The sequence below is a fragment of the Melanostigma gelatinosum genome (genome assembly GCF_949748355.1).
Source record: "Melanostigma gelatinosum genome assembly, chromosome: 11".
Lineage (NCBI taxonomy): Eukaryota > Metazoa > Chordata > Actinopteri > Perciformes > Zoarcidae > Melanostigma > Melanostigma gelatinosum.
The window spans coordinates 24,268,134-24,331,956 of NC_136644.1; the positions used below are offsets into that span (position 1 = coordinate 24,268,134).

General features: G+C 42.7%; 7 protein-coding genes across 7 annotated transcripts in view; 6 read left to right on the forward strand and 1 right to left on the reverse strand.

Moving 5' to 3' along the window:
- The first annotated feature begins 1,474 nt into the window (after positions 1-1,474).
- On the forward strand, positions 1,475-18,046 carry spred2a (sprouty related EVH1 domain containing 2a). The gene is made up of 6 exons (XM_079278389.1): positions 1,475-1,653; positions 8,300-8,474; positions 8,719-8,887; positions 10,042-10,106; positions 13,079-13,219; positions 13,613-18,046. The coding sequence occupies exons 1-6, from the start codon at positions 1,628-1,630 to the stop codon at positions 14,303-14,305; spliced, it is 1,269 nt and encodes a 422-aa protein (XP_079134515.1). The 5' UTR covers positions 1,475-1,627; the 3' UTR covers positions 14,306-18,046.
- Positions 18,047-24,481: 6,435 nt separating this feature from the next.
- LOC306784414 (actin-related protein 2) lies at positions 24,482-29,996 on the reverse strand. The gene is made up of 9 exons (XM_079278392.1): positions 29,908-29,996; positions 28,068-28,178; positions 27,322-27,537; positions 27,116-27,188; positions 26,731-26,867; positions 26,222-26,371; positions 25,954-26,099; positions 25,478-25,610; positions 24,482-24,761 (listed from the first exon to the last, which is right to left on the reverse strand). The coding sequence occupies exons 1-9, from the start codon at positions 29,953-29,955 to the stop codon at positions 24,591-24,593; spliced, it is 1,185 nt and encodes a 394-aa protein (XP_079134518.1). The 5' UTR covers positions 29,956-29,996; the 3' UTR covers positions 24,482-24,590.
- Positions 29,997-32,895: 2,899 nt separating this feature from the next.
- On the forward strand, positions 32,896-39,366 carry LOC306784407 (E3 ubiquitin-protein ligase TRIM21-like; the record flags this gene model as incomplete). Its single annotated transcript, XM_079278384.1, has 3 exons — positions 32,896-32,942; positions 33,195-34,708; positions 39,226-39,366. Exons 2-3 carry the CDS (start codon positions 33,209-33,211, stop codon positions 39,364-39,366), a joined length of 1,641 nt encoding a protein of 546 aa, XP_079134510.1. The 5' UTR covers positions 32,896-32,942; positions 33,195-33,208.
- Positions 37,735-38,887, forward strand: LOC306784526 (E3 ubiquitin/ISG15 ligase TRIM25-like; the record flags this gene model as incomplete). Its single annotated transcript, XM_079278561.1, has 2 exons — positions 37,735-38,505; positions 38,846-38,887. 2 exons carry the CDS (start codon positions 37,735-37,737, stop codon positions 38,885-38,887), a joined length of 813 nt encoding a protein of 270 aa, XP_079134687.1.
- Positions 39,367-40,822: 1,456 nt separating the features above from the next.
- On the forward strand, positions 40,823-43,580 carry LOC306785075 (E3 ubiquitin-protein ligase TRIM21-like; the record flags this gene model as incomplete). Its single annotated transcript, XM_079279299.1, has 2 exons — positions 40,823-40,940; positions 41,931-43,580. The coding sequence occupies exon 2, from the start codon at positions 41,940-41,942 to the stop codon at positions 43,578-43,580; it is 1,641 nt and encodes a 546-aa protein (XP_079135425.1). The 5' UTR covers positions 40,823-40,940; positions 41,931-41,939.
- A 1,208-nt stretch (positions 43,581-44,788) lies between these two features.
- Positions 44,789-50,390, forward strand: LOC306784013 (ras-related protein ORAB-1). The gene is made up of 6 exons (XM_079277821.1): positions 44,789-44,953; positions 46,734-46,806; positions 46,890-46,985; positions 47,083-47,178; positions 47,644-47,775; positions 48,978-50,390. Exons 1-6 carry the CDS (start codon positions 44,940-44,942, stop codon positions 49,173-49,175), a joined length of 609 nt encoding a protein of 202 aa, XP_079133947.1. The 5' UTR covers positions 44,789-44,939; the 3' UTR covers positions 49,176-50,390.
- Positions 50,391-58,284: 7,894 nt separating this feature from the next.
- The window catches only part of LOC306784977 (SERTA domain-containing protein 2-like), a 10,189-nt gene continuing 4,650 nt past the window's right edge, over positions 58,285-63,823 (forward strand). Inside the window, exon 1 of the mRNA XM_079279188.1 lies at positions 58,285-58,442. The gene's annotated coding sequence lies outside the window, so the exon portion shown is untranslated. The remainder of the gene's footprint in view (positions 58,443-63,823) is intronic.

Genomic DNA, 63,823 nt, shown 5'->3' on the forward strand with positions numbered 1-63,823 from the left:
TTGAAAATGCCAAACTTGTCAACATTGAAATGTATCTAAAAAATAAACATGAATCGCCGTGATTTCTGAAATGCTGCAGATCTCGACCCGGACCCTGTTCCTAACTCTTCAGACAGCTTTGACTGAATATCACCCGAAGATAGAATATTGTAGAGACAGCAGCTGTGGAGCAGATGTGAAGTGTAGCTGCAGTAGCATGACTCTGCCACAAGGTGTCACTGAAACACAGTAGTTTTTAAATGTGACAGAAGAAGAGCACGTTTCTACTGATGGTCAGCTGATAACAAACTGGAGGGAATATAAACTCGGGCTCTTATTTTGAAGAATTGTTTGCACAGGTGCTTTCAAATAAATATGACATTACCTGAAAAACACATTGTGGACATTTATGGTAATAACAAAACGTTTACATGTATTTACATGTTTAAAATGAAAACACATAAAACCTGTCGGAGACATACGAACCCTCTCTCCTAAGAAGGATGTTATCATGTGCACATGTGGCCCTCTACTGCAGCTGTTATTGCCACTACTATACCATTAAATAGTACTGATACCACCTCCACTACTCCCAGTACTACTACGGCTACTACTCCCTCTATTACTACTCCCTCTACTACTACTCCCTCTATTACTACTCCCTCTATTACTACTCCCTCTACTATACCACCGTACACAATACCACTGGGCAAAAATACTTTTTTCATTTAAACCACTTCCACTACTCTCATCACTGCTATTAGAATACTGTACTAGACCTGCTATTACTATGCTACTACCATAGCCACGAGTATGTTTTGTGGTATCTAAATTGCGCATATTTAATAGTACTATTTGCTGCTGCTAGTGTACATACTATTTATTAAAAGTAGAATTAATACAATAATACAAATATTAAAATTGCAATATTGCAGGTCTATTGGTTCGTGCTATCTATTGCTGCCATATGAGACATACAGTGTAGCATTTGTAAATTATTATTATTATAATTATGATATGGTAAAAGCACGTGACTCTGCAGTCCTTCGGGTCTGACGTCACTGTCTCCCCTCCTCCTCCTCCTCTTCCTCAGTCCGCTCCGCTCTGCCTGCGCTCACTGAATCCAACATGGAGTAAGGAGGAGATGGGGCTCGTCCGGGGCCATCCTCACCGATACCAGCGCACCATTTTCGGTCACCGCATTCCAGCCCGGTCCGGCGGGGGAGGAGGTAGAGGAGGCGGAGGAGGAGGAGGTGGTGGAGGAGGAGGAGGAAGAAGAAGAAAAGGCGTAGGAGCAGGAGGAGGTGGGAGAGGAGATCGGATGCGCCTCTTCGGATGCGCTTCAGTAATTGAGGAGTGAAAGGAGAAGAGCAAGAAGAAGAAGAAGAAGAAGAAGAAGAAGAAGAAGAAGAAGAAGAAGAAGAAGGGGAGGTGGTGTTGGAGGAGGAGGAGGAGGAGGGGGAGTGGGGAGGGATACGGAGATCCGAGAATACATAACGCACATCAAGATCCGAGCGGAGAGGGAGAGAACCGGATCCTCCGCCGCTTCTGCCGCCGCAGCTGCCGCTGAAGGGCGAGGAAACATGAAGACACCGCACTGTGCAGCCGCGGCGGGAGCTGATTATTACCGGAGGTGAAACAGAAGAAGATGAGCGAGGACACGCGACCAGACGAGTGAGTATAATATTAATACAAATAATAACAACACACCACATCATTATTCTTTTCTAATTATTATGATTCGCTGCGTATTGGCGCGCGGCCGCTTGTGCATTGATCACATGGATAGGGATTGGTCCTGATATGTTGTTATGGGCTCAAGTGTTGAGGGGGGGGCTCCTCACCCTCATCCTCCTCATCACCTTCCTCCTCCTCGTGGAGAGGTTGGTTGAGGTCGGAGAGATTTCACAGGAAGAAGAAACGCGTGCAGCCTCCTGCAGATGCGATACAGTCACAACAGAGAGGAGGCGATGCGGTGCAGTTTGCATCATGATGGACTTGACAGAGCAGACAGAGGAGGTTCTGCATGAGGCGTCGCGTGCAACATCCCAACATGGCTTTATTAACCAGCATGTTAGCATGTCCTTCCAACTGCTGCTTCCTGCTTCCTCCGCCGGTACGAAGCGGCCTGTCTGGCTCATGACCCCTTCCCAATGAGGCCACTGTGTGTTGTGACTCATCATGAGGGTGCATATGTCTGCAGGCTGTGACCAGTTCAACTGAAGCGGGATTATTCCTTCTCTGAAGGGGTTTGTTGGTATTTAATTATCCAACAGAAAACATGTTCCAGGTACAGATGAGACGGTAGAATACGGAATCAGGTTTTATTGCCAAGTGGGAGTTTGCCTCGGTGCAGCAATAAAGACATGTAGAGATCCTGTAAAGAGCTGGAGCAACAGATTCATTAGTTTGGCAAACTTAAAGCCATTAAAGCTGTTTCACATTTAAAAGGAGGAAGGACTTTACGACTGTGGAAAGTTATCATGGTAGCCATCATATTATCCTTCTGTGTAATGACTTAAACTGTTTAGTGCTGTGGCAGAACTCTGTGCTTGAACTTTTTACGCGGTGCTGTTTAACCATTACACGAGCCGTTAAAGGGTAATTACGGTATATTCAAACTCTACTTTCTCATGTTTTTATGAGTAAATAAGTGAGTAATCGGGACAACAGCTTTGGAGGCCGGTAGAGAGAAATGAAAAGTTTCTGCTGATGAAGTCTCGTTCTGAAAAGCTAACTATTCATCCCAAAATCACAGTAAACCAGTTGAGCGGCTGCAGCGTTCTCCTTCAGTACTGAACCAATGGTTGCACACATGAACCACTTAGACACCAAATAAAAGGCGAAAGTAGGGCCCAGGTTCAAAAATACCAAAGTTGCTCTTGAAGACGTCAGTAAGTGCTCGTCGGAGCATCAGACGTCCTGAACTCCGACACTGGAATAGACCGAGCTGCGTCCGACCAACAGTTATTTCTGCTGTTTTTCATGGCAACAAATGAGTGCAACACCCCGATCGACTTCCTGGAAAGACTTTCTGAAGGAGCTCATTGCTGGGACGCGTCGCGTCGAGACAACAAACAGTCGAGAGGAACGTGTCATGTGAGTGTACACCAGCAGACTCGAGTGGACACAACAAGCTCGCAGGCTTCGCTTCGTTTTCTTTTCCGGGCCTCTAGATGTTGTTTCCGAATTATAATAAAGTACTAAAAGCTGCAGAGTGAACCGTTTGAACGAACTCCTCAGCAAATCAGACCGTTTGTCCCGGGTGGAGAGGCTGCAGGGGGGCTGACATGGACATGGAGGAACGGTCAGCAGGCAGCAGTGTCCCCGGTGCTCCGGCTCCACCCGCACACCAAAACATCGGTTGTATATTCGCGCTGACCTCCACCTGAGCTGCTGCCCGGTCACTTCAGCTGAGACGCTCCGGTGATCGTAGACGCGCAGACAAATATTAAAAAATAAAATGGATTTTGGTCTATTTTGCTTCCATAACATGTCACCTTTCAGACTAGTGGAAAGAAAACATCCAAGATACGCGTTTAGCTGTTTATTTTACTACTTTGTCTGTTTGCGTCTGTAGATTTATCCTAAATTCACCAAACGTTACCATTGCATAATGCCTCATTTGCATCTTAAAGCATACAATTTCAGAAAACTTGTAATACAAAAAACAATTGTCTTAATGTCAGTAATCAACTGGTGAAGTTTCATAGTTATATCTATGAGTTAATTGTTTGACCCTATTCACCTGTATCAAAATGTCTGTAATTCAACTAAACATCGACGTTTTCTCGAAATGAGTTTTTTCTCCACTTCAGTCGCTCTTATATACACCAAACTTTACACTTTCATTCCTCTCTACACTCAGAAGGTTTCTACAGAGGGGTTTGTTCACATGTCATTCATAACCTCATTTATACAACATTTTATTACTAAAAACACGGTGATTTTTGACTGTCGACAGTGTTTTCTGATTCACAGAGCGACAAGCAAATGTATCCAAAAGTCCCTCTGTGAAAACATTTTACTCTGATATGAAATGTAAGAAAATGAGCACATATTTGATAAGAGAATGCCTCATTTGCATATTTAAACATACATTTTCAGAAAACGTGCGATGCAAAAAACAATTGTTTATATGTAGGAATCAACTGGGGACGTTTCATGGTGACATCTATAATTATGTTTTACCCTATTCACCTGTAGTGCCAGGTTTACCCATGACAGATTTAACACAATATATTAACTGATATCCTACAATCCATTCAAATTAGGGTCATGATTTCGACCTCGTGCCTCTGCCATGATATCTATTTATGTTCATTTCTGGCTGATATTGGATTCACGTTGCTTATTGGTGGTCAACATATCTTCATCTACCAGCACGATCACAGACTTGTTTTCACCTACAATGATGGAATTGTTTGTTGTCGAGTCAACTCTCAAGTAAAAACACTTTATCAAAGTTCCAGAAAGATACAGGGACTGAACATTAAGTATTGATAGCAGCCGCATGCACAGTCATCAACTCATGGAGATAATGGGAAACTGTTGGTGAGTCACATCTGACATCTGACACTCTTTGAATCTCTACACTGGAGCTAACGTTAGCTTCAGAAACCGAGCCACTAAACAGCCGTGGATTCTGAAAGGTGGAAGCAGGTATGAGCTCGATACCCAGCAGCTCATGCATAACATTGAAATTTACCAGAATAAAAGTCACAGACGGTTGGATGTGAGGAACATGATCATTAAATCATAATCATTAAACTGCCCGATTGTTTGAGGGAGTAACTGTCTGCGTGATTTTTAGATATAAACACCATCGCAATGACTGTATTTCAATATGAAGTTGAAATACAGTCATTGAGAGGCTGTGTCTAAAACTATTTATTTTCAAACTAATTCAACCAGATTTGAACCTTTTTGACCTACGGGCCACCAAATCATAACGTCCTGGGATCATCTCAACGTTTTAGGTGCTGAAGTTGGGTTCGGAGCTCGGCGATGAGCGACGTCCGACCGGACAACGTGACGCCACGGATGGAAGATGGATTCCCTTTGTGGCTCGATGCGGATTGACTTCACCGCCGCTCACGTTTCACACATCCGGGGAGAAGAAAAACAAAACAAAAAACTCTGAAACATTAAAAAAAACATCACGCGAGATGATGGGCGAGCAAGGGAGGAGAGTTTGGCAGAGAGCGAGTCAAACACCATCTGCTGCTGATCCAGACCTCTGAGACACAAGGTCTTCCACGCTGATGATGATGAAGTCATGAGCCCGGATGGACCGCGTGTGTGTGTGCGCGTGCGTGTGTGTGTGTGTGTGCGTGTGATTGACAACACGTGTGTTCCTGTGGGAGCATTCTGTGTAGTTATGTACTGTGTTTGTGTTTGTCTTTCATGATGATGGAGCAAACAGACCACCTGAGGCTATTATCTGCATCTCTGGTCAGCTGTGTGTGTGTGTGTGTTATGCTGCTTGTTTAAGTGCATCCACACACTGTTGTTAAAGTGCTCTAAGCAGCCGTTTCATTACCGTGTCCTCTGAGGACAGGGCTGTTTGAGGGCAGGGATGTCCAAATGGCGGTTTGTGAGCCCCACTGGGCCTCCATAAATAACTACGTGTAGCCTGTTTCCACCACAGGGACCGAGGTCATGTTTCTTTTTAGGGACTCGGGAACCGCTTTGACTGGAGGAACCCAAAGCTGTCCCTGCTGTGGGGGTAGAACATCCTGGAGTTCACTGCCGTTCACTGGTCCAAACACAAACTTCCTGCTGCAGCTTCTTTCGCCCATTTAAACAAGCTCTGCGTGGTTTCCACCCCTAGAATCAATATTAAAACATTTCTTATGATGTTGTTGCAAAATGTAGATCTCTTGGAGACGCGGCCCCCCCTGGAGTCTTCTGTTCCCTATCTTCAAGTCGTCTTTGCCTTCAAGTTGTATTCCCTATTTCCCCGTCAGTGAACTAAGCTGCAGTAATAAATATGGAGGATCAAGACGCCAAAGCATCTGAGAAGCAGAGCGTGGAGGCATCCAGCGTTCTACCCAGGCAGGGACTTGCCAGCATGACAGAACGATATCTGCGTCCTCAACCTCGAGTCCTTAGAGGACAAAAATGTCCACTTCAAAAACACAAAAATAATACACATTATCATCTTCTTAGTTAATTTGTTAAATCTTTCAACTTCAGTCCTGATCAGACCCTCGCCAAAATCTACTCCACATGCAAAATGATAAAAACAAATTAAAAACCCCAAATGTCCCAAGTGAGATGCAGACGTAGGACCATTCATTTATATTCCTTCTGTCTCATTGATAAAGGGACATTTGACTTCTCTATTGATCTTCGGCTGCTTTGATTGGCCGACATCCACAGCAAACCGACTTTGAGTCGATTCTCACGAGGAAACGAAACACTGACGGTCGTTGGACTTTGCGTCTGAGTCAGTTGGATGACATCGCCTCACCTGTCCGGGTGGAGGTGGGCGTTGTACATTATAAACTTTTGACCTTCTCTTTATGAGCCTGACAGCGCTGAGACACCTGGCGCGCACACACACACACACACACACACACACACACACACACACACACACACACACACACACACACACACACACACTACTGATAAGAGCAGTCCTCCCACTAAAATACAACCTACATTTTCTAACCTGCAGACCTTCAGAGGGACGTGGTGTGTGTGTGTTGTGATATTATACAACACACACACACACAGAGCTACATCACACTGGAGCCATTCAGACAATGCACGGCTGTTGACTGGAACATTGCATCTTGTATGATGCACATATTACAGGCGGTTGTGTCGCGTGTCGTGCTGACAGTAGGCCGCGGTTACGCCTGTATTTTAATTTCGACTTTTGATCACGACAGGATGCGTTAACTGTCAAGCCTGTGCGCTCCGAGATCGGATCTTGCTCGCATTGGGAGCCGATCATCCAGACCACGTGCCGAGGTGTCCAGGCTCGAGTTTAGATCTCAGTGCGGCGTGGACATCGTGTAGGTCTCCATCATTCTACCCCCACATGGGAGTGTTTTATGAGTCCCCCAACAACGAGGACTCATAAAACTCAAACTATTTTACGTATAGTAGATTTCTGTCTGGTCCGATGTGGTGTAGGGACAAACCCACCGATTGACCAGCGTCCTAAGAAAACCTGACTGACTGCAGCCTGTAAAATACATTTGACATCATCAGTCATTTTGTAAGTGAAGGTGTCACTGTTTGCAAATGGAGGATCTCTCATTTTGGAACCAAACTCAAGTATATAGTCCCTCCTGTGTGTGTGTGTGTGTGTGTGTGTGTGTGTGTGTCACTGCACGCTGCCGGCAAATGCAGTGATGACTCATGCTACACACACACACGAGCACCATCTGTTTGACAGGCAGGCTGAATCACACAGCGGAGGGAAGCAGTGTGTGTGTGTGTGTGTGTGTGTGTGAGGCCTGTTAGGATGTGGCGTCGGCGGCGCGCGGTAGCACGGCTCGACAGCCTGTCGTCAACGGAGACCGGCGTGACACTGTGACCGTGGAAACAGGATGTACGAGAGATGTCTGAGTGTAAAAGGCAAGACGGCGAGAGAGTGTTTTTGTATTTTAGTATTTTACCTCGACGCGCTTCAGTCGGCGTCTCCATTTTAATTTTTTCTTCTGAGTGTGAAGATTCAGTTTGTGCCGACAGCTCAGACGAGGGTTTGTTGGTTTTCTGTGTGTGTGTGTGTGTGTGTGTGTGTGTGTGTGTGTGTGAGCACAGGTGAATGCGATGTTCAGTGAAGAACATAAAGGAAGGTGTGTCGTTCTCAGTGCTGCGTGTTCTGATTGGACAACACTACTGGCATGAACTCGCTCACCATTGGTCGGTCTGATCCAGGGTCGGCAACCTCCAAGTGAAGCCGATGCAGAAGTGTCTTAAAGCTGCATTCTCTCTACTGACCAGCAGGGGGCGACTCCTCTGGTTGTATAGAAGTCTATGAGAAAATGACTCTACTTCTCTCTTGATTCATTCCCTCAGTAAACATTGTAAACATGAGTTTATGTCTCAATCTCCAGTTGCAAGTCTTTTCAATACATCGTAGCATGCTAAACATACGATTATCACCTGTGAAGGACTCAAAGTTTAGGAATTGGGATTTGACTGCAAAGACTTCCGACTTACTTGTGACTTGCTCCCACCTGTTTGTAAGGTAGGATAGGAGCAATGTAAAAAGTGTTTTTTGCTCCATCCTTCCGCTTGCCGTCACCTTGTTCCCGTGTAACTGGTGTAACTGGTGTAACTCTCCGCTCTGTTGCAGTGACAGCTACATTGTGCGCGTCAAAGCGGTGGTGATGACCAGAGACGATTCGAGCGGCGGCTGGTTGGCGCAGGACGGCTGCCTGAGCAGAGTGGGCGTGTGCAGGCTGCTGGCGAGCGAACTGCTGGGACGCAACACCTTCCTCATCCACGGAGAACGGCTCAAAGACAAGCAGGTCAGTGCAGCGGCATTTCAATGACGATAGAAGAGCTTGCTTTTTTTATTTAGTCACATCTTTTGCGTCCCAATGTTTCTGCAGAAATTACACGTCAAATAGTTTTGTATGACAATTAAATACCTTGCAGTTAATCATAACTACCCTCTATTGTTCCGAAGTCTTTCTCCGACGTTATTTTAAAACATGAGATGGTACCACAAAACTCCTAAATGGTGTCACGTTCTACTGGATTGGTTTGCAGGTGATCCTGGAGTGTTTCTTGAAGAAGGATCTGGTCTACACGAAGGCCACGCCGACATTCCACCACTGGAAAGTGGACAACAGGAAGTGTGGTCTGACCTTCCAGAGCCCGGCCGACGCCAGAGCCTTCGACCGCGGGGTGAGGAAGGCCTTGGAAGACCTGACCGAAGGTACGCACCGGTCGCACACTTCAAACAATTCAGGTTCAAAGTTTAAAGTACGTCAAAGTATTGGGATACCCTTTAAGAGCAACTATGTTGTGTTTATGTAAAACACGACTGGAAACTGCTTTAGAGTTCTCCTTTAAACAGACCGCCTCATTGCAAAGTGTGCGTCGGATATGTGTCGTAAAGAGTGGAGTAGCAACAGAGTCAACGTGATCTCACAGATGTAGATGTGAAATGACAATGACACCGCATTACAGGGTGGTGGCACATAAAGTGTGAAATAAATGTATAATTGAACACGTAATGTGTTAAAATACGTGTCGGCACCAAAGAAACAATTTAACGTTAAGTTTAAGCAACAAAACTACTTTGTTACGTTGAGGCAACAAAACTACTTTGTTAAGTTGAGGCAACACAACTACCTTGTTAAGTTGAGGCAACAAAACTACTTTGCTACGTTGAGGCAACAAAACTACTTTGCTACATTGAGGCAACAAAACTACTTTGTTAAGTTGAGGCAACAAAACTACTTTGTTAAGTTGAGACAACAAAACTACTTTGTTACGTTGAGGCAACAAAACTACTTTGTTAAGTTGAGGCAACAAAACTACTTTGTTAAGTTGAGACAACAAAACTACTTTGTTACGTTGAGGCAACAAAACTACTTTGTTAAGTTGAGGCAACAAAACTACTTTGTTAAGTTGAGACAACAAAACTACTTTGTTACGTTGAGGCAACAAAACTACTTTGTTAAGTTGAGGCAACAAAACTACTTTGTTAAGTTGAGACAACAAAACTACTTTGTTAAGTTGAGACAACAAAAATACAGAGAAAAGATCAGTTTGGGTTGGAACTACGTCTGAAACGTAACTTCTTACGTAGCCTTTGTAATTCAAAAATCTGGGAATTGTTGTGTCCACCCCGACAATTGTTTGCATAGTAGCGATGCAACATTTTAACAGATGCCACCTTCACGTAAGTTTGCGATCATTTTATGTGTTTCTGTGAGATCAGGCTGATTAGAGTTCAGCACAAACCTAAACTGAGATCAGAACGCATCAGCTACTCTGTAAATTACATTTGAAAATAGCCGAACCCAAACCTGTCCTGAAAGGTCCAGACCGTGATCAATAACTTGTGTCCCGCGTGTCCTCCAGGCTCGACCACGTCCTCATCGACGCTGCAGAACGAGGCGGAGCTCGGCGATGACGACGTCTTCACGGTGAGAAACTCCTCGTCCTCCAGCTGACAAAACACTGACGAACACTGAGGATGACTTTGACAAACTGAATGCATTAGATGTCTGAGTGGAGCCAGCGCGAATAAAGAGACACATTTTTCCAACTTCATCTCCATCTTTCGTCACTATGATCCATTATTACTTCATCTTTTAATGCTGTGCATCATAATTCACATTATTGGATAGAAACTGTATTTTTCCCTCTAAAGTGTTCTATATTTTACCGGGAGGAAAATATAGGGAGGTGCTGTTTTTTGTTATTTGGGTTCAGAATTTGGTGAAAACTGTGTGTGTGTGTGTGTGTGTGTGTGTGTGTGTGTGTGTGTGTGTGTGTGTGTTGGGCTTTGGGGGGTGTCAGACAGGAAGCATGAAGGACGGGAGGGGTTTGCTATCCTGTGGTGTTTTTGACCAGACACACGTCGCAGTCACCATCGAGCAGCACACATACACACACACACACACACATACACACATACACACACACACACACACACACACACACACACACACACACAGTTTTCTCCAAAACTTTCTGAGAGGGTTTTTTCCTAATTTCTTTTCATGTTTGTAAAAGAAACCTTGTGATTTTAATGTGCAGACCACATAGGAATTGAGAAGTTGAATGTCAAGTTGCATGATTTTGTGTCATGTACGAAGCTGGAGTCAGGTCCAGGTTAGCTTAGCTTAGCATAGAGACTGGAAGCCGGGGGAAACAGCTAGCCTGTCTCTGGAAACCTACCATCACTATACAGCTGTGGTCACCTTTGTTAGTTGTCATCGCTTTCAACTCTACTCTCTTCAAACACTGCATTTAGTACATTAAAAGTGTATGTCTCCTCCACCTCCATCCTCCGATGAAGGGACCGGGTCCCGCTTTCTTCTTCAGTGCAGTTTTTCCGTCTTTCCATTGGCTTCAATGAAAAAAGGGTGTATCGTTTCCGCAGGATGTCCAGCTATGGAGAAGAGAGTCTGACCTGTCAGTAATCCGTCACTGAGCTGCCTGTTTACATAGCTGGCCTCGTTTAGAGGCGAGCCGGGCTGACGGAGGGGAACGTGGCTGAACCGCCCCGGCTGCAGATCATTCCCACCCGTCCTGTCTGCAAGTCTGGCTCCCTGAGGAGGAGGAGGAGGAGGAGGAGGAGGAGGAGGACCCAGAAGAGTTTGACTCAGAGGCGCTGAAGAGGCTCGGAGGACAATGAGGATGTAGATCAAGCTTTGCCAGGAGTAAATAAAACCCTCCCCGTCATAAAGCAGTGCTTCCTCTGGAGGCCCCTGAATAACGGAGGAGGTCCTGACCAACTGCTGCATTGGGTTTGTTGGAGAAACAGCAGGAGGATAAATGATGTGGTTATGAAACTATGGAGGTTTAAGCACTGACGTGCAGCTGCGACACAAAATCTGAACACAAGTAAAGTTTTACAGAATTCGTTATATTACACAATAGTTTCAAATATAATTAGAAACTATTTTTATGCGTACCGTGCAATGTGCTCTGAGAGACTCAAGCTGGGGTTTGTCGACTCTCAAGGGGTCTGAAACTTGGCAGCCAAACACCGAATCGGGACGAGTTACTTTTAACGGAGGACGGCGGCGTTTAGGCGCTGTTTGGCGATCAGACTGCCGCTTCCTGTCCTTAAAAAGCCACGTCTGATGGGATGCTGAGAGATCTGGGCTTCATCTCAAAGACTGACCACTGTGTGACACAGTCGGGGGCATTAACACACTAACAACAGAGGAGAAGAAGAAAACCTCAGGCTGCTGTGAACAATGCAATTTCCCAAACATTTTCATGTTATGCTAATGTTTTATAAGGCGGGAAATGTTTTCACCATGTCTGTCAGGCCTTAAAGAGGCTCCCGTTGCATTTTGGTGACAAAGATTTAATGTAAACAAAACTCACACTGATGTGTTTTAAGCAGAGATGCAGCTTTAAAAAGATCAGTTCACACAGAATTTCGTAAAACAGTCAAAAGATGTACAGAAATGTAAAATAAAAGCAGAATGACAGTTTGTTCTTGTGCGTTTGCAGCTGAAAGTAACCCAGAAATGCGAGAAAGCAGTTCATTCACTTCGCTGCGAAGTTCGGCAGGTTCTTCAGTTCCTCAGTTTTCTATCAGTTGAAGGAAGTCTTCTTGTGTGATCCGAGCGAGCCACATGAAAGCTGCAGCTTGTGTCGACCCCGAGGGCCGCAGGCCGCAAAGCGCCGGGGCTGCGATTCATTTAACGCTGGCCCAAAAAACACACGGAGACTTCAGAGACGTTTCTGCTGCTCCGGAGGTCTTTCATTTTTCCTCCTCGGACTTGACTAATGGCACACAGAAGTCTGGTGGAGTGAAGCTCAGGTGGCTTCAGAGAGGAGTTGATTCGTGTCGCATTGTTTTACATTTTTTACAATTGCACACAGTGGGTTAAAGGAATGCGTCTACATTCACAAAAACGTTTTTTGTCCTCATTCCTTATTCCGGAAAAGACAATATACAAACAAAGCTGTTTACATGGCTAATGAGCATGAATACTCCAATGATGTTCCCTTTTACATGCAGCCATGCGTACTAACGAACATAAAGCGCTCCAATGACGTAGGTCCTGCAGCTATGGCCTATGAATTATGTTATTTCCCTCCTTTTTCCAGCTGCAGTCTTGTTGCTCTGATTTACTCGTCACCGCTCTGCGAGTTTCGCAAAATTATGTTCTTTTTTTTTTTTACGGCTTTGCACGAGAACAGACTGGTTTGTGTGTAGTGTACGTCAACAGAAATAAATCTCACCAAGAAGTCTGTTGAGTCGCCGTTTTCGATCAGATCACATGATCTTCCTTCAGATCCATTGCTGCCAACGTAGACACGCTCAAACGCTGCAGCCGGCAGACATCTTTCAGTCAGTCTACAGTACATATATGGAGGAGGAGGTAATCCCTTCCTGCAGGTTTTTATTCGTCTCCTCTCTGTCCTCCAGACGGCCACCGACAGCTCGTCCAACTCGTCCCAGAAGAGAGAGCCAGCGATGCACAACTTCTGTGAGGCCCGTCGGCACCACTGCATCCTGGGACATTTTTACGAGCACCACCGGCCCTCTGATCACTACTTCCTGGACCAGGTGAGTAGAGAGTCCGAGTTGTGCCGCTCGCAAATGGTCCGCGATCGGATTGAGCTCGAGTTATTCTCAATCACCCAGAGTTTTGAACAGCTACATCGTAGATAGAGATGACGGATAGAAATGCAGACATCACATATAAAAGGGAGGAAGGAAATCAGCATCAAAATGTCCTCACCAAAAAGATTATTAAAATGTTGCATTTCTGCAAAGCCACATCTGGTTTGTTGAGATGTATTCGTGGAACACATTTGACTGAACTAACCATAAAGAGTTCATGACCCACAAGGCCTTGCAAGGAGAACCGCTGTTAGCAGCTGCGTTCCCCTGTTCCTGCTGACCTCATGTCCCCCTGGAGACATTTCAACACTTTCCGTCTCCTCTGTGTCTCTGCAGGCGGTGCACATGTTCCCTCGTCACGTCAGCTTCCAGGTGGAGGATGAAGAGATCGTGCGCATCAACCCCCGCGAGAGGAACTGGTTCACCGGCTACGAGGACTACCGCCACGCCAACTCCACGCGCGACAAACTCGCCCAGCCCGACAACCTCGACGCCTACGTACACGTCGCCAAGAGCGAGCCGCCCAAACACAACTACGCCGACCCGTACCCGCTGAGCTGCGACGTGCAGCGGGGCTGCGACGGCAAGCCCCGCTGCCTGGAGCTGGGCGGCGGCCACAGAGCGGTGGTGACGGTGCAGCCGCGGGCCGTGCAGCCCAAAGGCAAGAGGCGGAAGGAGGACGGCGAGCGCTCGCGCTGCGTTTACTGTCAGGACATGTTTAACCACGAGGACAATGGGCGGGGCCGCTGCCAGGAAGCACCTGACCCCATCCAGACCTGCATCAGGCGGGTCAGCTTCATGTGGTGCGCGGACAGCCTGCTGTACCACTGCATGTCGGACACGGAGGGGGATTACTCGGACCCGTGCTCCTGCGACACCAGCGAGGAGCGCTTCTGCCTGCGCTGGTCGGCGCTGGTGGGTCTGTCGCTTCTGGCGCCCTGCATGTGCTGCTACGCCCCCCTCAGGGCGTGCTACCGCTGCGGCGTGGCCTGCCGCTGCTGCGGCGGGAAACACAAAGCGGTGGGCTGAGGCAGCAACGTGGGAAACGGAGGCCGCTGTGACTTTGCTGCTGTCGTTTGTTACGATGATCAGAAGGCGGAGAATAAGAACTTCGTCTTAACAGATGGAAAAATGTTCCCTGTGGTTTTTTATTTTTGTGACATTGGAGACCAAATGGCTTCCAATTCTCACAAAGACTGAACAAAGATTCTTCATTTAATATATAAAATGATATATATTATATAATATATATATATATATTATATATATATATACATATAGGTATATGGGTACATTATATTTTTACACTCATTTGTTTCAAATGCTTAAATATGTCATTGTGTCAGTATGAATGTTGTCTTGTTTGTTGAGGGAACTGCAGCTCATTGACAGGATTTAGGGGGGTTTATTGTCAGAAATGGAATATAATATTAATAACTGTGTTTTCATTAGTGTGTGATCACCTGAAACTACGAATCGTTGTATTTCCGATAGCTTAGAATGAGCCCTTAGGGAGCGGGTCCTCTTCAGTCCGCCGTGTTGCAGCGCCATGTTTCTACGGTAGCCCAGAACGGACAAACCAAACACTGGCTCAGGAGAGAGCCTTTCACGGGAGGGGTGAGCGGAGAGCGGAGGAGTATTTAGTTGGTTGCAATCTTCAACCTCACCATGCCACTAAATCCTTCACCCTGCTCCTTTGAAACATTTAGGACGCACACAATCATTTCAGAAAAAAATAAAATGTGGTGAGACAATTTCACTTTAAAGGGTTCACTCAACAATTTTTTAAAGTTAGGATATCTGTCTGTCTGACATACGTGTGTACTTATAAACAAGGCCAATAAATAGATGGGAGGAATCCATGTAGTTAGCAGTGCAGGGAATGGATGAGTGGAAATGTGCTATGTTGGTGTTGTGCTGTAAAGACGAGAGAAAAGAACCAAAAGCCACAACACAAAGGACTGACTGCTGCACTGCTTATATGCATGAGACACATCTGGGCCAGCTGTGTCTCTGATTCCTCTCCAATCAACGTCTGCAGACCTGAAGAGAGAAAGCACAGCAACAGCAAAGCAGAGGGGCCGTCACTGTTGAAGACAGAGCCGGAGTCAGGACTGGTTAGCCTAGCTTAGCATAAAGACTGGAAGCAAGGGGGAAACGGCTAACCTGGCTCCCTCTAAAGTTTAAAAATACATCCACCATCACTGTTGCAGCTACGAGTTAAAATGTTTCATCTCGTTTAATCTGAACACAAACAGAAATATAAATGCAACAATGGCCAGGCTAGCTGTTTCCTCTAGTCTTTATGCTAAGCTAGGCTAACCAGTCCTGACTCCAGCTCTGTGCTCAACGCACCAACATGACAGTGGTGTCAATCCTTTCATCCAATTCTCAGCAAGAAAGCGAGATGTTTCTCTGACTTTGTTTTTTTTCTTCTCATTTATTGTAAGCTAACTTAAATTACAGAAGGCAAATGTGTTGCAGCTCTGGTTCCCTGACGTTCAGCAGAGGCACTCAACTGGTCTGAAAGCTGCTCCGCTGACCTCCCCGCAAACAGAACAGATAAACCAGTTTGGCTTGACCAGTAAAATGGCGCCTCCCGGTCCTGAATAATCCAGAAACACGATGACAGTTTGCCGGAAGGTAACCGTTTGCAATAACTCCGATTTAAATCTGAATGAATTTAGTTTTGTGCAGATCAATGATCCATTCATAAAACATGCTAACGAAACACAATTTGCACAGTTTGACCTCATTGAATCGTCCCCTGCTGTGTTGTGGACGGGTCATACTGGTCTGTCTTTACTGGTTTGTGGTCTCGAGGTTTGTTTGATGATGAGAAGAACAAATAACCCAATGAGAACAAAGCTCTGACAGAACACTTTAGATACTTCAGCTTAATGTGTGTGTGTGTGTGAGAGATCCTTTTATTGATTGAAATATCGACACGAATGCCAGAAAAATCATCAAACATTGTCAGAATATTTGAGTCTCGCAGTTTAACTCAAAGACATTTTTCTCAAATTTCTTTGCTAATTTAAAAATGTTTTGATCACAAAAGCCTTTGATTGTCTTGTTTCTTTATTGTAAAATGCGACTCGCGTTTCAAAGAGAAAGGTAAAATAACTCATCGCCAATGCCGAGTGTGAGCCTGTCGATCCCACAACACAACGAAAAGAGCACAAAGTCTAACAATGCGTTACGGTGTGAGAACTTCTCCGAAGAAGGAAAGCAATCATTTGAATTATGGCGGCAATGGACAGTTTCATTTCCAGGGAAAGGTTTTCTTCGTTCAAAAACATTTGTTTGAAAAAAATACAGTATTTCTGTCAGTTTTCATTTTAACCAAGTGCAACACTATGAATGTCTACTATCTCCATATTTAATTACTATCGCGTCTCCCGGCTCTCAATAGCCAAGTTTCCATCCAAATTTTTGGGAAAATCAAGAAAATCGTCAAAAGAAAACGTGAAGGAATGCTTGTTTTCCATCCACGACGGTTATGTGATTATTATGAGCTGGTGCATCGAGACCTGTACTGGTAAAACATGTCGAAAACAATAAACAATAAACACTTCTGACATCATTCAATGTAGTTCTGATGGATCTCAGAGCTAACTGCTGATGGCTGATTTGTGTCTTTAGTCGGGATGATCAGACCGGTCATTACGTCGGAATTAAGTTATCCGTCAAAAGGCCTCTTGTGTCGAGCGAGTCGCTTGCCGTTAGCTGTTTTGAAGCTCGATAAACACGTTTACTTTATCATAATAATTACAACATATTTCATATTTACAAGGTTTCGTATATATTGGAATTTTTCAATAGTTCTCTCTTAATATTATGAGATATTTCTTGTGATTATGAGATCGTGAGTCAGTATTTTGGGGTGAATGCAAAGCGCTTCTATATTCACGGAACTGTTAGCTAATCATTTAGCATTCACTCCCTTCTCACATGTTTGTTTGTTCATTTAGATCCTCATTAGCAACAATGGTTGCTACTGTTCTTGTCCAAATACTGTCTTCACGATACCTCCATGAAAAAAACAACACATAACATCGAACATCCACACACACCATAAGACCCAACAACACTAACGACAATAACCATCAAATAAATCAAGGGATTGCTCGCCGTCTTTGGCTAATAATCCATCTCTTGTGCAAAATAAAAAACAGCTTGTTTTACTCTACGGTAACGTGTTCCATGACGCCGTCCCTCGAAATGGATTCAATGTTAAACCTCCTTCATTAGACTTTGTGCTCCTTTCACAGAAACACGTGTGAGTGTTTGTTAACAGTGTGAGCGAGAGGCCTGAACATTGAGTTGAAGCTAAAACTGGTGGATAAGCTGCAGCTCGTCTGCATACAAAAGAAACCTCAGTCGTCGTCACCGCGCAGAAGAACGAACTTCGGCACGCGTGACGCTAAACCGTTTGACTGGAACGCCGCACTTTCCTTCGACCGCGGAGACGTTTTTGATAACTCTTGTGAATGTGGAAACCAAGCGAACAAAAGAATCGGAGCGTTTGCTGTGACGAAGCGGTTTGTCTCATGTCTTAAAGCTGCCACCAGTCTTTGCTTTGATTTCCTTCGTCCGAGGCAGCAACTGGTCTCAGGTCAGTTTTATGAAACAAGACTTGAGACTTACTTTGGATCATTGATCTTCATTTCAGCTTTATTGATACATTTGTTCATTGTTTTATTATATATTTCATGTTTGACTTTGGATCATTTTGGTGGTGCATTCAAGATGTCAGGAAATCTCATTCACAAGGAAAACATGACTGAAGGGAATTCTGTGTTTTCTTATACATAAAAAATGTTTTTATCCAACTTTCACAGCTCATGTGTCAGAGTTTAAGCTTTTTGGATGTATTTTTACTTTTCCAGACTTTGTTTCCAAACATCTCCGTACAAAATGAAAATCAATTGGAAAACTGTGTTCATTCACAGGAAACACAAAGTCTACGTTACTGTTTGTCAGCGCTACGTTATCGTGATCGTAACGTTGACGTTTGAGTGCCGATTGATCCGTAAAATATGCGCTCCAACATTCACTATTATATCGGTAACATCACTGACAAGATGAATGTAGACTAGATGTTGACTGTGATGGATCGCACAATTTAGGTGTGTAGCTTTAAAGCAGAGTTGGCAACATTTTGTGTTTTCTTTCCAAAATGTCAAAATTTTTGGATGGATAAAATTTTCTCCACACATCCAACCACATTTTTGGGCTTTTCTGCAAAAACGTGCAATTTCGGGAGCACTTACACTTTGGAATAATAACAAATAACAAAACAAAATGGAGAGCACGCTGACATCAGCATTTAGCTCACAGCACCGCCGTGTCCAAGTACAGCCTCAGAGCAGCTAGCACGGCTGTAGACTCTAAATACACCTGATGAAGACGAAATGCAAGCTGTCCTAAGTTGTAAATAATTGTTTACAGGATGTTCAACCTTTGTTTCTTTATAATGCATTTAATACAAAGGCAATGCAATCGTCCATGAATGTGAGATATGGCTTTACGGGTAATTAAAATCCCTCCTCGTCGTTGTGGAGGTTGGTTTGTGGCGTTCTGCCGGTTACACTTACAGTCTATGTGCAGATCTCTGAGTTACACTCGTTGTCTTTTTGATTCTTCAGAGTTCATTTTGAATAACGTATAGAATCAACATGATACATATGATAATATATCTCTCTCAAAGGTGCTACTGCGCCTCCATGTACTTTACAACATTTTGAATGCAGGACTTCGACTTGTAACAGAGTATTTCTGCAGAGAGGTATTGCTAATATTACTTGAGTAAAATATCTGAGTACTTCTTCCACTTGACTGAATTGTCAGCAGTCAAGTTGCATTGTGGGTATAGAAGTGCCATGCAACATTTCTTGACCAAACAATTTCATCACCTGTATTTGCTGATGAAGATCGTGCGATGTGATCGAAAGCTCCACTACACCGGACGGACCTCGTGGTGCATCGTGATGTTAACGTCGGCCCTCTCAACTCATCCTTGGGGGGGAAAAAAGGTGTTGATTGATTCAATATTATATTTGAGGTAAAAATAACAAAATCCTGTTGGTTATTTGTTAAAAAACAGCAGAATCAGTTCTAGAATCAACCAAAGTGAGATCAGATCCAAATCAAGTTCAAGTGACAATCTGTCCAGAAGATGTTGAGATATCTTAAAGTGTCCGAGAGATGGACAGTCAGGTCCGATCAGATCAGATCGTGTTCATTTAGAGCTGCAGAAGACAACACACACACACACACACACACACACACACTGTGTTTGAGAGCAGGATGGGATGGGAGGTGCGCTGGCGGGGTTGGTGGTCTATCGCCGTCACATTTGTTTCAGATTTCATCAACAAAGCGAGGCAGGCAGACTCACTGGGGCCTCAGTAAATCAGGCCCAGACGAGCGACCCGACCCGCTGGATTCCTCACACTCTGCTCTGCTGGGGAGGCCCAACACACACACATATACACACACACACACACACACACACACACACACACACACGGTCTCTGAATTTCCAGCCTTCTTTAAGGTGATTAGATGTTTTTTCTCGAGTGCATCTTCAACTCTACCCAACTTGTGTTTTCTTCCAGTGAGTTAAATCAGAAACATGCAGTTTAGTTTGGACACTGGATGTGTGTGTGTGTGTGTTGATAGAAGACATGTGTCCGGTACGGACCGGCACTGGTGGAAGAAGTACTCATATCTTTTACTTAAGAGGACCAGTGTGTAGGATTTAGGGAGATGTATTGGCAGAAAGTCTTCAGTGTATATTCACCTGGAACCCGAATCGTTACTTTTCGTTGGGCCCTTCATGTCTACAAAGGCCGTGGGTCCTCTTCACAGAGTTCGCCATGTTTCTACAGTAGCCCGAAACAGACAAACTTAACACCGGCTCTGGAGTGAACATTTTGTGTTTTTAGGTTACCTGAGGGCCACCGTAGTTCTCGGACACGCTTGGAAATGGAGCGGTGAGCAGAGCGTCATTCGGCTAGATGGCACTAAAGCCTTCTCAAAGAAATGTCCTGCATTTAAAATTTGAGCTGGTCACTGTCGTTTTTATCAATCTATTTTCAGGGGCGTATTAATCCACATTTGGTGCTCTCGTCAGGATTTGTGGCAGCAGGACGATGCCGTGAGAATCGTGCGGCTCATTGATGTTTTAATAGGTTTTTTTTGACAATGGCACAGTAGAAGAAGGCATCTTTAAAAACAATCAACTCAAGACACCGAAGGCCTCCTCCTGGCCACACGGAGGCGATGGTCGGTGAGCTGGAGTGGCTCTGGCGCTTGAATCCCGTTATCATGGAGACCACAGTGAGCGGGAAACTGTCCCACATCAAAGGCAGCTGGCGTCTGGAGTTCGGTTGTGCAACAGTGGTCCTCTAAAGCAGCAGGGCTCATCCTCCAGCAGATAATGAGACGCACATTGTGTGCAAAGACATGAACTGCTTCTCTTTAAACGCCTCTAATGTAAGACGACAGACATGAAGACACAGCCACACCAGGACTCTATAAATCGTTTGCTTTATTTAAATCAGCGGTTGGCAGTTGTGCTACAAACGAAACATAAAAAAGGACGAGCAAAAAACAAACTGAAAAGGTTACTGTACTTGACACTTGATGACCGTGTTTGTCGAGAGGAAATTATACATTTATATTTGTGAGTCAAGTGCCTCCAATATACACATAAGAACTGAGACGGAAAAACCACAAATACCAGCTTTTTACGTGATCTCCGTTTCCTGACACCAGATTCTTATAAATATTACAAATAATGTTTCAGTAACCAACACAAAGCACCTGGTCCTGTGAGCCCAAACCCACGAATTCACCTTCGGTACGGCCGAGACCAGGAAGGAGCGGCAGGTGTGTCTTCTTCACGAGGAAGAAGAAGAAACATCCATCCGTAAGATTCAGGACGAGAGGAAGTCAGTTTCTAAATGTCCGACCAGATTAAAGATTTAGACAAACATCCCAGAATGATCTCATTGGTTGAAGAGTTGAAGTGTTCAGGACTCGACTTTACACACTTGGGTCCTGATTGCGACTGAGGCTCATGGGTAATGTAGTATTTACAGCCACTCAACTTTCAAAAGAGATGCTTTTTAAGAAGCTAAAACGTGTCACCGGTGGCTGTGATGAAGCCTTTTATCTGGTAAATTATTCATGTGCAGTCAGTCGGTATAAATACTTATGAAACAAGTTGAACAGCTGTTTGGTATTTCATTGTTCTTAATATCAGTTTTTATTTTAAATGTTTTAATCCTGGTTCCACCATGTCAAACACTTTGTAACTTTGTTCTGAAATGCGCCGCATAAACAATGTTGATTTATTTTACTTGTTTCCGAAAATACTGTGTGTTGGCTGAAGAAGTACAAAAGCATAAAAGCGCCGCACTGAAGGCGAAATAGCAGAAAATATTTGATCTCGAAAGCACGGTTCACTTGAGAATAGCTGCTCTGCGCTGTGTGGCTCAATATACTTTACCACATTTTTCTACAGCATCAGTATTCTTTAAATCCGGTATCGTCGGGCTTCATTCTCAGCAGCTTGTCTTTAAGCCCGCTGAGGTTTCTCTGAACCAATGAGATTGCTCCAGACCGTTTGACTCTACTGTTCCCACACCTCCTTTCCTCCTTCAAGACCAACACATGGAACGATCTCCTATTGGACGTCTCCTTCTTAAAAGAGGATATGCTTCATATTTTACACACCGTTACAGTCAGATCTATCGGTGACTGATATTATAAATCCACAGTCAACAAGTCATTGCCAGCTCTTTCCTGCACGAGTCCGTTTAAACTGTTACTTTCCGTCTTTAACGTGTTCGTATTTGTGTAATATTAATTTGCGATGCGCGTACCGAGCTCTGATTGGTCAGTAGGCGGTGCTTTTACACCAGTTGATCGCTAATCTCCAACATGTCAGGATAGGTGTTCAGATCCCACACCGGTAAGAAGTGAACCTCCGTCGTGGAACCGACAACCCGGATTTAACCCCAAGTCCTGCTTCCTGGTACAGGCCCCAGAAACAACAACGGCCTCTTCCATTACAGTCAATAAAGATTCATGTGAAATCTTAAGATGCTGCAGAATGTCTTCTTTCTACACTGTGAAGGTAAATATAAGATAAACTTGTAGAGCTGCTGCTGACAATCTTTATTATCCATCCATCCTGCAGACGACCGTCTCCATAAATCAAATCGTCAAACAGTTTCCTGACGCAGAAGGTGGCGTCATCTGATATTCAGCTCACGACTTCACGAGACAAAAAAAGCAAAAGGAAATTCTGAACGGCTGCTTTAAGGGAATGTTAGACAAATATGACGATCGACAATCTAAATATTTGCTGATTTAGTAGACTAATCTTTGCAGCTCCTCCACAGCTTTCACATGCTCGTGCACAGTGTCGAAATGAACACAAAGGGAAGTTATGTCACGTTCAAATCGCAGCCCGTTTGTTGCAAATTTGGTAAAATTGAGTTCTACTCAGCGACTGAGCTCAGTGCTGTCCCGGTGGCTGAAATCTAAATTACAGCAACGTCGGCATAAACCCCGATTGGAAGAGACCTTTCTCTCTCGGAGCAATACTTTTTTTTTTTTCCTTCTACCTTACAGGTCACGAAAAAGATTGTCCACCATCCAGTGAGTTCATACTTTTAATTTAACTTCCAGTGACAAATTGTAAGCAGCTCAGTGGCGTCTGGATGTAGCGATGCAGGACGTTGATCTGCAGCATGACGGTCCTGAATCGCCCGTAAGGGATGACTCGATGCTTTGTGATCGGGAATGGAATGGAAAGGAAGGCCTTCTCTCTGGGATCTGCGATGGTTTATTTGTCGGTGGTAAACAGGATACGGAGACAAATCAAACCCATTAAAAGCTTCAGCTGGTCCGTTTCCAAACACAAAACTCTGCTCACCACCACAAACCAAACCTTCCAACGCCGCCATTCCAGAAGAAAGCGGGAAAACTAAAAGAGGTTTCCCACGTATTCATTTCTTCACGTTGAAATCGTGTGGAAGATATGAACTTCTGCGCTTTAACAAGCAAGCAAACGTCCCGACAAAGACGAACGAGGTGCCGAGTTAAAAACCCGGCTGCCCGCCCTCCTGCACCTTCAGTACAGTGACTCATCCCCAAACATTAAACAGGAAATGTGAGCGGGGGAGGGGAGAGTGTGATTTGAGGATCGGCATGTTAAAAAGACACAGTATGTGATGATCTATTTGTTCGGGTATCTAATCTCTGTAACGCTCCACACTGTGAGCATTATCTTTAATGCCGGCATCTGTTTTGACAGATTATGTGGCACAATGTGGCCCGGTGTGAGAGGGACACCAGCCAAAAACACTCTCAGATGTGCTGCTCCGCAGAAACAGGACAGTTTGACGTTGAACAGTCTGTATTTTTAAAGCCATGGATTACGACTTCGTCTTTAAAGGAAAACATTTTGGGAAATACACATTTTCTTTCATGGCAAGAGTCAGAAATAAGATCGATCTCATGTCTGTACAGTTAATGCAAAGCTCCAGCCAGCAGCTAGTTAGCTTAGCATAAAAACTGGACGCTTGCCTTCCTCTGTCTCTAAAGCTCACCGATGGTTTATCATCTTTGTACGATAATTAAAACAAGACATCATAAAACCACTTCAATCATGTTAAGCTTATTATTATGAGCGCGCAGTAATAATTGGAGGCGACTCAGATGAGCGTATCAATATTTTGATCACCTCGTCCCTTCTCTCTGGTCCATATCCAGCTTTACCAACTAAAATAAAAAGGTAAAAAAGCCCCAAAAATAGTCCAGCACAGAACCCCCTAAAACTTGCAGAATTGTGTTACTTTGAACAGAACCGGGCTAGCAGTTTCCCCCTGCTTAGTCTTTATGCTAAGCTAAGCTAACGGACAGACTGGTGTCATTCTTGTCATCTAACTCTCACCATGAAAGCAAATATTTCCCAAAATGTTGCACTTTTCCTTTAAATGGAGTACTTACTGGCACTAACTCGTGCATCTCCAAACAGAATTCTAATAATGACATTTTTGTATCGCGGGCAAATATTCAAGATGTCTGGTAACGTCCCGTCCCTCGCCATGAGACTTCTTACCCAAAATCCTTCATCCATCTCCCCCCCCCCCCCCCCCCCTCCCCTCTTTGCTTTTCAATGGACGACACAGCGTGAGCATCCAGACACATCAAGGTAAGCGGTGCATGGACATCAGCTGAGGGGGTAAGATGGAGGGGGTGTGAGCGGGAAGTGTTTTTGTTTGTTTGCGTTTTATCTGACGGTGACTCCGAGCTTCTCCAGCACCCGCGTCCCTTTCTCCTGGTACTCCTCCCGCGTCATCCAGAAGTTGTCCTTGTCCTTCATGATGTCGGCCAGCACGGCCCCGCCCAGGAACACCATGTGTTTACGCCGAGGCGGGTCCTCTATCCGGATCTTGAATTTCTGAAGGCGGAGAGAAGAGCAGAGCGCGTCAACAGAGGAGCAGCGGAGACGATAACGCGTTGGAACGACCTCAAAACACACGGATTCTCTCTTAATCACAGGTGGGAGGTTTTCCCAGAGCGTGCTTCCTCTGGAGGAACAACGACATGTTACATCTTCACCTCGTCATCACGAGACCACGACAGAGACGTTTCTGAGGGATTAAAAACGTGAACTAGACTGTGGCTTCAGCTCCCCCTGGTGTCAAATACGAGCACTGCACAGGGACGCTCTGGGGAAGAAGCAGTGGTTTACAGTGTATTTATACATTTACTGCATTTCTGTCACTAATCAAGCTAATGAAGTGAGATTTTAAAATAAGCCGATAATCACAATACACCATTCTCTGCTACTGTATATACAACCAACTACAGCGTATTAATCAACTGCACATAAGCTACTTTCTCGAGTTATTATTAGCAGTAAATGCTAAAAACAACGCAAGGCTAACGGCTCAGCAACAGAGCGTGATGCTGCACTGACGGGGAAATCTTCTTCACGAGCCACCAAATCTTAAGCTCACATCAATGTGATGGATAAAAAACATTCACATGACTGGATGCAGTTTGATTCGGAGCAAAGCTGATTCAGTGGGCAGCCACGGTTCTGTTGGCAACACTTGAATGATTTCCCTCGAGGCCTCGCGTTTCTGGGGTTTTCCAGACACCGGTACTCACCGACAGCTTGTCGACGTCTCCCTTCAGCACTCGCTCCAGGTACAGCTGCTTCAGTTCGCGCTCCAGGCGGGACGGCAGGCCGGGATACATGGTGGAGCCTCCGGACAGGACGATGTGCTTGTAGAACTCAGACCTGCGTTTTGCGACAAACGGCATCCGATTTACTTGTACATGATGTGGTTTACACTTGATATAGAGCAACATAATGCATGTTTGTGCGTGTTCTCTAGCGCCACATAGTGGGTACAGATACTGGTGAAGTATTTGCAAAACAAGTTTCAGCGTCACCCACTCCACGCGGGTAAAAAAGTCGAACTCATGGGCGTGTTGTCAGACGGTCGCAGACATTCTCGGCCGCGTAAGACTGTTTTCTTTCTTATTCTTCTGTCATCATCTGTGATAAATCTCTGGCACAGGAATGTCCTTTAATGAAGTTCTCTCTTCTCTTAAAAGACGATCTGTCCCCGCCAGCTCACCTGGTGTCGATATCTGCGGCGTGGATGGTGTTGAAGAGCAGCTCGGCCACGCCCACTCCCTCCACGTTGATGAGGTGGGGTTGAAACAAAGCCTCTGGGGCTTCGAACCTCTCACCTCCCACCTTGATCAGCCTGCCGTCTGGGAGCTGAGGACACAGCACAAAACCCCTGCCTTCAGAAATGCAACGACGTCTTAGTGCTGTTAAATACTCTAAACGTGACCTCGTCACCAGTGACGGAACGGGTGAAGTTCAACAGCACGACTGACCGTGTACGACTCCACCAGCACCGTTGTCTCCAGCGCCAGCTTCTGCTCCTGCTCGATGTTGTAACCCACGTAGCACAGCTTCTCCTTCATCATCCTCACCGTCTCGAAGTCCGCCGAATGGTTGAAGGCGTAACCTCGCAGCAGCAGCAGCTGGTGGACGGACGGGACGGATTTCATGGTTATCGTGGAATACGTCAATTCAACACAAACAACTGGTTTCACATTTCTCAACAACAAATTGACTAAAGAGGCATTTGTAGTTTGTTTTCTGGCAATAAGACATGTAGGGTAACGGATTTAAAAAGATGGTTAAGACTGTAACAGTTTGACATGTAGCTAAAATAAAAATATGAAATATTGTGACTGTTAACCATGTAATTAAATACATACCATGAGCGTTAATCGGCTGCTGTTACAACTCCCTCTATTACTGGGAAACCCCACAGCAATACACATACTTTGTATCATAGAGTGCATGCATGTCCATCACTGTGTGGGGCTGCCGGTACCTTGATGAGGTAGCGCGTTATGTCCCTCCCTGCGATGTCAAGCCGTCGGGTCAGGTGGGGCAGCGAGAAGCCCTCGTACACCGGACAGATGTGAGTGACGCCATCACCAGAGTCGACCACCACTCCGGTAAGCAGTCCTAAAACAAAAACATGCCAAACAGATGAGTATCGGCCAGTACTCGTGGTGTGCTTGTGCTTACTAGTAGGATACCCGAGACAAATAACTGCTGCACGTTAGCATTGCTCACCTGCGCGACCAGTGGTCAAACTATGTAGTGACAGCCCAGTATTCAGCTGGTGGCTTTTTCGTAGCACATGCATGGATTGTTCCTCAGAAGCTTTAGTTGTTGAGCATTGATCACAAGTGTTACGGAGACAAACAAACCTTGAGCGTAGAGAGTGAGGACGGCCTGGATGGCGATATAAACTCCTGAGAACTGGTACGTTTCAAACATCACCTGGCAGGAAAAAAACAAAGTATCAGATAACTACTGAGGCGCAATATAGATTGATGTTTTTGTGTCTCGTGTGAGTGTTGGTCAACTCAGAACTTTCTTTGGTTGAGGTAAGCTCTTATCATACACCGCCCACCTCTATAATCTTTTCTCTGTTCTTGGTGGGGTTCATGGGCGGCTCGGTCAGAAGGATCTTGCAGTCGTGCGAGTCGATGTTGAGTTTCTCGGGGCCGAAGGTGTAGTCCCACAGGTGCTTCATGTCGTCCCAGTTCCTGACGATACCGTTGTCCATCGGGTAGTTCACCTCCAACATGGAGCGCAGCTCGCTGGCCTCGTCCCCCACCATCAGGTCCTATGAGAGGTCAAGGGTCAACAGTTCAGCGGACTGATGAACAAGCTTTGGCCCAGCGGCTCTTTCTTTTGCAGCTTTTCTTCACTACTGCTGGCCCTCTGGTACAGAGGCTCACAGCCACAAGGTTTTCATTTGAGCAGCCGATTCATCGTGCAGGACGACCACCGCTACAGACGGCTAAATCTTTGCTGAAAGTATCACAGGCCAAACTGGTAGAAGAGATATCCACACACCTAAATCTTTGCAGTTTTACACTTTATTTGAACTTTCGGTCTAACCGACCTTCACCAGAGCACGCAGGATTCAACGATGGACAGGCAGGTAAAAACAACAAGCCCCTTTCAGATCATTGTATGCAACACACCTGTGCCCACCATGGAGGTGGGAGCGCCACCTCCCGGGAGACTGCAGCCTTTAGGTACTGAATGAAGCACTGTTAGGCATACCAATGGAATGTGCGGATATCTCTTTTATGTCCTTTTATGATACATCCAAAGAAGTACTTGTAGTTCTAAGGAGTTCAACGTTACCTTGATTTCAATGTTGCCAACTTTGGTTGTGGAGCGGATGATTGGCCGGCCAACCAGCGCGGGGAAAATGTGTTCGGGGAAGTTGGAGCCTGCAAAGCCGCACTTGACAAACTAGGATGGGATTGAAAGGAAAAAAAAGTCGGAAAAACATGAGTTACAATTTTCAAATAACCCGGTAAATACAATACAACGGAAGAAACTCCTGTAGGGTTCAAGACATATGTAATAAAAGTAGGAATTGGTAACTGCGAATCACAATGTGTATATAAGATAACTTTGTCACAATATCATTATTAAAACACAATAAATGACTGAGGCTGAAACTACACACTCATAAACAAACATTCCTTTAAGGCTTGAGAGCAATCTAATTATATTGTTTACAATGTTTTTGAACTGATTCATCTTTGCATGACTCCATATTTTCCTCAACAACATTGCTCCCTGCAGTGTTTTTATTCTCCACTTATTAAAAACGTTCACATAATTATTCGTATTATTACTAAAATATAATATCAGAACAGACCAAATTGATAAAACATGTCATAAAAACTATTTCTTCGGTGCATTGTTTCAGAATGACTATTCCTTCATACGAAAAGGACTTTTGTTTTGAAGCGTATACAGGAAGTGAAGTGGTGTCAGCAGTAGCTTTAGTAGTGTACACAAGTACAAATTCAAGGCACTTGTACTGAACTGAGTATTTCGATTTTATGTGACTTTAAACTTCTACTCCACTACAGCTCAGAGACAGATGTTACTTTTCAGATTACAAGTTTTCATTCGCTTCCTGTCGAGAAAAAAACATGCATCTCCAGATGTGTTTATTTTTAACATTTTATATCAGTCATTTTTATCCAAAAACATAATATACAGCTGACAGGGAATACAATAACTGGCAATGAGTACTTTTACTTTTGATACTATAAGTATATTTAGCTGAGAATACGTACATACTTCTATTAGAGCAATGTTTTGATTATTTTTACTTGCAACTAACTATTTCCACAGCGTGGTATTTGTACGTTTACTGCAGTAAAGGATCTGAATACTTCCTCGTCCAGCTGTGTGAATGTCCATTCAAACTGGTGAAACCTGCAGCAGATCTCTCAAGTTTCCTTACATGGAAGAAGAACTGCCTCGACTTCCGCGTTGGCTCAGTGTCGGACTTCCCGTTTACTGGGCGGATAAGTTGAATACATTTTCCATTTTTTAAAAGCTACTACTGACATATGGGACCATCTAAAGACATGCTTACAAGTGTACTTTTTAGTGTATGAGGGCGGGGCCGTTTTGGGCAGTGCTACTGAAGCTAAGCTCGTTAGCCTAGCCTAAGCTAACGGAAGGAACATTGTGAGCCATCTTCATATAACCTGTCTTTTTAGCTGGTGTCAGGTGGCTCTTCTTCAAACTCGGAATATTTAATCAATAAACAAATCGAATAACACGAAGCTAGCTAATGTGGCTAACGTTAGCCAGCTTCGCTACCACCACCGGTTCAAATATCTCATGAATTAAAGTCGTGGTTTGACATCTTAAACCATGGTTACTAAACTACGTGTGTGTTTACTCGATGTGGTGTTTACGATTGTGTTTTGTGGTTGTGTTTAAACCGTAGCAGTCAGCTGTAGCCCTGTTGCAGATGAATGAGCTGAATCCAGCTGACAGACACATTCCTCGCACAAACCCACCCAGACAAGCTAACGCGTTAGCCTGTTAGCTCTCCGTTACTTCCGGTTTCCAGTTCTCTCTCGTTTTCATATCAAAGTGCACCGCGTAAAGGACCGAGAGCGACACGGAGTGAGACTTAACAGCACACCCACTGCTGAGTAAAACTTACCCCGGTTCCATTGTCACAAACCACGACTTTTCTCCCTTGACTGTCCATTTTGTGTTCCCTGAATCCAGCAAAAAGCAGCAGCCCCACTTCCTGTGCACTTTAACGTCAATTTGACCAATTCCCGGAAGCAACACACACTGTACAGTGTGACTCCTTCACAATAAAAGCGCAATCTATACATCGAATCGTACTGGAAGAAGCATTAATATCCTTTATTTTGTACTACTGTAATAACGCCACTTTGAAACAACTCCACTCCAAGTAAAAGTCCTGCATTCATTATTAACAACACAATTTAAAATCTGCACAACTTTTCCACCAGATAAAATAACAGTTATTATATTATTATTATATTACATTCAATATATAAAAGTAAAGTACTTTTTTTAAACCAGAGTCACACCGCAGTAGTGAAAATAAATATTTTATGGTACTTTAATTTTAGTGACCAGTGACTATGACTGCAGTGGTCCATATTATTTGGACAAAGAAAATAGAAATACTCAAGTAAAGTACGAGTATACATCGAATTTGTATGCTACTTGTATTAGGCCGACAGATAATAAGATAGCAACATGCAGTTCTGATAAATATTTAAAATGGTAAAACTGTTCCGTAGAAATGAGTTGGAACCCCCTTTCTTCCCTAAACATTTGGTTTCAAATCTTCAACCTGCAACACTGACGTTTTGGCCACTTGGTGGTAGCGCAACCAGCTGTAAACACATAACATTGTTGGAGTGAATCTGTTAGCAAACAAGTTGCCGATTCACAAATTCAGCAAAAAAAAGGATATTATTTGAAGTTGTGTTTTTGGCCACCTGCTGAACATACAGTAAGTCCAATATTCAATATAAAGCAACCTGTTACACTCGTCATTCAAAATATATTCCAGCATATTGGCACTCTGCAGCATTGCAGTACTGTATTACTGTTTACAATTTACAGAGAGTCTGACTTATAGAGATTGTATGTTGTTGTTATATACATATATATATATATTTTTATATATACTGTATATATATCTTCTTTCATGTACTTGTATGTACGTGTTTATGTATTTAGCTGTATTTCTATTTCTGTGTAAGTACAATGGGCCTCATTCACAAACAATGCACAAATGCGCGATTCAACAATGTTTGTTTACCTGAATTTGTTCTTAATCTGAGAACAAATTTAGTGCCGCCTCAGACAATGCATACGCACAAATAATGAAGGCCCAGCTTGCTGGCTTAAACACACACCTTTGAACTATATCCATCTTAAATCTAAATAATAACTACAAAACTCCTGGCATGTAAACTCATACCTGGTCAATAAAAGCTTATCCTGATTCTTAATTATTTTGGATCTCTGTACTTTATCATCCCACTCACAAGGAAATCATAATACTATAGTTTGAGAGAGATACAATGTATTAAATACCAAATAACAAAGCTTCACCAAAAATCAACAAACATGTTTATCATGCTATAATGGTTAAAAAGTTGGGCCTTGAAACTCAAACCTCCTGGACCAGAGTCTGAGGCCTTGGTACTAATGAAGGGTTGATTGTCACTATAAGGTCTTTCTGAGCTTTAATTGTACGGGAGTGCAGCCTTGTTCTGAAACCATGACTTCTGAGAACAACAACTAAACAGGTAACCACTTCAGCTTGCTCAATGTGTACCTGTTATTCAAAAGGTAATAAAAAGATATGCGTATTGTTTAATTTTAGAGCACTTTCTGTCAACAATTTTACTTTTTAATTGCTCTTTAATTATTATATGGGTCAAAAGCACTTTTTCATTTTACTGCCCTGATTAGAAAGCTAATTAAATGATTTGAAAATGAAGCTACTGTGCTATGAATAGATCAGTTCCTGTGCTCCATCTGTCCGGATGTGTTCACTGATCCAGTCACCACATTATGAGGACACAACTTCTGCAAAGAGCGCACCCATGAACACTGGAAAACGAATGACCAGTACAGATGTCCGATGTGTAAAATGATTTAAAACCTATTTTAACCATTTTTATTCAATGTCATGATTTGAGAGAAAATCTAGAAAAAGGCGGATTTCTTGTTGTTCATATTTGATACAATTTTATTTTAGTATTTTGTTTTTACGTGATGTAACAAGATGTATACTTTATACTTCTACAAAAGAAACAATCAAGGAAAGACAAACATCTGACTGTGTTATTTTTAGCTTGACCTGTAAGTTTTATAAATCTAATAAAAAAGATCTCCATAAAAAATCGGAGTTATTCAGTTTTCATGACTATGTATACAATCTGATTTGACTAAGGACAAAAACAATGTTTTTCTGGCTTCCCTGTTTGACATTGTCAGCCGGACGTAACTGTCCTGTGCTTCTCCCAGCCTGGGGAGAGAAGTTGAAAGTGCTGCATGGGTTATATCAGGAATGTCAGGGCCCTGAAGGGAGTCAGATAGCAGTAGAAGTACACCTGTACACCTGGAGGTGCCTTAAAGAGGCCCTTATTACCTTGCCTTGATGCCAATCTGAATGAATCACATGTGCGACGTAAATCAAGAACTTCTCTGCAACTGTTCAAAGAAGTTGCATCACCAGAGTCATGTGTAAAGTAACATGTTTGGGAGGTGAGTTATTTTATTTTGGGTTGACTTTACCAGTCTGTAGAAAGTTGTCTGTACTGTAAACAACAATTTCATTCGACGGTGAAACTATTATAGCGGTTGATAGCAGCAGTTAACATGCTCGCTGACAACTAAAGACATTTTCATTTGATTTAGTTCACTGCCTATCGGGAAAGTAGGTACTTTTCTGGCTCTGACAGAAAGAGGTTTTACATTCTTAATCCCATCCACAGAGCTCTGACTGGCCTCAGAAGGGTAATTCCACTTTAAGGTTTCGACGAGGTGACTAGACTGGCATGTGGTTATACCTGTTACAACATAACTCAAAGAGAAATTGAAAGTTTGTCAGAGCGACAGCAGATTTGAGATGAGACAAAGTAAACGGAGACCAACAAGTCCATTTCAACAGCACAGTAAAGAATCTGCCGAACTCTGGTGAGTACAAATTATATTTACATTTCAATCAGCAGCATTAACAAAATCTTCAGCTGTATATGTTGTTCTCTTTTCATACAAACACTTGAGCAGCCTTTGATCCTCAATTAAGGACTGAGCTCATCTATAAGCTTGTATAACGCTTGTTTGTTTGAGAAATGAATCACCTTCCTCAAAAATGTTTGTATTTGTTTCTATATATATTAATATAAATGTGTTCATATTTTTTCTCACTTTAATTTGTGCTCCCAGTGTGTGGATACAGCATGGCAGCAGTCAATTATCTGCTATCTGAAGATCAGTTCCTGTGCTCCATCTGTCTGGATGTGTTCACTGATCCAGTCAGCACATCATGTGGACACAACTTCTGCAAAAGTTGCATCACTGAAAACTGGAATATCAATACACGCCAATACAAGTGTCCAATGTGTAAAAAGGTTTTGATCTCAAGACCTGAGCTGCACGTCAACACCTTCATCTCTGAGATGGTTGCTCAGTTCAGACAGTCAGCTCAACAGAAAACCAGCAGCTCAGAGCAACAAGAGTCCAAACCAGGAGAAGTTCCCTGTGACGTCTGCACTGGAACCCAACTGAAGGCCCTGAAGTCCTGCCTGGTGTGTCTGGCCTCCTACTGTGAGACTCACCTGGAGCCTCATCTGACAATGTCAGGCCTGAAAAGACATCAGCTGATCGACCCTGTGGAGAACCTGGAAGACAGGATGTGTACGAAGCACGATAAACCTCTGGAGCTGTTCTGTAAGACCGACCAGACATTTGTCTGCACGCTTTGTCCTGTTCTAGATCATAAGACGCACGATGTTGTTCCTCTGAAAGAAGAATTTGAAGAAAGGAAGGTCAAGCTGGAGAAGACAGGGGTTACAATTCAGCAGATGATCCAGAAGAGACAACTAATGATTCCAAAGATCAAACAGTCAGTCAACTTCAGCAACAAAAACGCAGAGAGAGAGATAGCAGAAGGTGTTCGGGTCTTCACAATCCTGATGGAGTCTGCCGAGAGAGGCATGAACGAGCTCATTGAGACAATTGAAGAGAAGCAGAGAACGACAGAGAAACAGGCGGAAGACTTTATCAAAGAGCTGGAACAGGAAATCTTTGCGCTGACTGAGAGAAGTGCTGAGGTAGATCAGCTCTCACGTTCTGAAGACCACCTCCACCTCCTCCAAAGCATCCAGTCCTTGTACGATGTTCCACCCACCAAGGATTGGACAAAGGTCAGCATCCATCCATCAACACATGAGGGGACTGTGGTGAAAGCTGTCGCTCAGCTGGAGGAGACAATCGGTAAAGAGATGAAGACGCTGGTTAAAGCTGAGCTGAAGAGGGTCCAGAAGTTTGCAGTGGACTTGACTCTTGATCCTGATACAGCTCATCCTGAACTCATCTTGTCTGATGATGAAAAACAAGTGAAACATGGTGACGTGAAGAAGAATCTCCCAAACAACCCAGAGAGATTTTGCACTCGTCTTTGTGTCTTAGGAAAGCAGAGTTTCTCGTCAGGGAGATCTTACTATGAGATTCAGGTCAAAGGAAAGTCTGAGTGGGATTTAGGAGTGGCCAGAGAGTCGATCAACAGGAAGGGACTCATCATACTGAGCCCTGAGGATGGTTACTGGACCATATGGTTGAGGAATGGAAATGAGCACAGAGCTCTTGATGAAATTGATGTCCCTCTCTCTCTGAAGTCTCAGCCTCAGAAGGTGGGGGTGTTTGTGGATTATGAGGAGGGTCTGGTCTCCTTCTATGACGTAGATGCTGCAGCTCTTATCTACTCCTTCACTGGCTGCTCCTTCAATGGGAAACTCCTCCCATACTTCAATCCTGGACTGAACGATGATGATAAAAACTCCACCCCTATAATCATCTCTTGTGTCAATCACAAGTAAACGGATCACTTTATTGTCTCTAAAACGATTCTGGATTATACAAGGTAACAAACAAAGGTGTGGACTATTGTCACTGGACTCAAGTCATGAGTTTGATGATTTCATTTTCATTTGTGACGTGACTTTACTTGGAAATATGTTGATGAACTTCCCCTTCCCAACAAGAGGAAGATTCTTAGCCAAGAACACAAGAGAGAAGACATTCACGTCATTCACAGCATGATTTGTGATTATCATTTATGAATCTCTCACCTAAATGAAACCTAAAGGGAATACAGCTTACAGTTATATTCGTGTCAACAATGAGGAACATCTAAAACATCTAACTGTGGTTATGAACAGATGGATAATACTGTTCATATATGTATGTTCTGTATGGCTAATCATGAGTATTACTTCGTGTAAACCAGCTCCCGCTCTGTACTTCATGCTCCAATAGTAATGTTGAGTGTTTTCCTCATAGAGTTTCTATGATCAACCTGTTTGAACCTTGACACTGTTTTTTTTATTCTGTGCTAAATTGGTATCTACTGCTGTACTGTATATAACAATTATTATGACCACATATTATCATTGACAGTTTTACAATTTATCATTTACAGTATTTTAACACACTATTAAGAATTACTCAGTTGCTGTTTAGGAGTTGAAACACAAAATTTAGGATCGCCAACTGGAAAGTCGAGACTTGATACCTGCACCAAACTGACTTGATCCTATCGAGGTCAAAACTCCAGCGACATTTGTTGCATACAGAACCACTTTATTGTCTTGACCAACGCATTTCGGCTTGTTGCCTTCATCTGGGTCGTCCGATCCTAACTCTGGACAAAATCTACAGATTCATTGGTTGTATGCATTATATTTCTATTTTTATTTTAGCAGATTTTGAGTGATGTGCTTCATTCCTGATACATTGTGGTGAAGACATTCATGGTCCCCTGATGATGTATCCTGCTGACTTTAGTGATCATCTGACTTTTACCGAAGCGCCACCATGAGATTGAATTCTTAGTTATTGAGTGAAATATCTGTTGGATGGTTTCATGATAATGGTGAACACATTTATGGTCCCCAGAGGATGAATTATAACAACTTTGATCTACTGAAATGTCATCTTGCGCCATCATCCGGTCAACCTTTGAATTTGTCCAATGCTTTGGTTTATGACCAAATACCTTTGAGACTAAATCGAAATTCCCATAAGCCTCCGCTGGAAATTGTGTTTAGGGAAAAGCTAATGTTTGCTAACATGCTACATCAACAAGGGGAACAAGGTCAACTTCATATCCGACCAAAATATATGTAAATAAAATAGCATTATCACTGTCTGTTAGCATGCTGATGTTAGCATTTAGCAGAGATCATCATGTAGTACAGCCTCACAGAGCTGCTATATGACTGAAGACCCTTAATGTTGTTATGGGATGCATCTCAAAAGTTGACCGCTTCGACAGTTAACAGTTGACAGTTTCCAAATATTCATACACTAATCTCTCCAGTCCTATCAGATACACCAGTGTGTCCAATGTTGCAAAAACATGTTGTACGTCATCTTGGGAATCTTGTGGAATGACATACAATTTCTGATTTCTGCATCATCTATCATAGTGAGACGAACATGATTTCATCAGTGCTTATTCACATCAAGTCTCATCAATTGTACAAAGGGAAGAGTGTTTGGTCTGCACTGTTCTCAGTGAGGCATGTCTAAAACATCTAAAAACCTATTTTAACCATTTTTATTCAATGTCATGATTTGAGAGAAAATCTAGAAAAAGGCGGATTTCTTGTTGTTCATATTTGATACAATTTTATTTTAGTATTTTGTTTTTACGTGATGTAACAAGATGTATACTTTATACTTCTACAAAAGAAACAATCAAGGAAAGACAAACATCTGACTGTGTTATTTTTAGCTTGACCTGTAAGTTTTATAAATCGAATAAAAAAGATCTCCATAAAAAATCAGACTTATTCAGTTTTCATGACTATGTATACAATCTGATTTGACTAAGGACAAAAACAATGTTTTTCTGGCTTCCCTGTTTGACATTGTCAGCCGGACGTAACTGTCCTGTGCTTCTCCCAGCCTGGGGAGAGAAGTTGAAAGTGCTGCATGGGTTATATCAGGAATGTCAGGGCCCTGAAGGGAGTCAGATAGCAGTAGAAGTACACCTGTACACCTGGAGGTGCCTTAAAGAGGCCCTTATTACCTTGCCTTGATGCCAAGCTGAATGAATCACATGTGCGACGTAAATCAAGAACTTCTCTGCAACTGTTCAAAGAAGTTGCATCACCAGAGTCATGTGTAAAGTCCATTTGATTTAGTTCACTGCCTATCGGGAAAGTAGGTACTTTTCTGGCTCTGACAGAAAGAGGTTTTACATTCTTAATCCCATCCACAGAGCTCTGATTGGCCTCAGAAGGGTAATTCCACTTTAAGGTTTCGACGAGGTGACTAGACTGGCATGTGGTTATACCTGTTACAACGTCACATAACTCAAAGAGAAATTGAAAGTTTGTCAGAGCGACAGCAGATTTGAGATAAGACAAAGTAAACGGAGACCAACAAGTCCATTTCAACAGCACAGTAAAGAATCTGCCGAACTCTGGTGAGTACAAATTATATTTACATTTCAATCAGCAGCATTAACAAAATCTTCAGCTGTATATGTTGTTCTCTTTTCATACAAACACTTGAGCAGCCTTTGATCCTCAATTAAGGACTGAGCTCATCTAGAAGCTTGTATAACGCTTGTTTGTTTGAGAAATGAATCACCTTCCTCAAAAATGTTTGTATTTGTTTATATATATATTAATATAAATGTGTTCATATTTTTCTCACTTTAATTTGTGCTCCCAGTGTACAGCATGTTGACTGCAGCATGGCAGCAGTCAATTATCTGCTATCTGAAGATCAGTTCCTGTGCTCCATCTGTCTGGATGTGTTCACTGATCCAGTCAGCACATCATGTGGACACAACTTCTGCAAAAGTTGCATCACTGAAAACTGGAATATCAATACACGCCAATACATGTGTCCAATGTGTAAAAAGGTTTTCAAGAGAAGACCTGAGCTGCACGTCAACACTTTCATCTCTGAGATGGCTGCTCAGTTCAGACAGTCAGCTCAACAGAAAACCAGCAGCTCAGAGCAACAAGAGTCCAAACCAGGAGAAGTTCCCTGTGACGTCTGCACTGGAACCAAACTGAAGGCCCTGAAGTCCTGCCTGGTGTGTCTGGTCTCCTACTGTGAGACTCACCTGGAGCCTCATCTGACAATGTCAGGCCTGAAAAGACATCAGCTGATCGACCCTGTGGAGAACCTGGAAGACAGGATGTGTACGAAGCACGATAAACCTCTGGAGCTGTTCTGTAAGACCGACCAGACATTTGTCTGCACGCTCTGCATCTGTTCAGACCATAATACACATGAGTTTGTTCCTCTGAAAGACGAATATGAAGAACGGAAGGTCGATCTGGAGGCTGAGATTCAGCAGATGATCCAGGAGAGACAGTTAAAGATTAAGAAGATCAAACAGTTGGCCATCATCAGCAAGAAGAACGCAGACATAGAGAAAGCAGAAGGCCTTCGGGTTTTCACAACTCTGGTGGAGTCTGTTGAGAGAGGCCTCTATGAGCTCACTGAGACGATTGTAAAGAAGCAGATAACGACACAGAAACAGGCTGACAACTTTATCAAAGAGCTGGAACAGGAAATCTCTGAGCTGAAGAAGAAAAACATGGAGGTGAAGCAGCTCCCAGTCTCTGAAGACCACCTCCATCTCCTCCAAAGCTTCCCATCCGTGAAAGCAATTCATTCCACCAAGGACTGGACAAAAGTCGGAGTCTGTCCACGATCATATGATGGGACCGTAGCGAGAGCTGTGGCTCAGCTGAAAGAGACCTTCAGTGAAGTGATGGAGAGGCTGCTTGAAGCAGAGCTAAAATGGGTCCAGAAGTTTGCAGTGGATGTGACTCTTGATCCTGAAACAGCTCATCCTGTACTCATCCTGTCTGCTGATGAAAAACAAGTGAATCCTGGTAAAGCAAAGAAAAATCTCCCAGACAACCCAGAGAGATTTTCTCTCAATCCCTGTGTTTTAGGAAAGCAGAGCTTCTCTGCAGGCAGATTCTACTTTGAGGTTCAGGTTAAAGGAAAGACTGCATGGGATTTAGGAGTGACCAGAGAGTCGATCAACAGGAAGGAAGACATCCCACTGAGTCCTGAGGATGGCTACTGGGCTATATGGTTGAGGAAAAGAACCAAGTACAAAGCTTTGAATGACCCTCCAGTCTCTCTCTTTTTTAAATTGAAACCCAAGACAGTGGGGGTGTTTGTGGATTATGAGGAGGGTCTGGTCTCCTTCTATGACGTAGATGCTGCAGCTCTTATCTACTCCTTCACTGGCTGCTCCTTCAAAGAGAAACTCTACCCATACTTCAATCCGGGTCTGAATGATGATGATAAAAACTCTGCCCCACTGATCATCTCTCCTGTCATTCACACTGAGTAGACGAATCATTTCAGACTCCAGTCTGACTCAATTCAGGAATTTGATTACTTCAGATTCAATTTGACAAAATCAAAAAAAGATTTGTAAATAAACTCTGACTTTAACAATAGTTACTGAAAATTCCACTTGGATTCGAGCAAACTTGCAAGATTTTGATGGTCGCCAGAGGAGAAATTCTCATAATGAGTTTTTATTTTCATAACAGGATAATTCTACAGGCGTCAGAGTGTAAAATGACCTAAGAACAAGCTTATATCGTGTAACTGCTCTCGAGTTTGGGGTTTATGTTGGATACTGATGTGTCTCATATATCTATTATTATGTATGACCTGACTGCAAACTAGTGCAACATGTTGAGTCCAATATGATTAATTAGCTCTCCAACCCTGCTGGGCCCACTATTGTTAGGAATATTAAGCATGTTGTGGCGTCAAACCTAAAAAAGTATTTACTGTGTATGTGTAATTATTGTTCAGGGTAAAAATTGTTTTTTTTCTCGTGTAAAAACTATTTAGGGGGAATTCATGAAAAATCTTTTAGATTGCATCTTCTTTTTCTAATTTCTTAATCAACCAGCTAACCTAAACTTTTCAAATGGAGCAAGTATTTGTTTAAGTTTGATTATTGAATTTCACCATAAAACTTTTGTCTTAGATCGGTATTTGAAGCTTTGGATTATCAATTAGATTACAAAGGAGCCTTAATACTGTGCAGTTAAACTAAAGTGGATATCATAGAGGGATGGGGTGCTTTAGAATTTGTTGTTATATGTACTTAATTTTCTTTGATATCCATAAAGGTTGCTTCTTTGGGTTAGGTCATTGTTTATATATTATTTATATACAATGTGTAAGGAATAAGAAAAGCCCCAAAGCTGAGTTTGTATTTATTTTTTATCAAGATTTGTAACCATTTATATCTATAATAAAAAACATTGTACCATATTATTGAGTTTTCATGACTTTGGTTGAAATCTACTCTTCCACAGAACCGGACGCAGCACCCCCACGCAAAAGGCCAAACTCTAGTGTGCCTCCTGATGTGAGAAAGGATGGCATTGATCACTTCCCAACATGGGAAACCAGACAGAGATGCAAGCAATGCACAGCCAATCACTTCTCCCATGTCTACTGTGGGAAATGTAAAGTCCATCTTTGCCTAAACAAGGACAGTTTTTTTTGCCTCCCACAAGGCGAAATAAAAAGGTTGTAAAAAAGTTCCTGTTTGGGAAGAAATAAGAACCAAACCAACTGAAATGTTCCAAATGTTGCAAAAGCAATGAACATCATTTGTTATTGTTTATAAAATAAACATTGTTCTGATCAATAAATTGATAAATATTGGGAGTGATTGGAAGTGTTTAAGATGTGCCTCCCCCACCAGAAGAGGCGGGATCATTATCCTGCCTGACAGGAAAGTCTACCAGCAAGTGTTTACTTTCGCCTCAAATGAATCTGAAAGTTTGTCAGAGCGAAGTAGAGCTGAAGTCGAGATGAGTCTCTTTGTTTCTCTCTGAAGAAAACTTCAAGAGTACCTCAGGCCTTTCAACATTGCAGGGTCTCTGACAATCACTGGTGAGTACAACTGATAATATTTACTGTTAAAGTGGGAAAAAAAATCTGTGCCACACATATGAGCTCCCAATATATTTTGAATGTGTCCTTTCATTTCGTAAAGTATGGGAAACACCAAATAAGTATCTATTATTAGTTTTAAGCAATGGATTGGGAGCCCATCAATGTTGGCAACTTTCTTCACTTTTTAATGTTGTTATGTCTTCTGGCAAGCAGCTGAGAGAAACCTTGGGTGTGATCGTCCTTCCCCTTTTTCATCAACCAGCATTAACTCTAACGTTGCCTTCGACATATGAAGTAAATGGTTCAACTGATGTTGTTTTCTTAAGATCTTGTTACTGAAAAATATCATTTAATACGTCATTCAGATGCACCAGTGGCTGTGTTCCTGAACACTTCCCTAGATGCAGTTAAGTAAAAAGAAATAAAACAGTTTGCGGTGACAATATAGCTTTTTTCATCTTGTTGGAGTTGTTGTTTTCCGACGCCAGAACAACTACTGCACATCTCTCTTTGTCGCTGGAGTTGTAAACTGATTGTACTTAATCCAGTCAAACCTTTTATGCACAAGTGCCACCTGCTGTTGTGAATGAATAATAACATTTAAATGTCTAGGACTTGAATTCAGAAGAGCACCTCTTTTCATAAATGTTTTCAGGACAATATGGTGTGAATACACTGTACCAATATACAAGTCATTTTGATATTGTTGGTGTTTACTTTTTGCAACAGCATTAACTGTAGTAAACAACATTACAGCCTTTATAAAGACTTGAATCCCAAATGTTAAGCTTGGGACTTGCCTGTCTTCTGCTACATTTTAAAACAGGGACTTGGTTCCACCTCTTTTGGTAGTTAGCCTGGCTCAGTCTTCGTTTGTTTTTGAATAAATGTTTAATTTGTGCTCGCTGTTTTCCGTCCTTGTGGATGTTCATCTTTTCTTGCAAATTCAACTTATTTCTTTTTCCCCACTTTCACTTGTGTTCCCAGTGTGAAGACATGGCTGCTGCAGCCAGTTGTCTACTATCTGAAGATCAGTTCCTGTGCTCCATCTGTCTGGATGTCTTCACTGATCCAGTCACCACATCATGTGGACACAACTTCTGCAAAAAGTGCATCACTGAACACTGGAATGTTAGTGTCCCATGGAAGTGTCCCATGTGTAAAGAGATGTTTACCACAAAACCTGAACTTCTCATCAACACCTTCATCTCTGAGATGGTTGCTCGGTTCAGAGAGGAAGCTCAACAGAAAACCAGCAGCTCAGAGCAACAAGAGTCCAAACCAGGAGAAGTTCCCTGTGACGTCTGCACTGGAACCAAACTGAAGGCCCTGAAGTCCTGCCTGGTGTGTCTGGTCTCCTACTGTGAGACTCACCTGGAGCCTCATCTGACAATGTCAGGCCTGAAAAGACATCAGTTGATCGACCCTGTGGAGAACCTGGAAGACAGGATGTGTACGAAGCACGATAAACCTCTGGAGCTGTTCTGTAAGACCGACCAGATGTGTGTCTGCATGCTCTGCACTGTTTTCGACCACAAGACGCACGATGTTGTTCCTCTGAGAGACGAATATGACGAAAAGAAGGCCGAGGTGGAGAGGACAGGTGATGAAATTCAGCAGATGATCCAGGAGAGACAAGTAAGGATACAGAAGATCAAACGGTTACTCAACCTCAGCAAGGAAAACGCAGACACAGAGATCGCAGAAGGTGTTCAAATCTTCACAATCCTGATGGAGTCTGTCGAGAGAGGCATGAACGAGGTCATTGAGACAATTGAAGAGAAGCAGAGAACGACAGAGAAACAGGCGGAATACTTTATCAAAGAGCTGGAACAGGAAATCTCTGAGCTGAAGAAGAGAAGCATGGAGGTGGAGCAGCTCTCACTCTCTGAAGACCACCTCCATCTCCTCCAAAGCTTCCCATCCCTGAAAGTTGCTCCACCCACCAAAGACTGGACAGAAGTCAGCATCCATGCAGCGTCATGCAGAGGGACGGTGGTGAGAGCTGTGTCTCAGCTGGAGGAGACACTCAGTGCAAGGATTACCAAGTGTGTTACAGCTGAGCTGAAGTGGATCCAACAATACGCCAGAAATGTGACTCTTGATCCTGACACAGCTCATCCTGAACTCAGTCTTTCTGATGATGGGAAACAAGTGAATCATTGTGATGAAAAGAAGAATCTCCCAGAGAACCCAGAGAGATTTTCTAACTGTATGTGTGTCTTTGGAAAGCAGAGTATATCTTCAGAAAGACTTTACTATGAGGTTCAAGTTAAAGGGAAGACTAAATGGACTTTAGGAGTGGCCAGAGAGTCGATCAACAGGAAAGAGAACATCCAGCCGAGTCCTCAGGAGGGTTATTGGACGATATGTTTGAGAAATGAAAATGAGTACAAAGCTTTTGCTGGCCCTGATGTCTATCTCCGTCTGCAATGGAGGCCTCAGAAGGTGGGGGTGTTTGTGGATTATAACGAGGGTCTAGTTTCTTTCTATGACGTAGATGCTGCAGCTCTGATGTATTGCTTTACTGGCTGCTCCTTCACTGAGAAACTCCACCCGTACTTTGGTCCTTGTCCTAATGATGGTGGTAAAAACTCCACCCCTCTGATCATCTCTCCTATCAATGGCACTAAGTAGACAAATTATTTGATTATGCATGAAAACGATCAATGTTCAGTAAGAGAACATAATCATCTGTAATTCTCAGTGTATAATGTCTTTTTATCTGATTGATTTGCTCATTGCTTTTTGTTTTTCTCCAATGTGTTACTCACTGCTGCAAGACATACATTTCTCCATGCTGATTATAGCAAGAGATTTAGCAAGAGTGCCAAAAAATCATGGAATGAATTTCCACAGAAGCAATAATCCATTAAAGTTCTTGAGGTTGCAAATCTACACATACAGTACCTTCAATTGTCTGATCAGTGTGCATTTAAAATCCAATTTATTTTTCTTTATTGTACTATATCTTTTTTAGAAATAAATAAAAGCAAATGGAAAAATCTTGAGTTGTTTTTTATGCACTTGAATTAATTATGTCAAACTCATTACAAAGCCCAAAATGTATTTATGTAAAATCTCCACTTATAAATATGTCTATAGGCTTCGCTCATAATATTGAAATGATAGTGAGACACATCACCATCTCTGCAGCTCTATCAACCTTCTTGGCCTCTTTGAGCTCCTAGTTTGGGATTTGCTGCACATTACCTGTCTGTTTCAGTGTCAAAGATTTCATCAAATGTTATATGGCTGCTATCACTTGACAGCCCTATACTTCTACTCCACATTTCAGATGGAAATATTGTACTCTACACTCCTTTTATCTCCCAGCTTGAGTTACCAGTTACTTTGTAAATTGATTGGATTGATAATAACTGAAGATATTTTTTAATGCAAAAACCTTTCATTGTTTCCAGATTCTCAAATGTGAAGATTTGCTGCTTTTTCTTTTAATAATGGTAATAATTGTAATGTTTCAGTAATAATGTCGAGGTTTCGGCCTGTTGGTCGGACAAAACAAACATTGTGAAGCTGTCACTTTGGGCTCTGGGTAATTTTGATGTGATTTCAAACTATTTTCACAAACAAACTAACTTGATTTAAGGGGGAAACAATCTGCAGAGTGTGCCAGAATTACAATAATTATTAGTTGTAATTGTATGAAATAAATCCTGATAGAATCATGATTTTCACCGAATTGTAGGCGTCATCATTTTGAATGCAGGACTCGCATACATCGATGGTAAACGCCCATTGCCACAAGACTACACTACCCATGATTCATATCCTCTGGTATTTCCGGGTTCGGTATTGCTGACAGCCATATTTGATTCGATTATGCTGTTCTGGCTGCGACAACCAGTTTAGCCAGTTCTTAACGGGAAAAAACGGCGTCTTTTCTTCACTACACACGGCCAGCTTTAAGGTTAATCTACGACGACGTACCAGCTGTATTCACAGTAACATCAGTTTATAATCTGTAGTCCAACGATGAATCCCGAATAGTAAGTACAAATTTCGATTATGACAGGTCCGGTTGAGCTGTCAGCTTAGCCGGAGAAGCTAAGCTAACGTTAGCTTAGCCGGAGAAGCTAACGTTAGCACACCGTACAAAATGAACGTCAGCTGCTTTGTCTTTCAGTGCTAAGCTAACTGCTGTGTTACCGTGTACGCACTATCGAATGACAGCGTTGATATTTATCAACTCAACGTTTGTCAGCAACTGTCTGGTCAATATAACGCCGAATAAATCAACTAAGTATTCGTGTAGCACGTCAACAATGTTGTGTAAGCCCAGTTGTGGTAACTTTAGATGGAAGTAGCATTTAGTAGCTAGTAGGTCAGCTAACGGGAGTAGCTACGTATACCGGACACTGGAGGATTTTGTGTTTGACACTTAAGACACATAGTGACAGTTTGATAGTTCGGTAATCACGAAGCCAATCGATGAATCTCAACTCATCTGGTTTTAGGTTTATCGTTTAATTTCATTGTAAAGTGATTCACCCGAAAACAGGAAGTGGCTGAATTTGCTCCCCTGATGATGATGATGATGTGGAGTTAAGTTAGATGACGTCATACATATGGATTCATTGGATCAGTCGTTTACTGTTTACAAACAAAAGGTCCTGCATTTCAAAAACATCGTCTAAGTATTGGCATCAAAATGTACTCTGGAACCAAACTGAAGGCCCTGAAGTCCTGCCTGGTGTGTCGTCTAAGTACCGAAAGTAAAAGTACTCATTTTGCAGAGTGGCCCACTACACGTTCACATGATACTATTATCATCACTGCATTCATGTGTTCATCACTTTAACGTGCAGCTAAAGGTGCACACTATTCCAATCACTTTATATACTGCTGGGTAGTTTAACCTATAGTATATAACTTGCCTATGTGTTTATTTTTGTTAATGATCTAAATCTACAAAGCAACTTAAGTTGTTAAGTAAATGTAGTGCAGTGAAGAGGACAATGTTTACCTCTCAGATGTAGTGGATTGGAAATATAAAGCAGCATGAAAGGGAAATACTCCAGTAGAGTAAAAGTACACCAAAATCCTACTTAAGTACAGTACTTGAGTGACTATACTTCGTTCAGTTCCACCACTGCTAAAGTTCTGCAGCTTACGAATACTTATAATATGAATAAATCCAATGTTTGTTTCGATTATGGATTAGTTGTTTACTCTGAAAAAATTCAGGATTGGTTTGACCAACCAACAGTCCAAACCCCAAATATATGCAGTTCACCTTTTACAATTACGCTGAATCTGAGAAACCTAAACGATAAACCGTTAACACTATTGTTGATGATTTATCTTCTGTCAATTTACAAATGAATTATAATTGTTTAATGTGGCTATGACACCTTAATCATAGTACTAAAAGACATAACAGTGTGTGTATATATATATATATATATATATATATATATATATATATATATATATATATATATATATATATATATATATAAATAAATAAATAATTCACATAGCTGAGCATGAACACATTTTCTACACATTTTTTAACATTTAACAAAATAATACAAACTACTCAAGAACATCAATCCAATAATTAACTGTACAAATATCAGATGAGAAAACAATATGTGTCAGAATCTGACCAAACATTCAATGACGAAGTTAATAAGTTAATTGACTGATGAAGCACAAAGGCATTTAGTCTAACAAGCCTACTATTGTGTGATTTTGTACCTGGCAGGTGTTTTGACTGTTATTCATAATTACTTTTGTAATGTTCATTTTCCTCCTCTGTCACAGTGACTATTTATTCAAGCTGCTCCTGATCGGTGATTCTGGTGTCGGAAAGTCTTGTCTCCTTCTCCGGTTTGCAGTAAGTCGTCCACTGTTACACAACAGGCTTTTACGTCTGTCCTTGTCAGCGCTGTGATGGCTGACGTTTGTGTTTTATCCTAGGATGACACGTACACAGAGAGCTACATTAGTACCATCGGTGTGGACTTCAAGATCAGGACCATCGAGCTGGACGGAAAGACCATAAAACTTCAGATTGTAAGGAGGAACGTCGCGTAATGGAGCAGTAAATAGATAAGTCGGTGATAAACTTTGGAGAATGTTTGGACTGACGAGCTCCGCTTTGCTTTCTCAGTGGGACACGGCCGGCCAGGAACGGTTCCGCACCATCACGTCCAGTTACTACAGAGGAGCTCACGGCATTATAGTGGTTTACGACGTGACGGATCAGGTCAGTGCTTCTCCAGGACGAATAGCGTTTGCTTTAATGTGTCCTTGAAAAAAAACACTACAACGCCCAGTCATCATCCAGTCCCAGAGGAATTCTAATGAGTATTTAATAAGATAACACTTTATGGACAATTACGTGTCGAAGCGGCACACGAAGCAAACCAGATAAAGAGACAAAGGAAATAAAAACATAAGAACTACTCGTAGATATATAATGTATAAATTATATATTTATATATTATATATTTATAAATGTATAAATGTATAAAGCTATACACAGTTACTTAAATTTGATCGTTAATCGTGTAAAAGTAAACTTTTTTTCTCTTGTGGACAAACGTTGGAATGAAGACATTGAGTCTAAATGACCGTAAAACATATCTTTGCCTTTTCTGCACTGACATTTCTTTTCTCAGTGTCAGCTGGCGTCGTGTGGATCAAGTTCTTATTTTTCTACCTTCCGCAGGAGTCCTTCAATAATGTCAAACAGTGGCTACAGGAGATCGACCGCTACGCCAGCGAGAACGTCAACAAGCTGCTAGTAGGCAACAAGTGTGACCTCACAACGAAGAAGGTTGTCGATTACACCACAGCTAAGGTGAGCGGACGGCGTGTGAACTCACGTCTGTGAGGACCTTTTATTTAAAAAATGGGTTAAACTGTCGGTGTAACAGTTTCTAATGAGATAATAATTTGCTGACTGTCAGCCGTCTGTTCTGTCCTGCCACTGTGGTCTCACGCTCATAGCCTTGGAATTCTGATGAGTAGAGGTTTTTTTTTGGAAAACATCAGCTTGTAAGTGACTGAGCGTCCAACTGCTGGTCAGACAGCTGGGTGGTCTGTTTAGAAGTTGATGGCCGAGCCACCTCGTATGATAGGAGCCATATTTAGGTTCTACATTTATATTTATACAAGCGTTGACTTGCTCATTGCAAAGTCATTTCGGTGCGTGTGTACTGATCCCACCCACTCCAAGCTGAGGTTAAAGGTGAACCATTTCAACTAACATTTCCTAATAAGACATTTAAACATACACCAGGTCCTAAGCAAATCTTAAAGGCTCCGTCTGCCTGCTCCTCTTATAGGACTGATTTATAACTTTATAAATAAACAAAATACCTGTGGAAATATATAAAGTTATCGAGATATGAAATGACCTGTATTGCGATCGTATATCTGTGGCCATATCGTCCAGCCCTGTGTTGGTTACAATATATTTCAAGAGTGACGAATAGTTTATATGCTCAGTGTGTTCAAAACATGGCTGCACACACCGCTTGGTCAGTGCTTTATTATCAGACTGGTGCAGGTCCAGTGTGTGTGACAATGATGCTCCAGACATCCTGAAAACTATTCCTTTAACTCGAGGTCCACTTTGAATCCGTTGCTGGAGCTTTCAACTGTATCTCACACAGCCGTGTTTGCCTCCCATGACGGCTAAAGAAGACTGAGATTCGGTTGAAAGCTCTGGGGAAAAGAAAGCAAGTGGACCTTTTTTTTTTAAGTGGACAAGATTGTCTTGGGTCAGAATATTACCTGCCATTAAGCGTCTTTAACTTTAGTGTGACGTATTTATTCCTCAGCGAAATTTAATATTTCAGCGAGAGGGATTTCAATCAAATCCTTCACATCTTATTGGACGGCTACAAAGTGGGCGGGCTTAGAATGTGACGATACGGAGCTACAGAGGACGTTGCAGATGAATACGGAGCTTTCAGTCTTGTCACATGACCTTCCTCAGCTGGTAGTTTGTTGTCATTGAATTAAATTTACTTAAATCCTCCTTTATTCGCTCACCAGGAATTTGCCGACAACTTGGGCATCCCCTTCTTGGAGACGAGCGCCAAGAGCGCCACCAACGTAGAGCAAGCCTTCATGACCATGGCGGCCGAGATCAAGAAGAGGATGGGCCCCGGGGCCACGGCCGGATCCTCGGAGAAGTCCAACGTGAAGATCCAGAGCAAGCCAGTCAACACCTCGTCCGGAGGCTGTTGCTGAGACCCTGAAAACAGCCATGCCCCCCCGAGCCCACGACCAGTCTCAATGTTACCATGCTCCACAGGGAAAGGGAGGGAGAGAGAGAGAGAGAGGGAGGGAGGGAAAGACGGAAGAGGAAGACTTTGAGTGGACCGGTTTGTAAGTGTGTGCGCAGTTACACCAGATTCCCATCCCACCCTTCAGAGTCAGCAATAGGACGGTAAGCCCATCCTCACCCACCGAACACACTGGGCGGTTCATTTTTTTTTTCTGTTCTTACTTTACCAAAACACACTCGTACTGGAAAAAAAACTAAATGTATACAATTTTAACAGTGTGTGAAGTTAACCAATGAAAGAAAACACACGTATTCAGCTTTTCTTCTTCTTTTTGTTTTGTTTTTGTTTGTCCCTGCTCTTCCTTTTGAGTTTGCTAAATGAGTCACTTTTCTAAAAAAAAACAGAGGAACCCCCCCACACCCCACACACAGTTGTCTTTTATTTGGCTGTAGATAGCAGCGCGACTTTGGCCCTGAATCTCCTCACATGTACGAATCGGTAAACTCTTCAAATGAAGCACATGCTTAAAACCAGCATCACGCACGTTCAGATCAGATCACATGCTCCCCTCGGGTGCATGTGAGCGAGGTGTCCTGCTCGACAGGAAACCGGTTACGTCGCCTGCTCCCAACTTCACAGTGTCGCCCCTTTAAAAAAAAAATTAAAAAAAACGTGGTGCCAGTGCCTTTGTGGCAGGAGATTCACATGACATTTATGCCTTCGGTGCTCTTGTGTTGTCGGCGTGTTCCCCTCGTATGCCCACAGTCGTGAGTTCTTGCTTAAAGAATCCACATTGTATGATAGCAGTCAACATTCCTGTGTGTATATATCTATATTCGGCTCTGTGTGCTCTGCTGGGTCTTCACGACACAATAAGCATGTGCTGCATTGGGAGACGTGACGTTCAGCCGCGTGTTTTCTCTGCTAATGTTCCTCAACCGACAGCACAACCGCAACAGGAGAAACGAAAAACCACCATCCCAGCGCGAGAGTAATCTATAAACTGTATATATTTATACATAAATGTAAGAAGTGATTTGCAAATTGTGTAGAGAAGCAAGCGAATGACATGATTCATAGATGGAATTAGTAATCTCGGCACGTGATTTGTGGCTGCGGACATGACATTTTTGTGGCACGGTGTCTACTATTAAACAATGAAGGAGATCTTTGGTAACTGCTGGTCCTCATGGCGTTGTTATTTTTTTGTCCTTCTCACTTTCTTCACACTTGTTGTCCGGTAAGCTGAGAGGAATGATGATCTTTGGCCTAGAGTTCTGCAGCGTGACAGTTTTTCTCCAACGAAAATATGCAACGATTCATTTAGGCTCTCAAAGTTAAACTTCACCCTGAAGTTAGAAAGTCACATTTCAGTTTTAAAGTTTCTATTATTTGTTAAATCAGTCAGAAGAACTGACAGAACATTTTCTCTGCTCGTTAAAACGACGAGAAAAAAGTTGAGGAAATTAGAATCCATACTACATAATTAACGCGTACGAACAAATGCAAAGGTGCAAACATGTCCACCCACACAAAGGGACAGTCCGCACAATGAAAAATCAGCAAACATAATCCAATGTGAAAGGAGCTCCACGTCCTCTCAGCCAAGTCTGTTCTATTTAATTAGCACAACATCATAATTGGTCCCACATTGGTTTAGTCTAATCGTACGTGTATGTTTTTCAAGATAATAGTATTTCATAAAGCGTTAAAGGCCGGTTTATTAACTGATTTTAAAAAATGATGCCACAAAATACAAATAATTTTCTCATCTGTCTTGAAAAAGGTTTTATTTAGCTGGATAACTTTGGTAGAGCAATAAGCCCGTTAGTGTGACAAGTAAAAGTCTAACATCTTTTATTCATACTCGTGAGCGAATACAAGTTATTTTAACATTTTGTTGTGGTGTAAACTAATAACCTAATAGAGAAGTACTGGCTCTGATACCATCTAGTACAACAGCGTACTCCATAATAATATTATACTTATATTTGTTGTATTATAGAAATACAACAAATATAATGTAATAAAACGGTATAATATAGCATGGAATGTAAGATAAAATATAGAAATAAAAGTATTTAATTACATAAAGCAGTATAATCTATAACACAATGAATGTTTACAGCATACAGTGGGTCTTGTATGAAAATAGACTTGGAAAGTCCTTTAGGGCTTTGAATGCACCTTCAGGTTCCTGCTCTTACTTCATGACGTCATGTACTTAAACACACAACACGAAACTCTTCTGGTGCAGTTACCGCGCGACACCAGCTGAGGGCAGCGTCTGCATACAAAGCGATGATTCATGCAGGCGGGTGGAGTGTGTCCAGTCGTTGGTGTTGCCTCGCGAGCTCAGGAGCTGTGGATGCTCATCCGACTGCAGAAGAAGAAGGTGTGATATGGTTGAAAGCTCTGGGAAAAGCAGAGGCGAAGAGAAGAATTCATAAAAAGTGGTGATACTGCAGTGTAGAAATACTCTTACAAGTAAAAGTGCATTCAAGGTACAAAAGTATTAGCAACAAAATGTACTTAAAGTTTCTTTATGCGATATTCAGATTAATATAGCATCAACTGACTATGAGCTATGGGAATGAAGTCGCTCTCCTTTGTGTGTGTGTGTGTGTGTGTGTGTTGTAATTTGAGCCCCTCTGTTCTTTGTACACCTTTTGCACAACAAATACTTTTACTTTGGATACTTAAATACTTAGTTTTTGATTGCAGGACTTTTACTTGTAGTGGAGTATTTTCACAGTGTGGTATTAGTACTTTTACAGAAGTAAAGGGTCTGAATACTTCTTCCACCGCTTGTGTTCATAAAGAGTGTTTTCTGTGTGAAGCCGTCCTCCCTCATTAACCAGCACACTCTGATTATATTCAGCTTTAAAAAAGAAAAAGGGAGCATGAGCCCCCCAACCCCCTTCTCTTGTGGGGCTGAACCCCCAGTTTGCTTTCAGCTGCAAAACAAAACACACAGTGAGAGAGAGAGAGAGGCAGAGAGAGAGAGAGAGAGAGAGGCAGAGAGAGAGAGAGCGAGAGAGAGATGTTTTGGTGTGGAGGAATGGGAGGGAGCAGTGGTGGAATGGGGGGAGGAGGATGGTTTGAGTAGCTGGGTCTGTTTGCCGGCTGAGGTTGTAGCTGGTTGCTGGGTGATGATGGGGGGTGAAGTGGGGGGGGGGGGGTTGTGACAGCTGCAGACGCCGAAGTCTTTCACCCCACTGCTGCTGAGGGAGGGATGGGCGGGGGGGGGAGGGAGGTTATTATGAGTCCATGTGTGAAGTTCAGTCTCAGTCAGTCGGCTGCTCACCAGCTGATCCGTCCGATGGCTCGCTGTAAAGAACCAGCCCTGCAGTGTCACACAGCTGTCAGTACACACACACGCACACACACACACTCACACACACACACTCACACTCACACACACTCACACCTCATTAACAGCAGCAGCACACTACGAACAAACTAGTTGAAAGTACAAAGTTGAGGTACTTGTACTTGAGTCTTTACATTTGTACTTTTGCTTCACATTGATCTGACAGCTTTAGTTACGTTACAAACGAAGATTTTCTTGCAGACAAAACATACGAGTCGTTAATCGAGTCTGATGTTTTGTTGTAAATGAATGTACCCGACAGTTTGTACAAGTACATGAATCACTTATTCGATTGTAGAGCTGTCCTCGAACAAAGACACTCCGAGGCGACTAACGCTGACACCATTTTGACGACTAATTGAGTTTAAGGCTGGGACGGCCTCAGTCGACTGTCGGGAAATGAATTTAGCAACTTTCGCAATAATCGTTTAATTCATTTGTAAGCTGTAGTTTGTGCTGACTAGAATACTTTGGTTGTGAAACGGTCTCCTGTATTGTGTAGTTGTGACAATTAAAGACAGTTTACTGGGTCCTCATACATCCTCCAAGGCATTCACTCAGCCCATAAACATGTGACGGCTCTTCCTCTAGCCTGCTCTGTGTGTGTGTGTGTGTGTGTGTGTGTGTGTGTGTGTGTGTGTGTGTGTGTGTGTGTGTGTGTGTGTGTGTGTGTGTGTGTGTGTGTGTGTGTGTGTGTGTGTGTGTGTGTGTGTGTGTGTGTGTGTGTGTGTGTGTGGTTTCTCTCCTGCTGCCTTCACTGTACAGAGAGATCGGTGTCTCTTTGTGTTTTGCGTTGTTAGAGGAGTCTGACCTGATTTGAAGGTTCCTCTGAAGTTAGAAGGAGCAATGTGGGTATTTTCCTTGCTTGGTCTGATCTTCAGCAGACACATTTTTTTCAGTGGTTTCAAGTTGTTTTGCCCAAAAGTTTTGTCTTTTACAGCAGATTGAAAACCTGTTTGCAGCTCATTTAGAAGCAATGCAGTAACTCTGTTTAACACTGATGCCTCTATATGACAAACACAAGTAAACAAGACCATCTCTTTCGAAATAGTTATTCTTATTGCTCGTCACTGCACAAAATCGGACACGCTGCTGGAGACCCAGGCCTCATTGCTGGACCTAATTCCATACACACCTTGAAAAGGGAGGAGTGAGCGGAGGAGTATTTAGTTGGTTGCAATCTGCGACCTCACCACTAGATGTCAGTAAACGCCACACACTGGTCCTTTAAGTAAACCTCCTGCTTCTTCCAGCAGTGCTGCATAGTCCAGTCCAACCCATGGCAGCCGTTAAAGTCCTCTGCTCTGTGTCAGGAACACCTTGCTGAGCTCCTCTCTTCCTGACAGCAGCAGTGTGTTTGAAGCCCTCTAAAACCACAGACTGTTACTCTTCCTGCTTTACACCTCCGTCGGCTGTTTGGGACCTGGATCCACGTCTTCTAATTACCTTTTCTTGGTGGTTTAGTTCCCGGAGAGACGAGGTTCTCATATCCACGGCAATAACGTAAACATGAAGTGGTGCGTGTGCTGCGTGAACATGGTTTACGTTGTGGTGAAGTAGCCGCCGGTCTGTCACGTGGACACTCACAGGCTGAGTTAAGCACACAAACTGTTTAGAGAGTAAACAGAAGGTCCTAATCACACTGTACTTGTACTTTCACAGCAGTTTGTCCTTCTTCACATGTTTTATATGGTGCATGGCCAAAAGAGTGGGGATTGATGTCAGAGTGAAAACAAAAGGAATTGTGCTCAGAGTTTATCAGTCTGGAGTCTTTTTGTGTGGATTCAATGGAGAATAACTGTAATACAGCATTTTTTTTATGGGAATCACGCCACAGACACCCAGTTCGTAACACTGCAAATATATAAATATTGCAATACTGTCATCAGTGGGCCATAGGCTTAAAGTAAAAATACCAATGCAGTAATGTAGAAGTACTACAAAGTAAAAGTCCTGCATTCATAATCCTACTGAATAGATACAGTATGTAGGATTTGGGGGTATTTAATGGTGTGGTTGCAGAATTCGAGAGCCAGTGTTTGGTTTGTCCCTTCTGGGCTACTGTAGAAAACATGGCGGACTCCATGAAGACGACCCGCTCCTTGTCTAGATATGAAGGGCTCATTCTAAGATCATGAAAACACACCGGCTCTTAGTTTCAGGTTATAGTTAGAGGTACATAGTTATGAATATGATGTTCCCTTTCTGCTAATGTATCCCCCGAAATGCTGCACACTGTTCCTTTAAGTAAAAGTACAGAATAGTATCACCTCAATGTACTTGAAGTGTCAAAAGTACTACTTACTCTCAGATACTCTCTGTCTGTCTTTGTGAACCAGATATCTTATCTCACGTGTTCATTTAAAGGGGATCAGCTGCTGGTTCTTTTTATTCTGCCCATCTGGCTGCAATTATGTCACGCGCTGCCTATAACTCGGGCCTCACCAGCACGTCACCGAACAGCGGCAGCACCGGGAGGATCCCGTCACACTTTGAGAGTTTGAGTGGAGAATGAAGCGCTGTTTTCCGGCAGGAGGAGATGAAAGAACGGCTGCGCGTGTTTGGTCGAACTTGTCCGACCGGTTTTCACTCTCCTCAGCCACCGAGTGTCAGCTGTGACGTCGGGACGAGCTGCTGGCGGACATCCGCAAGTTAGAGGATGAAAACACTCAGCACACGGTGCAGATAGTTCACCGTGAGCAGGATTTAAACAGCGTCCTATATTTGGAATTATAAATTAAAAAGTGCAGCAGCTGTGATTCAAATATTTGTGCAGCTATGACCCCATCAATGGGAACTAGCTGTACCACGTTTTGGCACCAGATTGTGCTTTTTATGGTGCACATCTGAAGCAACCACATTATCCATACTCTGTATTTGAAAGGGTCCCTGGTGGTCTGTGGCAATCTTAAAGGCACAACTCTGCTCTTTTCTTCAAATGCAGGGACGTTGTGCTGTAATTTAAGTGTAAAAACCGAGTTAAAAAGGAACAACACAATCATTCCCTCACAAAAAGTTATTTCATCAGTGATGAAAGGCATTCTTTGCTGCTGTTACTTGGTCTGGTAGGACCAGCAGCTAGTGGTTGCTAATGTTAGCTGTGCATCAAAAGTTACTTTACAATCAAACAACTTGTTCTTGACTATATCGTGCAAATAAACGACTACAATATATGACACATACAGCGTACTTTTAAGTCCAAGATTCTGATTATTTGATATATTTATTCACACTGCAATAACATGACTGGGTCTTTCTTTTGCTGCGAGCAGAACTAGCAAAATAAAGCTAAACTAGACCTTCAAAAACTCAAAATATAGACAGTAACTAAACACAAAACACACAAAAAAACCTTGTATTATATGTTCCTTAAATCATATGTGGGTATTTCTCACTGTTGTAACTGTCTAATTAAGTGTGTTAATAGTCAGCAAGACAACAACCGAGCTAATAAAGTTTAAAATGAAAAGCTGAGAAAAAGCTGTGGGAATAAATGTAGTCTGGGCGTGAGTGTTCCCTCTGAGTTTCAGAGAGCACAGTTGAGTCACAGGAAAGGGCTCGCTGTCTCTGCGTGAGTACTACGGAGATGTCCAACACTGAATAACTGGAATGCTTCACATAGTTGTGGTTTTTCACTCAGCAGCAGAAGCAAGAAAACAGTCAGCCGGAATAACAGCCTGACGCTCAGGCAGAAAACTCTGCAGGAGCTGAAGTAAGAGCTCCTGTTAAATGAGACTATTCTGTGTAATGTGCAGTTAGCAGCAGGTTAGCAGTGGTGGTACCTGTGATCCTGGCTGGAGCTGAGGGATATCTACCATGAGGGAGGCGGACCTGCTCTCAGTGATGCAGCAGGCCACACTGTGAAACACTGACGCACCGATGAACCTTTCAAGGTTTCGTGACGCACGTTTCTTTTCCACCTTATGACTTATGTTCAACAACATATTATTGGAATTAAAACGTATGAAAACCTCATTAAAAGCGTTGCCACGAATGGTTTGCAGTAGTATAAAGAATACTTGACGTACATGTACAACAAGTGTGTTTTTTAACCAAATCCTATATATTTTTACTTAAAGGGGACATATCATGAAAAATGTTTTCAGTTCTTGTGCGCGTACATTTGGAGTGCCTATGAACCCACGAACTGTGGATTAAGACAATCCGGTACGTTGTTTTTGTGGACTTTCTAGATCATAAAACATGTAATTCATTCAGTATGTCCCAATACATAGTATGTCACATACAGTATTCCAACATTACCAGGATGTTCTGCTACATCTAGTCGCATTTTGCAGTATGCAAGGCAGCGTGATCCACAATCCTGCGCAGAAGATATTTAAGCAAGAGGGGTCAAAGTTCAAGGTCCGTTTCCATTTCTCTCCATTTTTCCTGATTATACTTACATACTTTTACTGAAGTTTTCAACATTTTCAATACGGGACTTTTACTGTTTAATGGGTATTTCCCATACCTGCAGGTGTTCAGTGGGAACCAGGTGACTCTTCAGGGGCCGTAGCAGGTGAGTCACATCAAACCCTTGGGCCCTCCTGTGTGGAAGTACCATGTGTCTCCAAAAGGTCCCACACTGTACCATTATTCTGTCAGTATGCTGTGAACGCCACAGCAGGAGCTGCGTCAAGCTCACCACAGTGAGATGAGGATGTTGCACACGTCCATTTGGCCTTCAAACTAAAAGCTTTAGCTTTCTCTTAATAAAGACTTGTTTTCTATATTTGCCTCTCAACACAGTTCTATACAGTATATTATTAGTGTCATATTCATTATTATATAGTAATATATGTTTTATATATTAAGTTATTGCCATGCTGCATAATATGTAAACACATTGCTGAATTGTTGGTTTAGTTCTGTATGTACATTTTTCTATTTAAAGGGAAATAATTCTTAAAGCTGCACTAAATATTACTTTATTTTAAAGATGTCAAACACAAATGACACTGACAACAGAAAGAACATTGTGTACATAGTTTTATGCTATTCTTTGTGTATTATTCATGCACTTTTTGTATGTCTACATTCAGTATTTCATTCATTGATTTATTTAATCAATTTGTCATTTTAAAAGTTTATTTTATTAATCTTTCCTATTGTATTTATTATTATTGCTACTGGAATATACCTTTAGTGTAATGACACATTATGAATACATTATTGTATCAATTCATATATTCATTATAATGCAATATACTTGTATGTTGTATGTATTTAATATTTGATAATATATCAAAATTTGTATCTTATAAAGTATTACAACAGATTCTGAGCTAACATGTCAACATGAGTAAACGGATGAAGACCATCAAATACAGTTGAAAGCTCTGGAGAAAAAAGTAAGTGAGTCAAGCTTGAGTTGGTATTCTTTTTGTCAAAATATGTTTCATATTGGCTGCAAATAAAATTGGGAAAATAAATAAATAACAAAAGAAAACCGCATGGATTAGTTCTGCAGAGCCAGAAACTGGTTTTATTTTGGAATTTATCACAGGAAGTGGTATTAATGGCGGTTCGGGTCAGCTTGACTGGCGATTCTCGGTGACACATCTCCTCCTCCACCTCCTCCTCCACCTCCTCCTCCGCGGCTCCACTTCACCATTGTGTGTGTGGAGCTCAGTGAGCGTTGAGGTCGAGGCTGCCGCAGGGTGGGGGGGGGGGGGGGACGGACGATGGCGGAGAAATAACAAACAAACAAACAAACGGACTATAATTTAATCCTCCATCTTCTTCTTCTCCTTCTTCTTCTTCCTCCTGACCGTCCGCCGCTTCCCGCTCCCGGCCTCACCGACATCACACCCATGCAGCAGAGGAGCCCCTGGACGGGACTAGCTACATGTGGTGAGTGACAGACACCGACACCTTTAAATACACAGAAACTTGTCCTCGCGCTGCCAGCCAAACGTCCCTCGCGAGCCTGTGGGCAACGCGTGAGCGGTTTGTGGCGTCACGTTAACTTATGAGAGGAAGAAAGAGCCGTTTGTTTAATTAACGTTACTACAGATTTAACAATAATTATCAGACATTATAGTTTACACCTTTATACCGCGGAAGGAGCCGGTTAATAAGTAGAAAGAGTGAGGTTTTTATGTAAAATTAAAATAATACAAAATAAAAAAAGAACAACCACTTTTCTCTCCGGTTGTTTGTGGAGGTTGTGGCCAGATGCGGGAGCCTGGTCGCCGGGTAAGTAGGCGGGGAGCAGCCGGTGTGTCTGGAGGTCCCGGAGGGTCTAAAAACCAGCTGCTGCTTTGACAGCTTTATGCTGCGCTCTCTGGGTCTCTCGCAGTGATTAATACCGGAGCATTAAGACCGGCATGTGAGCAAATATCCGGACAAGGAAACTATGAAAATGGCTTTTGATTGATATTGTGGGTTCAGTTGGTTAGAGGTGGTCAGTAGTGACTTTAAATGTCTTTTCTTTATGGGCTTGTGGTTCACTTTTTGGTCCTCAACATTCAGCTCATAGTCCTTAATATGTGTAATTAATAGTACTTAATTACACGTATATGTACTGTAGTATCAACAAAACACACCTGCCATGTTTAGTAAAATAAGTACTTCATGTTTTAAGTTTTGATAAGAGCCAGACTGATACTTGTGTTTTGACAAAGGCAGATACATATACTTTCATATTTTCAGTTTCATTTTCTGGATTTTTTTATGTGTCCATAATAAGTGCTGAACTGGACACTCCCTTTAATGGAATTAAATTAATTAGTTAATTCAATTATGATCAATAACAACTGTATAAAGCCTTTAAAGCTTACTATCTATTATTGATTAATATATTGTTGCCCCTTTCAATTAATTAGCAATCTGTGTCTATAAAGTAAAGACATCTTGAATTAAATGATCTTGTGTGACCTGCAGTCAATAAACAAACCCTAAGGTATTACATTTATATTTAAAAGAAAAACAGTGAAAAGTAGCAAAAACAGTCCAGTTTGTTTGAATTGAACACAGAAAAGAAAAGAGTTCATCCACCTTTTTACTACCAACACATGAAACAGAGGCCACTAATCTGTAAAAGGTGATCTGCAGTAGCTGCACGAAGGCAGCGTGTCAAACCAAATATCCCAGAGTTGTGTTTACACTGGTTACACTGGGGGGGTCAGAGGTCAGCGTGTTGCATGTTTCCTGGCGTGGAGTCGAGGTTTAAAGGGAAGAATGTGTTCGTTGGAGCGGGCGGAGTTAAAGCAGACTGACAGACGTCCGCTCTGCTCTCGGTACAATCAGCACTTTGTGTGCAATATGTAAGACTTCGACATTGGACTCGCACACTCTGCAGGGCTGCCGGTCACACTCGACATCGACGCGAGAGCCGACTGACGAAGACGTCGAAGACACAAGCCGATCGACGGGCAGTTAACTGAGAGGCTGAGGCCATGCTGGCTGCACAGCGGCGCTTCAAGCTAAATGCTAACTGTCTCTCAAAGACACCGCTAACATGCTATGTGTAGCAGGTACAGTGTTCGCCAAGCTCCCCGTATTCGTTTAAGATAACAGTGTTTATTTAGGGGGAAATTGTTGCGCAGCAGTTGCGGTACAAAGTAGGAAAGAGTGCAAATAACACCAAATATAATAAACTAAATAAAGATTCGCAATAAGGTGCAAAAAAAAACCCAATGTACACAGTGACAGAAATGCAAACAGTTAACAGGGAGGGTCAGAAATAAGCAGCATGCTCTGATTTGTTAATCAGCAGGAAACACAAACTACAGCTGAGGCTGATGGGAAAGTTCTGAGTTGGACACATTCAGATTCAGACCTGATGGATCAGCGTTCAAGTTCCACGCGGTACGGGACGTGATGTCCCCCCGGTGTACGATACATGGAGACATGATCCAAGTTTGATTTGACACTCGACTGTTTCACATTTAGCTGTTGCAGCTCTTCTTTCACAGCACATTAACACCATTGTTTAACCTTTTTTCGGTGCCGTTTTTTGGAGGTTAAGTCTAGTTTTTTAATTGTTCCCACTCCTTATTTGAGCCTCAAACAACAACAACAAAAAGACAATTTCCCGTAAGCTTCGGTCTGTATATTTACTGTAACATCAGACAGAAACCCAAACGGGACAAACGACTGAGTCATCAATGACTCAAGAAAGACAGATAAAAGACGTATCACATGTTGTGTTTGTGTGTCATCTTTAAGTGACACACACTCACACACACACAGGTATACCCTGCAGTGTGCTGAGGAGGCGTCAGTAGCAGTAAACACACAGGATTTGATTCTGTGAGTAAAGTCCAGCTTCACTTCCTGGACTCTGAGTTTCCCTTTGAACACAGTCATTATCGGCAGCAATAAGGAACTCAGGCGCCTCTTCTACACAGAAAACAAAACAAAGCCGTCACAACACAACGTGGAAGAACAGAAGAGAACGGTTATCGCTGCGAGTTCTCATGAAATGAAAACAGAGTTTCAGAGGATAACTTTCTGTTTCTCTGCCTCAGTGCTGCAAATATAAAGTGTCTCTTTAAAACAGGTCAGTCAGCAGCAACATGTTCCGACATGTCAGACTGAACAGTGTGGGCAGAGACACACACACACACACACACACACTGTTACTCAGGTAGACAAACACACTCACACACACACACTGTGAGTCAGGTAGACACACTCACACACACACACTGTGAGTCAGGTAGACACACACACACACACACTGTGAGTCAGGTAGACAAACACACACTCACACACACACGTTAGTCAGGTAGACACACTCACACACACACACACGCGTTAGTCAGGTAGACACACACACTCACACACACACTGTTACTCAGGTAGACAAACACACACACACACTCACACACACGTTAGTCAGGTAGACACACACACACTCACACACACGTTAGTCAGGTAGACACACACACACTCACACACACACGTTAGTCAGGTAGACACACACACTCACACACACACTGTTACTCAGGTAGACAAACACACACACACACTCACACACACACGTTAGTCAGGTAGACACACACGCTGTTACTCAGGTAGACAAACACACACACACTCACGCACACACTGTTAGTCAGGTAGACACACACACACTCACACACACACGTTAGTCAGGTAGACACACACACTCACACACACACTGTTACTCAGGTAGACAAACACACACACACACTCACACTCACACACACACGTTAGTCAGGTAGACACACACACACACTCACACACACACGTTAGTCAGGTGGACACACACGCTGTTACTCAGGTAGACAAACACACACACACACACACACACACTGTTACTCAGGTAGACACACACACACACTGTTACTCAGGTAGACACACAAACACACACACTGTTACTCAGGTAGACAAACACACACACTCACACACACACGTTACTCAGGTAGACAAACACACACACACTCACACACACACGTTACTCAGGTACACAAACTGTTTTTTGAAAACCATAGACTAGACATAAGAAGTGGACGTAGTCGTCATAGTTTGAGAACTTTGGTTTTGAAGCCTTGAGTTTGGCATTTTGGCCGTCGCCATCTTGTTTTTTGCAACCAATGAACAGGAAGTGACCATATTTGGACTGTGGGTGGAGTGACGTAGAGACGATGTATCGTCTCTGGCAGAGACCTGTCAATCACTGTGTAGCCCCGCCCTAAAGCATCCCCTGCTTTATGGTCTACTTGACTCTAAATAGATCATAGTTTACGAAATGAACATCATGCTGTATTGAAGAAGACTTGAAACTAGAGATTGAGACATAAACTCATGTTTACAATGTTTACTGAGGGAATAAATCAAGAGAGAAGTAGAGTCATTTTCTCATAGACTTCTACACAACCAGAGGAGTCGCCCCCTGGTGGACACTAGAGAGAATGCAGCTTCAACACACTTCAGCAGTCTTGATGAGTTATTGTACAAATACCATAACAACAGTGTTTCACTGTTTTTCACCAAAATGTGAGGCCTTTATCGATTAATCTGACGATTATTTTCCTTCATTTATTCGTGAAGATGAAAGTTATAATTTCCAAACAGTAACACGCTGATCCAGAGAACTGTCACCACAGGAGCAGAGACACCAACACGTCTCCTCACCTGTGACATCACACCTGCAGAAAGCGCCGACTCAGCTGTGTTCTTAGTTTTTGTTTCATTTATGCTCAGACAGCTGATTTACTGACAAGTCACATGACTCACAGTTCTGCTCTTTGCTTAAATTTATGATATTTATTATTTTTTAATGGTGTCACTCTTATCTGGAGAGATTGTGAAAGAAATGCAGCAGTGATTAATTAAATACGTGTAAATGTGGTCAGTGTGAGCATTAGTTCATCGTTTTAAGTTATTGGTAAAAATACCAAACGTGAGCGTCGGCGCTTCAGCTGCTTCTCTTCGTCCCGTCTGATCACAGACTGAATGTCTTCGGTGTTTTTTGGTCTCTTTGGTCAGTGAGGTAAACAACGGTAACAATGAGTTTTTATAAAAACTAAAACTAAACGGCGTGTTTTTCTCACCTTGAACGTTGCCGAATGGAGACCCAATAGTTCTGCGGTTGATTTGAGCAGCGACTGCTTTGATGATCAGTGAACTGTCACATGTTCAGTGGTTCACATGTTCTGGTTTCAGCTTCTCAGATGTGAAGATGTGTCTCTGACAGGGAAGTAAACCGAATAGTGTTTTTGGACACACAAAATGTGATGAATCATCGTCAGATGAATCGCTGGTAAAAATGATAATATATATGTTAGATCTAATAATAACGAGTTGCAGACGTAGTGTACATACAGACATGGTGCTCATGAGGTCATGTGATCACATGGGTTCACATGTTTCAGTCTGTACTCTTGAGAGCAGAGCTGCTGTAACACAACACCAGCTCTGATAGTTTACTCAATGGAAAGGTATGTGACACACACACACACACCCCTACACACACACACACACACACACACACACACACACACACACACCTGTCAGATCTCCATGACAAAGACTTTGGTCTGTTTTTTTTCCCACAACTGCAGCGTTTCTGAAACTATTTTTGGGTTTCTGCCTCATCACACAGACAGCTGGGGGGGGGGGTCCAGAGTCACAAGAAACGTTTTTCATTCGTAAGGATTCCCGATCGGAGTGTGTCACACTTAGGTTCAGAAGTCAAGTGTCTGGAGGGAAAGAGACAGACAGACATGGGGGGGAGGATGCATGTCTCTCTCTCTCTCTCTCTC

Excerpts from the sequence above, each read along its gene's own strand:
- spred2a (XM_079278389.1), top strand. The coding sequence starts at position 1,628 with ATGAGCGAGGACACGCGACCAGACGA. Across the intron at positions 1,654-8,299 it reads GAGGACACGCGACCAGACGA|TGACAGCTACATTGTGCGCG; the intron begins GTGAGTATAATA and ends GCTCTGTTGCAG. Across the intron at positions 8,888-10,041 it reads CTTGGAAGACCTGACCGAAG|GCTCGACCACGTCCTCATCG; the intron begins GTACGCACCGGT and ends CGTGTCCTCCAG.
- LOC306784414 (XM_079278392.1), bottom strand. The coding sequence starts at position 29,955 with ATGGACAGTCAAGGGAGAAAAGTCGTGGTTTGTGACAATGGAACCGGG. Across the intron at positions 27,538-28,067 it reads TTGGCAACATTGAAATCAAG|GACCTGATGGTGGGGGACGA; the intron begins GTAACGTTGAAC and ends GACCTCTCATAG. Across the intron at positions 26,372-26,730 it reads TAACGCGCTACCTCATCAAG|CTGCTGCTGCTGCGAGGTTA; the intron begins GTACCGGCAGCC and ends TCCGTCCACCAG.
- LOC306784013 (XM_079277821.1), top strand. Across the intron at positions 47,179-47,643 it reads TTTACGACGTGACGGATCAG|GAGTCCTTCAATAATGTCAA; the intron begins GTCAGTGCTTCT and ends TACCTTCCGCAG. Across the intron at positions 47,776-48,977 it reads TCGATTACACCACAGCTAAG|GAATTTGCCGACAACTTGGG; the intron begins GTGAGCGGACGG and ends TTCGCTCACCAG.